Raw genomic sequence first — 72089 nt, forward strand, 5'->3', positions numbered from 1 at the left:
CTCACTGTGAAAGGGTGTCTCGTACATTTAAATACCTAAATGGTTATTTGCGCATGATTTTATTCATAAAAAAATCGCGTCTGATTTGTATGCTCTTAATTTAATTTATTTTTTGACAAATTTATCTTGTGTGTACTTAAGAAAACGACTTGTTTCTCTTGTGGGAGGTAGCAAACAAATGAAGGGCAAGGAAATACACTCGAGTCGTTCAATGAGTTCTAAACTTTGTATTAAAATATCTATATTACATGAAATGAAGGCCTAAGCCTTTAAATACAAGTGTGTTAAACACTAACTATTTAGTTGGAGTTTGGTCTAGTGGTAATATATCTGAAAGTTTCGGGTTCGAGGACTCTTAGTACATTTAGAGGGAGCTAAGTGTATAACTTTTGCGAACGTTCTTTGAGTTTGAATGTCTTCCCTACTTTAGATTGAAGCATCATCCTTAATTTAGTTTTATAAGAATAAAAGTATGCAATAACGATCACTTCCATCTTCGATATCGTTCTAACTTCTCTTTACCATCTACTTTTTTACTTTTTCATTTTTGATTCAACAACTAGTGTACCTTGCAAGTTTTAAAACAGTCTCTTCACCTACTACAATTTCAATATCATAACCACCGACCAGTACAATTTATCATGTTAACCTATTTTGAGTATAAATAGGAACAATAAGTGCAAAGAAAAAAATGTAGAGAAGATCAGAGAAAAGAGTGAACGGAAAAAGAGGTAAGAAAAATGTCTCAAATGTAGAGAAAAAATCACCAGGGAGAACTCACTTCTCTAAAAATAACATTCTCATAAGAAAAAATCCATCATCTTCCTTAATCAAATTACAACATTTTCAGCCACCACTATTCATGAGATAATCCATGAACATGTACAAACTAACCATCGTAGAGAACTCATTCTCTCCTCCTTCTTCATTGATCTGTCATAGCCACGATCAAGGAAACCGGCTGCCGTTCTCCATGGACGCACCTCCATCCTCCATGATCACCTCAGACTCTCTCCGGTTCCCCTTACCTTATCTTCTTTTATATTTTACATTCTTCAAAACTGTTTTCTTGCATTGCAGACCGGGTTCCAAGCCGATTTTCTATTTTTTTTCGTACTTCATTATCCTTGCAAATAAAAATAGCATCAAATAGTACCTGTCATTAAGTAAACTAGACAAAATAGTTATAAAACAACAAGTTCTGTTGGTGCATATATACTTCTCCTAAACAAACCAAATCCCGATTTTCTTTCCGTCAAACTATAATTCTTTTTTCCAATCTCTATACATTTACTATCTTCAAATTCCTTTGTTAATTACTTTATTAAATGGAGGTTTATATTCTCAACGGGAAGAGTGAAGTGTTTGTAGATGATTTCATGCTTTATGTGGATGACCACAAATTTGGACGAGTTGAATTTATGATTAGAATTAGGTTTATCACATTCTTTATGATATGATGATTTGGAACAATAAACTAAACAACGAAGGTAATATTTGAATTCAGCATCTAGTAGGAAATAATGACCTCCAAAGTTTTACCACTAGAATTGGGAAGAATTGGCTAAAAAGCGAAGAGATAAAACAGACTTTTTAGTGTGCCATACGATATTTCTCTGTGGCATAAAGCTCTCTAAATTGTTTGTTTGTATTTCTTCACTTTCCCCCAAAGCTTCCAAGTTCGTAGTGGTAACATTGAAGTAATCATCATCTTCTATTGATTGCGGGTTTTAAATATTGTCTATTTAATTTCATTATTCAAATCATTCAATCACAAAGGCAACAATAAAACCTCTTTAAAAATATAGAATGTCCAATCATGATTTCAATTTTTCCAAACTACCACCCTCGTCATAAGCTGGAAAATCATCTAAAAACGTCTCAACACTAATTTATTATAAAAAAATGTAGCTTATAAGTTTATTCTATTCCATTCCAGTTAAATATATGTTGTTTCATGCGCCAATATGATAGGTTAGCAATGTGATAGTATTAACAAAACCTACCTATCACATAACTAATATCTTATGCACACTCGTTAGGAAACACGACTGTTGCTTAAACTTACTCTTTCACCGCATTCATCTTGAACCTCTCTGTGTCTCCACTCTCCAACCCTTTGTTTCGTCTGCAACGTCGCCCTCTGTGAACAAAGTATTCTTGACAGCGTTTTATGCTATTTGGGTTTACTCCAACTATTGTCAGTTGATACTTTGAACAAGGACTATACAATTATTGTCAGTTGATACTTCAACCTCTGTGTACACTAATTCCAAAACACTACACCATTAATAAATAAAGTTAGTTCAATAAAATTGTCATGTCTTTTAACACCATCAATAATCTCTTAATTTGTATGTAAAAACCATAAACGACATTCACTTTAAAACAAAAGACTATACATTTTTTAATTTATATGTAAAAACCCATTATTGACATTCATTTTGAAACAGAAGGAGTATACTGAATCAGGAGTATACTGAATCAACACTATTTAAAATTAGTTTTCATTGCTATTCAATTTTAAAAATGATTGGCAACCACATGATTATTAATTTTGAGGATTTCAATTGATCCATAAAAAAAAAGTATATGTCTTCATCTAGATTGATAAATTGACATATTCAGATGTACCCCCTCCGTTATTAATTAAAAGCAAATTTGACAACGAAAGAAGTATTATCTAAATTTGGTTCGATTTAACAATTTTTGTATTTTTATTGATATTTTTAATAAGGGTTAAATATGTTTTTGGTCCCTATAAATATACCAACTTTTCGTTTTAGTCCTTCTAAAATTTTCCTTCAACTTTTAGTCCCTCAAAAATTTTTCATCTTCACTTTTGGTCCGTCTTTTAAAGTAAACTCATATGTAGAATACACATTTTTAAATAAAATTTTGCAGAAAAATTCATAATATTATAAAAATCTCTCCAAAAAAAATTAGAATTTTTTTAATAAAACATGAATTTAATATGAATTTTTATATGTTTGACGGTAAAAATTCATAATTAATTTTGTTTTTGTTAAAAAATTCTAATTTTTTGGGGAATTTTTTTATAATATTATATACATTTCTGCACAATTTCATAAAAAATACAAAAATTAACTTAAAAATAGGGACCAAAAGTAGTGATTGAAAATTTTATAGTGATTGAAAATTTTGTTTTTAGTCCCTACAAAATAAAATTACACTTTTTAGTCCCTACAAAATTTTTCATCAACATTTTTAGTCTATATAAAATTTTCCATTAGTATTTTTAGTCCATGTCAAAAAAATTTATCAACATTTTTGGTCCTTGAAACGCTTAAAGAAAATGTCAGTAGACTAAAAAGTGTGATTTTATTTTCTAAGGATTAAAACTGTGAATATTTACCGGGACTAAATACTTAATTAACCGTAGTATCTATTAGGCTTGAAAATATAAAAAAAGAAGGGTTTTGATTCATCGTTCGTCTCCGTCAACATTCCAAATCTCCGGTCACTCCACCGTCGCAGCTCAACCTCCCTCCGTTCAACTGCTTGTACTCACGGCGGTTTTCATCCCTACTACGAAAATCTTGCTGCATCTATGGGGAAGAAAGGAGGAGCGAAAAACCTTCAAAAATCGGATTCAAAACCTCAAAATCGGATAACATTGAGAGAAGAAGCAACTGGAAAATTGAAAACGAAACCAATCGTTAACACAAAGTCCCATTTGAGAATTGATCATTTGAAAAAGCTTGCTGAGTGGGCCACCACTGATTCGAACTTACCATCTTTGTCCGCCTTTTATGGTCAGCAATTAGCTGCTGTTTCAGAGGCTGCTGGTGTGGCGCCTGATCCTTCTTTAATCACTTGCCAAAGGTTTGTGTTTTTTGCTTTATCTATGCTTAGCTAGTTAACTTTACACCGGGTACACCGGATACAACACTGACACGACACTGATATGTAGACACCGGATACAACACTGACACTAATATGTAGACACCTGATACAACACTCTGACACATCTGACAGACGTGATAATTTGAAAATTAGTAGTAGAAGAATGTAACGTGTCTGTCATGTCGGACATTAAGACCTGTAATGATTTAAAACAGTAATTGAATGTAATATGTGTTTGTGTTGAGTCGGACACCAGATACAACACTGACAGATTGACCCATGAAATAATTTGGGAAGTGGAAGTAATTGAATGTGATGTGTGTGTTGGACATTGAGGACGCTTTTAATGTGAAGTGTTGATGTTATGTACTTGTTTGGCTTAGTTACCATATGTTTTGATGATTTAGGGTTAGGATTCGTGTGGTATATTGTTGATTCATTTGTTAACAACGTAATTTGATGGAGAATAAAATAGGATGTATGTGAGACTGCTCAATGGTTATGATATATGTGAGTTGTGTCTCGGATTTGAAAATAGGTTGAACTCAATTGATATGAATCTTGATGCATGTCTTGTTGAATCACTTATGATTCTTGACACTCCAAATAAGTTAAAAATGGAAGTTATTGAATGTAACATGGGTCCGTGTCGTGTCAGACACCATATACATGAGCACACTTCCTAGAAGCTTGTAGGAGAAGCGTGTGTAGGAGTCAATTGGGATATTCCCAAAATTTAGTGAAAGATTCTGTTATAAAAGAGGGAAATGTTAGGAGTTCATTCAAGAAAGTTGTTAGAGTCAGTTTAAGAGAGTTCCCTCTCTGGTCTTAGGAGCCTAGCTCTGGTTAGGAGTTCACAGAACTCTGATTTAGATTTTCGTTTGAACACGAGGGTCGTAACACGGTTCGTACGTAGGATCGGTAGGTTAGTGATCGAGTTGAGAGAAAAAACAGAGAAAATAGAGGAAAAACAGAGGAAACAAGCACAAAAACTGGGAATAGAGGAAACAGAAGAAAAGCAAACCTGAGTATAGGCGAAGCATGGTTGAGGTGCCGTGGGACGTAAGATCGTACGATCCTACAAACCAGCACTCAACCCTAACTACAATGGTTTTACCTGTGAAAAATCTGGCTTCTATCAACTTGTATCTTTCAATGTCATTAATAAGTTTCAATAGTCACACGGATACCGGACACAACACTCGCCAACAGAAATAATTTGAAAATCTGAAGTAATTGAATGTAAAATGAGTCAATGTTGTGTCAATGCTGGATAGTGGACATGACTTCAATTTGAAGTGTTGATGTTGTTAAGTGTAATTAGATTCAGTTAGTGTGGCATTTAATTGATTTGTTAATACTGGTAGTTAGTTAGTCAAGTGTAACTGATTGTACTTATTAGTGAGTTGATATGAGCTATAAATAGTGCTGCATTTGATTTTCAGTCATTCAGATAGACAATCAATAAAATGAGATCATTCTCAAGTTTTCATAATATTCCTTTTTCTAGTTCTTGTGTGCATTGATAAGCTTGTTCTCTAACAGATGGCTACATACTTGTTTGGCTTACTTAACATATGTTTTGAAGTGTTAGAGTTAGCGTTCATGTGGTATATAGTTGATTCATTTGTTAACAATTTTATTTGACAGAATCAAATAGTATGTATGATGTATGTGAGAAACTTCATGGTTATAGGTAGCTTAAGATATGAATTTTGATCCATGTATTGTTATGTTGAATCATTTGTTAACAGTGTAATAATTTGATAGAATCAAAGTACATATATGTGAGACACTGGTTATGTGTATCATCGTATACATGCGAGTCGTATGATCGTATCTAGTGCAAAACAAAACTGAACCTTATTGATATGACTCTCTCTTTGCATATCTATTTTAGACATGAATCACGATTAGTTTTATGTATCTCAACTTGCCCATGTACTTTGTGTAGCTAAACGCAATTTTTGTTACCTTTGGTGTAGTCAGTCACTTTTCTGTTGTTATTTTTCATCTATGACTTAAAATCATGAATTGTTGAGGTTTGTATATGATATTGCACGCTATAGCGGTTCCACAGAGCATTTTAGGGGTCTGCTGCGACGCAATTTCAGTCGTACACGTGGCCAACAGCAGCAGCAAAAGCAGCCGCTAATCGCGGACAAATTGCCGCAGCGATGGTGTTTCGCGCCCGCATTTGTGTTAGGGTTCACAATGCCCTATTTTTTTTAAACAGTTTGCAATACCCTGTTTGCTCTCTGATATTTTTCGTTTTAAGTTTTTTAAGGGGTTTTTTGGTCATTTCACAATGTTATGTTAAATGTTATTACTCTTCCGACTGAATTTATCCGTAGACTTTGTTAGGTTTTTAATTTGTATAGATCATGTATGTTATGATTCATAATAAGATTCGATTCATGATTTCGAAAATAGTGATTCATGATTTGAATATCGATTTCATAAATGTTGGCAGCTCCAATGGCTTTAAAATATTTTAGTGATATGAGCAACCTCATTTGTTGATTTGTTTGAATCTTATCAGATTTCTTCTTAGGTTCTCTTTAAGCATTTGATACTTGGAAATTTCCTATGAGTAATGAAATATATTTAACATTCTTTGATTTCTCTGCAGGTGTGAAACGGTTCTTCATCCCGGCTTTAATTCAACCGTACGAATTGAGAAGAATAGATCAAAGAGGCATAGGAACAAGAAGTTTGACAGCACCTCTCAAAACAATGTAGTGTACACATGCCATTTCTGTTCACATCGGAATCTCAAGAGAGGTACTGCTAAGGGACATGTAAAAAAGATATGCTCGACAAAAGTTAAATCATCCTTAGAATCAACACCAGCTACAAAACCAATTGTGGATGAATCATCAAAATCAGAGAAAAAGATTGTAATCAAAGACGAAGCCGGTAAAATTAATGCTTTTGGTTCAGAAGTTGTAGCTGAGGATTCCACCCTTATGGATGGTCTTCATACTCCACAAAGGCAAAGCACAAGTACACCAACCATGTTAGAAGGAAAGAAGAGAAGCAGGAATAGTTCTGCATTCAAAAACACGTTTCAAACTCCAAGCATGTCGGCCAGAGTAGAAGGAGCGAAAACTCAGAGCACATCGAGCAAAAGACGGAAACGATCTTGGACCAGTTTAAAAGAGATTGCTCAGAGCAAACATGATAACAGTCAAGTTGCTAGTTTGACAATCCCATTTTTTCTGTAACTAGGAAGATTTCATTTTCAAGTAATTTTGTTATTTTTGTTGTGCTTGATAATCTATTGTACGAAAAGAGTAACTTATTTCAACCTTGATGGCATATTGGCTACAGAAGTAAGTTTGTTTTTTGTAGTCAAAGTTTTGTTTTGCTGAAATCATTTTTTGATTCCATCTCTTTAAGCACTTTGTTGATATGATCCTTCTAACTCTAAAGTTTGGAACTTCTCTGCATTTGTGTATATTGATTCAATTTATGGGTTGTTTGTTGTTGTATTGGAGTTATTAGTTATGTGCTTTGAGTTTGGCTTCAAATGGCTCGTGATTCTATCATCTTGCCAACCATGGGTAATGCCCATTATGCCCTGGGCGACACACGTGCTACAGTGGACGGGACAAAGGATTGCGACCCCGCGAGGGTGAGCTAACTTCAAAAATCTGTCCTCAGTTCGGATTGTAGGCTGCCACTCGCCTACATGAAGCTGGAATTGCTAGTAATCGCTGGTCAGCCATACAGCGGTGAGTTCGTTCCCGGGCCTTGTACACACCACTCGTCACACTATGGGAGTTCGCCATGTCTGAGGTCGTTACCTTAACTGCAAGGAGGGGGATGCCGAAGGCAACTGGAGTTGGGCTTAAGTGACAAAGTGGCAACAGTGCACCTTTAAAATGCTAAAGGAGCTAGAAACACATATATGACATTTTTTGTTCATAAAAGTTTAACCTGTTTCAACTAACAGACATTACATCAGTAACACTGTAGTGTATCAGTGCTGAATTACTTTTATAAAATTATAAGCTAATTCGATTAATAGAAAATTAGTGTAAGAACCTGCACAAGAAAATTAGTTTAAGAACATGTGCATTATAATTTGAAATTTTGAATTGTATTTCATTTTTCCTAAAATTAACGGGACACGAATTTTCTAAAGTGACTAAAGTGTAAAGTGAGAAAACGAAGTTATTTTAACAAACTTATGATTCGTTAGGATGTACCTACAATATCTACCTTTAATTTGTTGATTAACGGTTGATATTGCTCACTTTACACTTGAATTATCCACTTTAGAGGAGTCGGATCCTAATTAATGAATTTTTCAAGGAAGAAGATAAACTTAATCAAATTAGAGATTTTGGGAATTAGAACGGTGAAATCTACAAATTTTTGACATGTCACATGCCCCACGTAAGATAGTTAATAACCAACTCAACTTGTATTTAAAGAATAAATGACCAAAGTGAATCTTTTGAAAGATAAATGGTCAAAATAGATTTTAATTAACAGTTGAGCTATATATCGCGAATGAAATTCACGAATATATCACGAATGTTGATTTCTACTGATTTTTTTTGTTAATTTTTGCCACGTAAAACCAGGCTATATGACTGCTATGAAACAGGAGAATAAAATAAGGAACACGTGTTTTAACCAAATGAAAATGAAAACATGATTCATCCTCCAAAAGAAAAAACACCACCTGACTTTGATTGCTAGCATGAGCAGTACTGAATTTATATCACCTTTTGTTTAATTGAACCACCAAAGCTATATCGCCTTTAAACCAACTTTTATTAGCAATATTTCATATCTTAGTGCCAAAAAAAGCACACTTGTGGTTAACGTATGTGTTTTCGCGGAATTTTTGTGGTAAGAGTGTTCGCTATATTAACCATTTCTCTTTAACTAAAAGATAAAGTTAAAAAATATTCTAAGCCTTAATTGTTTGGTGAAGTTTTGTTTCTGGATCCTCTGGATCAAAATAATTTTATTGGAAAATAAAATAAGTACAATGACTACTCAACCGACAATTCGGAGGGGTACACAAATCCACCAAGAAAAACAACCTCCCTACATTTAGTAGTATTTAAGTATTTAAGTATATGTGCTTAATTATTATTTGGTGTCATACAGATTAGATGCATACTTTTTTTATGTTCTTTATTTAGTAAATTCATACTATAGAGTGAAAAAGATATTTGTCTTCCCCTATGTATTCAAAGCCATGTAATAACGAGTTTTAAAACCATCACAAGTTCATAAGCAATGAAGAAGGTTTACTACAATCAAATATTTGGTACAATAGTCTAATTTTACTACTCCCTCCAGTCACTATTATAAGCAAAACTTCACTTTTTAGATACATTGAATAATTATGTATGCAATCAATAATAAAGACTATATACATTAATTATTCAATGTATTTAAAAAGTGTAGTTTTGCTTATAATAGTGACCGGATGGAGTATGTCTATCCATTAAAGACAAAAGAAAGTCAGATCCATTTTAAAATAATAAAGTAATAGTAACAATTCAAAAAGAGTAAATTAAAATATAAAAAAGTTAAACAATTTTTTAAAAGAAATACCGAAAAAGAAAAGAATATAGTCAACACACTTAACATCCAGTTACTATTTCAACGTATAAAATAATGAATTCTGCTCTACTCGCAGCACATTTTGCTCGCGTCCAGCATGATTTTCAGTTATACCCATGTGTTAGTTAAGTCATGCTCCGTGACTTAACTAACGCACCTTATAAGCTCCGCGTGACTTAAATCACGCACCACTGGCCTGGGCGCGAGTTAACCCACGCACGTTGGTCGGTTGTCTGAGCTTATGAACAAACGTTTTTTGGACGGTGTTCAAGTTTTCAACCTTTAATCTACACGTTTTTTTACTACTTCTACACGTTTTTCTGACCACATTTATGGTGGCTATAACCTATACTACCATTCCCACCTATAAATACCCCTCCATGCTTCCCTATTTCCTCACACCATATCACTTTATCTCCCGCCTCACTCTCTCTTTCTATTTCTCTTTTTTTTTTTTTTTTCTTCAATAGCCTCTAGTCACTTGCGGTAAATGGTGGTCAGTTTTGAGGTAAATAGTGAGTAGCCAACTTGGAGGAAATGATCAACCCTTGGGATAAAATTAAATTTGCTTCTTTTTACCCAAAAAACTTTTTAACGTGGGTAAAAAGAATCTTCTTGGGGTATAAAAAGAACCAGATTTAGATTTAGCCCAAGGGTTGATGATGCATTTCCCTCAAAAAGGTTGCTCACTATTTACCCCATGAGTGATCATTATTTACCCCAAGAGGGTAAAAAGAAGATAAGTAAATTTAGTGAATTCGAATAAATGTATCAATTATTGTATGAATTCTATTAATAAAATGAGATGTTGTTATATGTATTAATTTTGTTCATTTCTTTTTATTTATATTTGTATTTATTTAATGAATAAATTTGAATAATTATTTATTTTAAGTGCATAAATAAATTAGAATAAAGCAAATAAATAATTTAGAATAACATAAATAACTTAATTTGAATAAAGTAAATAAATAAATTAGAATAAAGTGAACAAATAATTTAGAAAATAAATAAATTAGAATAAAGTGAACAAATAAATTAGAATAAAGTAAATAAAATAATTTGAATATAGTAAATAAATTAAAAAAAGTTAGTTAAGTCACTCTGCGTGACTTAATTAACTCACGCGACATGACTTAACTTACGCATATTTTTACACTTACGTTAGTTAACTAACGCAGGGCTAGTTTAGATATTTCAGTTAGGCGCGAGCGAAACTTGCAGGGTAAAGAGCAGAATTCTAAAACAATATCTCTTTTAACTACTAGTATTCGTTTTACCATTTATTTCCAAACAAGAAACATGCCTAATTTTGATTTTCTATTCATGCACTTAACCTACTCCTTCATAAAGGCCAAATTTCCTTCATTCACCCCCCACAAGTCACAACCAAGCAACACAAACCCTAACCAATATTTCACCATGGTGTATATATAAAGGCTCATACTCCCTTCAACACCAAGCATATTTTTTTTTCTCTAGCACCTCCAAGCATGCTTTTTTCATCTATTCATTTGTTCTTCTGCCTCTAACAAATAATACATGTTTTTCTCTTTTTTTTTTTTTGAATTATCTTAGATCTTAGTTTTCTACTGCTATAACAAATAATGCATTGTTTTTCTCTATTTGATTTTGTTGTTTTTATTTTATCTTATATCTTAGTTTTCTCCATCTTCCTTAACATTTCAAACACCAGTTACCAAGCCCGTCCCTTGGGGAGCAAGCAGCTCAATGGAGCTGGGCCTCCCATGGACCTCAAAAAATTTATAGTTTGGTACTACTATACTCCACTAAAAAAAATCTTTATTCTCATTTCTTTGATACCCACATTCTAGACTTTCCTTCTTCTCGTTTTATTGACTGGAAGGTTGATAAATGTATTCGTCTGAACTTGTATTTCTATATTATTTATTAGAATATGGATATTTTTTTGTTAGTTATAATGATGATATTTCTTATGTTTACGGATTTCATTTTCAATTTAAATAGAATATTGCTCTTTTAAAGAAAAAGCGTTTTTATTTTATTACGAGACTCTTTTTACTTGCAAAGCCGAGCCTCTAGATTCATAGGAATGGCCCTGCCAGTTACTATCATGTATGTATGCATTTTGACCCCCTTCAAATTTTTTATATGGTGTGTATTTATAAAGGAACAATTTTCTTGAAATCTTAAATTTATTTCTTCCTTTAAATCCAAAATTACCTATTTTTAAGATGGATTAATGTCTTGATAAATGATATTGTTATAGTTTCATACTTTGCTCCATTTCAAAATAAAAAAAAGGACACTTTTTTATTTGAAGGCCTAACTTCTTTCTTACTTTTAAATCGAAAATGACTATTTGTTGATATAGATTGGTATTTGTGTTCAAGTTCATTTTGACCTCTATTATAATATTGAAATTTTCGCCTCTTGGATGGTCGGTATCTTCTTCATGCGCTTGAAATCAGAACAGCATTTTAGTTATGTTGCATTTCTTTTTTTTGAAGTAAAAAAGTTATGTTGCATTTTTTGTTGTAAAAGGTAAATTTAAGTAGGTATTAATCTTAGTATTTTTGTTAAGAGAAATACTCCGGACATTTAATTGTTAACATTCTATTTTTAAACATTTAGTTAGAAAGTGTGTAAGAGCAGATAAATCTTTAACTGCGAGCTTACATTTTTGGTTAGTTTTGTAAAGAGATCTTATCTCAATCCTGAAGTTTTTGATCAATGTACATGTTTTCATTTCTTTTTATGTTTAAAAAGAAAATAATACAAATAAATTGATTTAGAAAGTTAGGATAAAGAAAGATTACTTACAAAACAAGCCTAGAGTCAGAGCTAATTAGAAAAAACTTTTTCTTCCCTCACACATTTTTTAACTAATCTAAAGTTTATCTTTCATATTATACTTTTCTTACAACTTATAACACTCGAGCCATAAAAAATTGCAATAAATTATAACCCCAAACCTCTCATCCATTGAGCTTGATGGTGATAGCATTCTAGAGTACTGTTGTTCTATCAATGCTCCAAAATTAGAAACCTCTCATCCCATGATGTTGATGGTGATAAAATTGTTTTGTGCCCATCATTGATAAGTCAAATCTCAACTGTACAATCATATATCATAATTTTATTCGTCAATATTTGATAAATTAATTTATTGTGTTCATCCATATATGCCTTACCCTTGATGCCTGCAGATGTGAATGTTTCCAACAACCATTGATTTCAAGATGATAATGATGACTATTTATGGGTTTTGAATTTAGTTATGCTAAATTTATATGCATATGGTTACTCATTTGAATGTAGTTCTCTAGTTTAGCCCCATTATATTAATTATAATTCTGTCATATTCATACAACAAGTGTGGCAAAGGTAATATTACAAGTTTGTTAGACTCAATTTTTTGGCCTGATATTATATTATGTGCTATGTGTGTTGATTTGTGTGAAAATCAAAGACAAAGAAGGTAGCATCCATAATTTTATTATTATGAGTTGAAGGATATTGAATTGCCTGGTTATGTTGGCCAAATGATTGAAATTGAGCTTGCTATTCATTTTCTAAAGAATGCAATTTCACTAGAGCATATCACTTTTGGCCCTCGCTCAAGAACCTATTTAGGAGGTGGACGTCGGTTAGATGGTTATGACAGTCTTTCTCATTGGAATGAAACTGGGCACAATTTGATTCGTGAAGAACTTCAAGATTACGTCAATGGAAGTACTAGACTCATATTTCTTTTGGATTAGTATAAAAACAATTATGGAAGGACAAAATCATTTTAGGATTTTACTATTTTTACTTGCAAAGACATAAGTATAACACTGCACAATATTTTGCTACTTTTGCATATGATAGTTGAAAATTTTGTCTTTTTTTATGATAAATATTTACATTGGTTTCATCAATAGTACTATTTCAAATTGATAGCTTCTAATGTTGAGATAATTATATGGTAACTTTGTTAGTAAACCTCTGCTATGCTGAGGAAAATGGTACAAAGGGATGAGCAATAATAGTTCAAAATAAGGAAATCATAGCAACTGATTAAGAAGTAGCCAATTGTATTGCCAAAGTGAGGACTAATGTACAACTGGTCTATGTTGTGATATTTTAATGTGACAATATTATGGACTGTGACTACAGCCATGTTAGAGACTCATAACTAGCCACATGCTTTTGGTGGTCTTTCTTTTATTGTCGTGGAGTACTTGTCATAGTTTACCCATAATGAATTTATGTATAGTTTATCAAGTGCAGAATTTCAAACTTCAACATTAAGATCTAACCATATGTTTCAACTTTAATCACACAACTTGGAGGAAAAAATTTCTCTTTCAAGGGAAAAATCTTATGAGAAGAAAATTCCACATTTGTTGGATTGATTCCACTTTTACAAATTTGTGAGATATTACACATCCTACCATTCAACATAGGTGATTTTGTTAAGTATAAAAAAGATGTGTTAATTTTTGTACACTTTGAATCAATATTATATTTTGCAGTCCTTTAAGAAACTGTTATGATATTGATTCAAAGTATCAAAGAGTGGAAAAATTAACTTTGAATCAATATTATAACAGTTTCTTAAATGTAAAATTGATTCTCAATATAAATCACTTGGCAGACTAGCGATTGCATGAAATTTAAGGTTACAATAGAATGATTAAACAACTTGCTGAAGAAGGCATGTCCGCTTGATAATAATCATATTAAGTGGGTTCGGCTATATGTATGCAAAAGAACGGTCCCCATTTACGCTGAAAGATTAATTAGGGATCACAAAAGAAAACAATAAAAATGTGAAGATAATACGATGAACTATATTTATTGTTTATCATGTTAACCTTTTTCACCCAAGAAAACAATAATACGGTAGAAAAAATATGGTAACAAAAAAAGTAAAAAAGATAGTATCTATACTTTTCTATTTTCTGGTGTAAGTCAAATTTACTTTTTGAGTAGGTTTTTGGTTTTCATATTTATGGGAAAACTTGATACATTAGTAGGCATGCCTTAATCCTCATGCGCTTAGCTCAGTTGGTATGAACAATGCATAATATATGCAATAATGTCCGGGTTCAAACCCCGGCAACCACCAAAAAAAGTAGCCTTAACCTTACTGTGTTTCTTTTATTTCTTATAACTAAAATTAAATTAAAAAAGATGCTACTATTCCCTATATATTCCCTGGACCAACAACACTTTCACAAACACTAGTGTGTACATTTAAAAACATCTTTCTATCTCATTACCTTTTGAATGAATGAAAAAGAAAACAAAAGCTGAATTCTTCTAGTTCAACAACCATGTAGCCATTTACGCCCATCTCTTATAACGAACTATATCCTTCCTCTACAACCACCTTCTATGGTGCATATGTTTGATGTAGTATAACATTGGTGTTTGTGTGAATCACGCTGAGCCGCTAGGTAGCTTCTAGAGAATGAATATGGCTCACTTCGTTTTTTTACAAACCCAATGCAATACCAAACATGCACTATGACCATCTTCTTAGAGGAAAATAAACCGGTCAACATTTTTCCACAAGCAAGTTGTCTGGCGACCACGGTGTCGGAAAATCATCTAGTTGTGGTAAGAAATTACAGACACAGTCAATTGTTCTTTTTATTCCATTTAAATATGAAAAATCATCTATTGTTGTATAGATTGAGTTTTTGTGTGGTTTAAATTCATTTCGGGCTTAATTCTAGTATTTGTCTTGGTTTTGTGTGGATGTTAATTTGCTATTTGATGTTTTGGTCTTTTTTCTAGTGAATCTTTGGTCTCTTGAATGGTTTCTTCATGGGTTTGAAATCAGTGTTGATCATTCCTTAAGAGGTGTTTTAATTTGTTAATAAGGGTGTTCATAGGCATGTTGAGTCAATTTTGTCCAATTAAATATATATATATATATATATATATATATATATATATATATATATATATATATGTATATATGTAGAAGGTACATGAATACATATCGTCCAAATTTATATATATATATATATATATATATATATATATATATATATATATATAAATTATAATTGTGTTCAATTAAGTAATCAACAACAACAAAATTACCAAGAAACTGAATTAGTTTGGATAAGTAATTTTGACTTTTACAACAGTAAAAAATCGGATAATAGTTGACGAAAAAGAAACATTCATTGGTAGAGATTTTACTTGACGTGATTGGGATAATTTTTGGCATGACGACGGAAATTATCATAGTTACGGTAGGTAAGATCGTCAACAATGAACGTTCATTTTGTCTTCCTTTACTTTTTTTTTAATCTATGGTTTATGATTTTCAAATTACTTTTCATGCAAACCAATTTGCTTTCTTTTAATTTGAAATAAAAAAAATGAATGAAGATACAAGTCAATAAGAATAAAGATTACATAAAATAATACTAATCATTTAGTAAAACAGGCAAACTAAGATCTAAATCGACAAGGTCTCTAGGTGCATACTTCATCCAAACAAAACAAATCATGATTCTCATTTGCTAATTTCTTGTTGATCACTTTACTAAGCAGATTGTACTATGCATGCATCCATAATGTTTTATGTCAATCCAATTAATTTTTGCTGTTCTCGTGAGCTTAGCTCAGTTGCTATGGACAATCCATAACATATGCAAGACCCAGGGTTCAAACCTCGGCCACCACAAAAGAAAAAAATTCAATTAATTTTTGCTGACAAGCTCGATATACTAACTTAATTTTTGCTGACAAGCTCGATATACTAACTATATTAATTTTTTTGTTAATTACTTAAATATATAGTTAAACCTAGAAACCTATTTATATTTTCTTAACCACAATTTCAAATCAAGTTAAAACTTATGAAGCATTTTCGAGGACACAAACATCGGACATGACACAGATACGTTTAAAAAAATGACAAAATTGAATGTGATCGCACATATCGGTGTCAAACACTCACACTTGTTCGACACAGGAACACCTTCGATCCGAAATGTTGATGCTATATAGGTTAAATCATGTATTGTATTTACTTTGGTTAATTCTTTTTTTGACAAAGGTCATTTTGATCCCTGAATCTCTAAATTGGCGTTGTCATTGTAGGACTTAAACGTATCGAAGTTGGGAAAACATTCTCAAGTGTAAAGCTAGTCATTTTGATCTTGAAATATGTATTTTATTAGTAAATTTGGTACTCGAATGTATTTTTCGTTAGTCTATTTCGTCCATAAATTATCAAACAAAACAAACACTTAGGGATGTATTTGCAATTTTAAAAAATAAAGAACTATAATGAGAAAGTCTCACACATTAGGGACAAAAATGACTATTTATCTATTCGTTTTTATACAATGATTTTGTAGATTGCTTTACACAGAAGTTTGACATTTAAATGATTAAACATGACTTTTGATATATGAATCACTCACAACAGCACGGAATATTGAACACGACACTAACACGTCGACACCGTCATTAATTTGAAAGTAAATTGACATAATTGAATGTAATTACATGTATCAGTGTCGTGTGATACACCTCTGTTCAGAAGTATCGGTCCTACAAAGCTTGTGACATAACAATATATAATACATGCTGATGCTGGTTTAGTTTCAATTTTGTATCTGTTGCAAGCTTGTTATGAGCAATAAATGGAAATTCTCACTGCCTTAGCTTGGTAGTATATTAGAAATTTGATAACTATTATTTTTTTCTTACGATATGTTCTGAAATGTTACGGTTAGCAATTTTTTTGATAGAATTAAATAGTATGTGTTCACGTATATAAACACAAGTGGCAGTGCACCTTTAAAATGCTAAAGGAGCTATAGAAAACACATATAATACTTTTTGTTTATAGAAGGTTAACCTGTTTCAACTAACAGACATTAAATCAGTATCACTGCAGTGTAGGGTTTGGCAAAAACGGGTCGACCCGAATTAACCCGAGTAACCCGATACAATTTTAAGCATTCGGTTCGGGTTAATTCGGGTTACGGGTTGATCGGGTAGACATTGCGGGTTACAGTGGGTCTATTCGGTTCGGTTCGGTTTATGATTTTGAACCCGTCGGAACCCGTTCTAACCCGTTCAACCCTAATTTTTCATTTTATTCTCATAGCCCAATACTCTATAGCCCAAGTTTTTTCTCCTAAGCCCAATATTGTTTCCCTTTCCACTATAAATTCCATACTTCAACACAAATTTTATTAGAAAACCCTAGCATCAGCGGCACATACAACTTCTTCCAATTTCTTCTTATACTTTTCTGATCTTCCCTCAAATCACATAATTTCTTTCTCAATCTTCAATTTCTCTCCAGATCTTCTTCTCTGAATTATCTAACGCTGAAAGTTTTCATTTTTAAAGATTCCTTGAATGATATGTTTGCTATTTTCCTAATCTTCTTCTCTGTATCATTCCTGGATCTACAATTTATTATTTCTATTTTCTAGAAGCTCTTTTTTCCCCTTTTCTGCATTCAATGTGATATTTATTTGACATATCAAATAATTAACTGGAAAATTATATATATTTGATTTGATTGCAACCATAGATTGGAAAATATGTGGCCCAGCAAATTTAAATCCAACAATTACTGTCCAGATTTATAAAGAAAATGAATTGGACGAGGACAAAAGATATGCCAATGAATCGATGAAAAAAAAATAGATCTACACCAAAAAAGGAAAATAATGAGAAAAATATTTAAAAAAAAAATTGATTTGATCCAAAAAAATCATATTGGATTGTGAGGTCAACCCATTAAACTGAACCGACGAACCCGGTAACTCGAAAAAACCGAAAGTTAATAAGGGTATGTTTGGGTCTTGCTCTCTAACCCGAGGGTTGCTTCGGATTTGGGGTTTGGGCCCGAACCCGAACCGACCCGACCCTATGCCCAGCCCTACTGCAGTGTATCAGTGCTGAATTACTTTTATAAACATTATAAGCTAATTCGGTTATTAGAAAATTAGTCTAAGAACATGTGCATTATTATTTGAAATTTTGAATTGTATTTCATTTTTCCATACATTATTGGGACAAGGATTTTCTATAATGAGTAAAGTGTAAAGTGAGAAAAACTGAAATTGTTATTGTAACAAACTTATGATTTGATATGATGTATCTACAATATCTATCTTTAATCTATTAATTAACGAATGATATTGTTCACTTTATACTCTAAAGTGAATTGTCCACTTTAGAGAAGTCGGATCCAAGTTAGGGAATCTTTAAAGAAAATGGTGATATGTACAAATTTTTGACATGTCACATGCACCACGTAAGACAGTTAACAACCAACTCAGCTTGTATTTAAAGAATAAATGACCAAAATGCATCGTTTAAAAGATAAATGATCAAAATAGAATTTAATTAAAAGATAAAGTTAAAAAATATACTTAAACCTTAATTGTTTGGTGAAGTTTTGGGCTTTTGGCTCTGGTTTCTCTAGATCAAAAGAATTTTATTAAAAAAATAAGAAAAGTACAATGAATATTCAACCGACAACTTGGACAAAAGAACAAGGGATACTCAACCCACCAAGAAAAACAACCTCCCGTAGGTATTTGGATAATGGTTAGAATTCACATTTTTTAAGGTGAATAAATGGAGTGTCCAAGATTTGAACCCCAGTCCTTGCATATAACAATGCATGTCCTTGTCAACTGTGTTATACTCACGGGGACTGATGTTAAGCAATTTTAATTAGTTATAAATTGTAATCCGTTTAGCCTTTAAGTATATAGGCATTTAAGTATAATATACTAAGATTATTATTAACCTCTAAAGTGTGCACAAATCTATGAAGCACAGACACTCCTCGGATTAGACGTGTCCTGGTGTCGGACACGTGTCGTATCCGACATCAACAGGACACCGACACTTATAATTACATTGAATTATTTAATTTTCTCAAATTATTAGTGGTGTCAGCGTGTCAGTGTCCGTGTCATGTCGGTATCCGTGCTATAGGCCCAAATCAACAAATGATTCGCCTTGAATATCATGATATATTCTTAGTCAGAGTCTTGATCCTCTACCTGCATATGTTTCTCTTCTATAAATGTTAATCAACTGTTCTTTCTCTCTTTCTTCTTCTTCTTCTGGAATTTAAGGTTTATATTAGAGACTCTGATTATTTCAATTCACTCTATTTAGTAAATTCATACATTAGAGTGAAAAAGATAATTGTCTTCTCCTATGTATTCAAAGCCATGTAATAACGAGTTTTAAAAAAATTAATTCATATGATATTACTTTGCATCACATTTACAACCATTCAAATGAAGATGTGATCAAAGAAAAACAAAGGTTCGGCTGTTTTTATAAAGGAAAACTAATTTAAAGCATTATATTATTTTATCTCAAACCATAAATTTAAATTCCCATCACAAGTTCATAAGCTATGAAGAAGGTTTCAGTACGACAATTTTGGTTTTTAATAGCACAATTTTAATAGCGTTTATGGATAAATGCTATTAAAAATGCAACTCATAGGCCTGTTATAGCACTTTTAAGAAAGCGCCAAGAAAAACCTTTTAAAAAATGGGTTAAATAGCGCTTTTCAGCGAACGCTATTGTTGGTGGGGGTATAGATAGCGCTTTTCGCAAACGCTATCTTTGGGCTTTATGAAAATTAAAAAACAGGGGGTATGATTTTTTTCATTTTCGCGCACAAAACCAAAAAGCATTGGTGTATTACACTCTCCTGAACTATTACACTCTCTCTCCTTAATCCAACTGAAAATTAAGCTTCCACCGTCCCAAACTCTCTCTCTCTCTCTCTCTCTCTCTCTCTCTCTCTCTCTCTCTCTCTCTCTCTCTCTCTCTCTCTCTCTCTCTCTCTCTCTCTCTCTCTCTCTCTCTCTCTCTCTCGAAACCACCGTCCTTCAATCCACCGTCATTCCACTCTCTTTCTCTCGAAACCACCGTCCTTCCACTCTACTAAATTATATTCATTCATTCAAATTGATACAACACATCGATACAATGCAAATTAGCTAAAAATAAAAAGGATGAGTCTGCGAACAAACTCACAACATCCAAAAAAGACAAATTACAAAAGCCTACACATATGATTATATTCAAGTCTCTGGAATACCCAGGTCTCCGGGTCTGCAACGTAGACGATGCCAAAGTCATTGTTTGGATGTCTGCCTTAGATTGAAGTTGAATTGACAGTCTGAACCGAACAAATAGTACCTAAACTAAACAAGAAAGACAAACAACGTCGTACAAAGAAGACGAACAAACCAACATCGTCTTTATTTAAATAGATGTGAAAATCACTTATTGAAATAAAAGGGAAAGAGAAAAACGAGTTAGAGGGGTGATTTTAGGTCAAAAGTTATCTGTGTGAACTTGAAATACTTACATTGTGCACAGAGCTTCATCACATATAAAATTGAGAAGGAATAGTTTTTTTAGATAAATTCATATCATAATATCCACTACTGCCTTCATTAAGCCAATCTATGGGGAATTCTTTTAGAACTTTCAACCATGAATTGTTTCCATTGCTACCAATTAATTAACGATGGAGGCCTACAACAAAGTGATCGAAAATAAATCCATCTCTCCCGAATCAGATATTATCAGAGTTGGAATTCAACAACTAATATGTTTTCTTCACGGCACAAATTCTGTTTATGTACAATGATCATAAAATTGCTTCAGATTCTCCGTTCTGGATAGGAACAAATGTGAGAAAACTTGATAAAACAATTATGAATGGTTTTAACTCCATTAAGTGTAAACAAATTTATTTTGGCTGTAATAACAACATTATGTATGAAGAACTTAATTCAATTTAATTTAATGCTATTAAAGAATATACAATTACCAATTAATCATAATTTTAAAATGGTCAATTACATAGTAAATCTAAGGATTGGTCAATCAACATCAGAACAACAACAACTATAATATTAATTTTTCGCATGTTAATTTTCATAATATTAATTTTTCGCATGTTCGAAGAGAAGCTAATCAAGCTGCTCACTATTTAGCAAAATATGCACTTTCTATTTCTTCTGATGATGTTTGGATTGAAGAAACACCTTCTTGTATTGATGTAGTTGTGGCCTTCGATTTGATGCCACACTCTAATGAATGAATATATGTTTCTTGTCAAAAAAAAAAAACAACAACCATATGCCCAACAGGTATTAAAGATGTCATAATAAACACATATGTTTTTGGCCGAAGATTAAGAAACGTGCCTTCAAGATTGAGGTTCTAAATGCATCTCCAAGTGACCGATAAGAAAGATATGTTTTTGGCTAAAGATTAAGAAACATGCCTTCAAGGTTGAGCTGCCGTCGCACCTTGGGCCGGATTCATCTTGTGAGAAGTTGATCTGCATCTGATCCAGGATCTAGATGCTTCCATCCAGGCATTTTTATACCGTCAAATTGTAGTAGTCTTTCACGCTTCAAACCCTAGCCTTGTGTTTTCTTTCCTCACTGTTTTCTGAGTTGCTATTCTCGGTTCTAGTCTGTACGTTTTGTCTGTTTCATCCCGTTTTCCTGTGTGTCAGTCGTATCCATGGATCCTAATACTCTCAACCTTGATGGCTTGACCTTGTACGAGGAGGGTTTAACCCTAAACCTAGAGTCTGAACCCGAAACCGCTGCTGTCCTCGAACACTGTTTGATCGGTCGTGTCCTTGCTGATCGTGAGATTCAATTTGCCTATTTCAGCGAGCGCATGTCTCGTGCTTGGAAGCCAGGCAAACGAGTCACAATCACTAAGTCTGTGTCTGACGTTACTTGTTTCAGTTTCACCACAGAGTCGACGCTGCTCGTGTTCTTGAGGAAAGTCCGTGGCTTTATGACAATTTTCATATTGTCATGGATCGCATCTCACCTGGTGTCGTACCCACCTTTGTTCCATTGAACCATATCGATTTTTGGGTTCAAATTCATGGCCTGCCCTTCGGCTTCATCCAACCGAAAGTAGGTCAGGGAATAGGAAGCTTCTTAGGTACCCTCAAAGCCTATGATGAGCGAAACACAATTCATAGTTCATATAGCGCATCAAAGTTGCCGTCGATGTCACCGTACCACTGAAAAAAGAATGGCGTGTCCGTGCTAGTAATGGCTCTTTTGTTACTATTAATTTTAATTATGAGAAATTGGGTGTTTTCTGTTACAGGTGTGGATTGATAGGACATACCGACAAGGTGTGTCCGAAGCTGTTCGAATTAGAAGCTAATGATGGTGTCCGTAATTGGGGAGTTGACTTGAAACCTGTAACACAACGAATTGGAACTGCTGCTACAAACCGTTGGTTACAGGATCCTATTCCTGCCTTTATACCGCATCAAAATCATTCGCAAGGTGCTGCACCTGCTGGCCGTGACAAAGTCTCTGAAGGCGTGGGAAATTATACAAATTTCAATGACCGTATGCTTGCTTTCCAGTCCCAACTCACAGCTATGAAACATGACGTGCTTGCTGCCCAAAACTCAATGCTAGCTAAGAAAGGTAATGGTGCAATTTCTGCTTGCAAAATGCAGCTGCTGCCTTCTTCTTCTACAGGTGCTTCGGCTTCTGGCTTGCTGCCTGATCGCACAATGGTACTCGGTTTACCTGCTGTCCCATTCTCCAGCGATTCAAGTGATGAGATACAGGAGGAAATTGGCTCGAATTTGAAGAAAAGGAAACGCATGCTGACCCTTCAGAATGGAGAGACATTTGCTGCTGAAGGGGATGTGGGAAACTTTGTAATAGGTTCAAATGTTAGTCATGGGGGGGATATTACTATGAATGTAATTGCTGATCCTTTAGGTGATGAACAAAATGTAATGGCAGGCCCTGATGTTCAGGCCTGCCTAGATAAATGAGCCTAGTGGCGTGGAATTGTCGGGGTGTAGGTAGCCCGAGTACAATTCCCGACCTTAAGTACCTAGTCTGGCACTTCAATCCGGATCTTTTATTCCTAAGTGAGACTCTAGCTCACCGAAATAAAATTGAAGAACTTCGTTTTTTGCTTGGTTACGATGCTTGTTTTCATGTGGATCGCACCGGGAGAGCCGGGGGTCTAGCTTTGTTTTGGAAGAATTCTTTGCATTGTCAACTTGTTAACTTTTCTAATAATCATATCACTGTTGAAATTGTAAATACTACTCTTGGTACTTGGAGACTTACCAGCTACTATGGTTATCCTAGCGGAGGTCGTAGAACAACCGCTTGGAATTTTCTCCGACAACTTGCAATGGAATTTTCTGGCCCTTGGTGTATTTTCGGTGACTTTAACGATATTTTGGATGCAGGTGAGAAAAGAGGGCGCACTATGAGGCCTCCTTGGCTTATCAATGGTTTTCGTCGCGCTGTTATTGATTCAGGTTTATCCGACGTCCCGGTTGAAGGGTATCCGTACACTTGGTTTAAAAGTCTTGGCACCCCGCGTGCGGTGGAAGAAAGGTTAGATCGTGCACTTGCTAATAATTTATGGTTTAACATGTTTCCGAATGCTATTGTTGAGACTCTTGTGGCACCTGTTTCCGATCATTATCCAATACTTGTAAATGTTGCACCTATAACTCGGTCCTATGTTCACAAACGCCATTTTCGCTATGAAAATGCGTGGCAGCTTGAACCGGGTTTTAAGGAGCTAGTTACTAACTCTTGGCAGGAACATTCGACAAGCACACTCATGCCTAAATTGTCTTTATGTGCGGAAGATATTTCGACATGGAAAAAGAATCATTGTCACAAATTGAGAACAAACATCGAGGATTGCCGCAAACAAATGCAAGACACACGGTTGCAAGCTTCGGTTGAGAACCAGACTCGCATGTTTGAACTTAGGAAATGAATGCAACGCTTGCTGTCCCAAGATGATGCCTATTGGCGTCAACGAGCTAAATCTTTCTGGTATAAGGATGGCGACAGAAATACCAAGTTCTTTCATGCCTCGGCAACAGCTCGAAAGAAGGTAAACCGTATACTTTCCCTTGATGATGATGTAGGTAATAAGGTCACTAGTGATTACGGTTTGCAGGAAATAGCGCGAAACTATTTTGTGAATATTTTCCAACAAAAGGATAGCGAATTTTCTCCTGTTATAAACGTTATTAATCAATCCATCTCTGTTCATGATAATGATAGTCTCACGGCACCTTTCACTAAGGGTGAGTTTCGAGAAGCTATTTTTTCTATGCATCCGGACAAGTGCTCCTGACCTGATGGTTATAGTCCGGGGTTTTACCAACATTTTTGGAATTTATGCAGTGATGACATCTTCAAAGAATGTTGTGGTTGGCTGGACACAGGACAGTTTCCACCGAATTTAAATATTACTAACATTGCTCTCATTCCAAAAGGTTCTGTGCAGGTTAGCATGAAAGATTGGCGGCCAATTGCACTATGTAATGTGCTTTATAAAATTATATCTAAAGTGCTAGCGAATAGGTTGAAGACAGTGCTGCCCCAATGTATCTCTGACAATCAGTCCGCGTTTGTTCCCGGCCGTTCCATCCTAGATAATGCTATGGTAGCAATTGAGGTACTTCAATTTATGAAGTCGAAGACACGTGGGGCAAATAGGTATGTTGCTCTCAAGCTTGACATTAGCAAAGCCTATGATCGTATGGACTGGTCTTATTTAATGGCAGTTTTAAATAAAATGGGTTTCCATCAACGTTGGATTCGGTGGATGCGTATGTGTGTAGAGACAGTTGATTATTCTGTGCTTGTTAATGGTGAGCAGGTGGGCCCTATAATTCTAGGGCGTGGTCTCCGACAAGGGGAACCCCTTTCCCCCTATCTTTTTATTATTTGTGGAGAAGGTTTATCGTCACTTATCAGAGATGCCGAGAACCGAGGTGTTCATACGGGAACAAAGGTTTGTCGCCAAGCACCTTCTGTTTCCCATCTTTTTTTTGCTGATGACTGCTTTTTATTCTTTAAAGCCACGGAGGAACACGCACATGTTATGAAAAATATTTTATCCACTTATGAGTTAGCTTCGGGTCAAGCGATCAGTTTGCCAAAATCAGAGATCTATTGTAGTCGCAATGTCCCTGACGACCTTAAAACCACTATTACTAATATTCTTGGTGTTTGTTATACCCTAATTTTGGACCTAAAAATACCAACTCAATTCTTCTTTTGTATTTCAAGTCATTTGATATGTCTCTGATCAATTGCATCTTTCTCTGCATTTGATTTCAATTTTATTTGTAAAAATTCACATAGAAGGGCATTTTAGTCATTTCCTAGGTCAAAATTTCTCTTTCAATATTTAAAATTTTGTTTGAGCCCTTTCAAAGAGTTTGAATAAGTCCTTGCTTCAATTCTATGTCAAAATCCATTTTAAAAATTGCATTTGAAGTCATTTTGAGTCAGTTTTGCCCCTAGGGGCATTTTAGTCTTTTCAGGTGTTAAAACACTGTTTAAATCCTAAAAATTGTCTCTGAGTCTTTTAATTTTGCTTGTATGAGTCTTTGCTTCAATTTCTTATAAAAAAATCCATTTTAAAAATTTGTATCTGAGTCATTTTCAGTCATTTTAGCCCCAGGGGCATTTTGGTCATTTCACACGAAATTTCGGCAGAGAGAGGTTACTTTAAAGTACCTCATTTAGGCCATTGGTTCGTTTTAGTCCGTTTTGTCAATTTTAATCGTTTCACTTTACGTTATTTTCCAATTACCAATTTTAATTCATTTTATTTTACTTTTAAGTCCTAAATTTCTAAAATTTGCATTTTAGTCCATTTTTGTCCAAGTCATAGTCCAGTGCCACATGTCAGTCTTTTATTTGTCCAAGAGTTAGTTACGCCACATGGCAGTTTGTCATTGGTCCAGGCATTACAGTCATCAGCTATAAAAGCCACATCACAGTTAGTGGTCAAGGGGACCAATCACTTTCTGCACAGTCATCACAAACAGATTCATTTCTCTCTCTCTCTCCACATTTTCAGATCAAAGCACCAAATTCTTGATGAACTTGATGAATGTTCATCAAGAACACCAAGAACAAACCCTAACAAACTTTTCCAGAAATCAATCCTGCATCAACACATAATCATCAACGCAGAATCAACAACACAGAATCATCAATCACGCAAAATTCGATCCAAAAATCATCACAACACTATCAAATCCAAAACCGAAAATCATCAAAACAAACTCAAATTCAGCACTGTTCGTCATCAACAACGACGAATCCAAGTCTCAATTGCAAATCTGTAACGATCATCATCAACAGATCAAAAATGAAACAAAAGAAGGCCAACGGTTCGTGAGTCAAGCAACAACAATAACCGAAGTCAGATCGAGCAAAGAAGAAGCAAGAAGAAGTGGTACGAATCGAAGCTGAACGGAGAAGATAGGAACGGAAACGTGAACGAGTTCATCGCTGCAAGCTTCGGCAGATTCGAATCAAGATAAGGTAGAAACTCTCTCTTGAACTTTCGTTTCTTGCCGTGTTTGATCGTAGATCTAGAACGTTTGTGAACTGTTTTGGAAATTCTAAGACCGGATTTGAGTAGAGGAGGAGAATACGAGCAAAATGATATAAAAATTTCAAAAAAAAAAAGGAAAAATAACTCCGGTGCGGCGGCGCTCCGGCCAACCACCGCACCGGAGTAGCTCCGGTCATCTTCCTCAGCTCATCGCCGGCGAGCTGGTTCTAGAGAGAAGTCAGACTCTCTCTCTCTAGAACTTAGTAATGTGTTGTTTTTTTTGTCAAGTGTGAGGTTTTTTTTGTACAAAGCTTTTTATACTCCCTCTCTAAACCGATCCAGTTAGCCAACCCATGGATCTACCCGATCCAGCTTTCTTTGGGCCCATAACTGGCTTTTTTTGTTGTTGCTGCGTGTTATTGCTGTTTACACCCTCCTTTTCTGTGCGTTCTAGTTAATTTCTTGCTATCTGCACCCCTGTCTGCCCAAATTTGTTTATAAAAAATCCTAAAATTTTTCTAATGTGTTCTTAATATTTTTCTTGACATTTTGGTGACATTTTTTTGTGCTAAAACTTGAGAAAAGCACTTGAAGCATTTTTTTCCTTATTTTTGTTAGAATTAGTAATTTTCTTGCACTTTTTTAGTCCAAAAAACCTTTAAAAAATTCCTAAAAATTTCATGAGTGTTTCTTGATAATTTTGTGACCTTTTAGTGTTAATTTTACATAATGAAAATTGGTAAAAATAATGTGGTGGTTTTCTTGCTATTTTGTGATATTTTATGCTAAAATTGATGGAAATTTGCTTGATTCCAATCCCACTGTATTGATGAACACTTGTGACCTATGCCATTTGATTCTATGGGGTTTTAACCACTGTTTGTGTTTAATATTGCTGCATGATTGTGAATTTTGGTAGGTTACTTAGTTTACAAGTTACTTGTGTAAATAAATAATGTAAATGTGCCTAATTTTGCTTCTAAAGTGTCAAGTTAGTCATGTTGCCTTAATTCCCATTCCAAAATCTGATTCTAAACCTTTAAAAATGTGTTGGAATGTGAGGATTATAAGTCACATGAGTCTTGCACTTTATGAGCAAATTTTAGCCATATTTGCACTCATTCTTGCCTTTATTTTGGGTTATTTTCTATGCTTTATGCTATAGTATTTCTCTTGCTTCATTTCTTTTGATATTATCATGTGTTACTAACCATTTCATCTCATGTCTCATATTCTTCATAAGCATTCCCATTTCATTCCACATCCCATCTCTTTCTCCACTTTAATTTCTTGCACTTTAAGTTTCAATTTCATGCAAAAATTAGAATGTAAAGATTTAGGAATTCTTGTAATATTTTACTTTCATGCTTTTAATTTCTTGGCAAAGAGGCCATAGAATGTATCTAGGGTATGATGTAAAGGACAATGGACTCTAATAATGTACACCGATACAAGCACCGACACATGCACACACTTCACTTTAGGTATTTAGCTAGAATATGCATGTTTAGATGTATGTTTAGGATTGTATGTTTAGATGAATGTTTAGGCTTTATACTTAGAGAAAAAATCAACTTTCCAAAAAAATATGAACAAACTTCACTCAAATGGCTTTCTTAATAAACCTTGGGATTAAAATCCCATTGTAATTTTTCCTTTTATTTTCTTAATCAAATCTCAATGAACTCTAATCATGTTTAGACCACATTTTGCAAATGACTAATTCAACCCCCCACTTTTTACAATCTCATGCCCTTGAGGCCTCTTTCTATTCTTCAAACTCCAATTTTCAAACTTAAAATCAACCAACAAAAACAAAAACATTTTTGGAAGAGAACTACGGTGGATTTGATCCCTTAAACGGGTACGTAGGCAAGGAACAAAATTCCTTCAATTCAACTAAAATAAAAATCCAAAAACATCCTTCTCCCTCCAATTCTTCACTTAGAAATTTTTAGGTTTAAACAAACATTTTCAAATAGCATTTAAAAATAAAGCGCGCGCGTAGAAAGTAAAGACGGTTCCTATAGGATACTATAGTCGTTACGGGTGCCTAACACCTTCCCAGAGCGAAAACAACTCCCGGACCTCGATTCTCAAGGGTTTTGCTTACTTTTTCCCTTCCCAAGAAAAAATAAGATATCACCGGTTTAAAAGGTTCAAACGTAATCAATGTTTGACACCCGAAAACCAAGATAAAACAGCTGGCGACTTCACTGGGGAGATTCGAGAGTTACGCCTAGTCTTTATTTCCACGCTTGCGCTCTTTTTACTTGTTTCCTTTACTTGCTTTCTTGTGTGAATAAATGTTTAATTTCTTGCAAACGTGTGGGGTGAGAATATCAAAAGTCCTGCACCCGGGCTGAGTGAACTTAGGATTTAGGAGGGATATAATCGACAATTCATTCCGGGGGTTGCCTCGTGTTTTGGATTATGCGATCAATCCCACATAGCTGAGGCATTTTGGGGGTGATGTTGTCGGCGCGTGTTGTCGCGTTTAGGCACTTTACTTCTAATTGTTCTATGACGCTATGAACCATAGATAACCAAACCCATCCATGGCCATTTTCTAGGATGTAGTGCGGAGGCTAAACCGAGTGTTGTCTCGAGTTTTAGTCGTCACGCGATACTACACTCAAGTTAGACCTTCCACGGATAATCATGGAGCGAGTATTGTCTCGTGACACCATGATATACGTCGGAGAGGTTGCAACTTGGGAACCTTTTTAGAACCCGGTTACTATATCCCAAAGCCCTAGATTCACCGGACGCCGTGTCCACCCATGACTCCTCGACTTTGAACTTCAACCCACCATGTTTTCTCCGAACTTGAACATAATCATGCATTCATGCATACATGCATACATGCATAAACTTTTGTCATGCATTGTTATCGAAGGGCTTAGATAAGTTGAATTTGTAAACATCGTAGGAATGAAGAGGACTAACTCCTACAAGTTCAAGGAAGTGGATTTGGCTAGTTTGAGAGATTTGGCACTCAAGATTGAGGATCCGACTGGTTTCCGACGTCGCTACGGGGCTTTACTTACTATTCTCCAGACTAATGTAGATGAGAAGCTTGTGCACACTCTAGTGCAATTCTATGATCCGGAGTGTCGGTGCTTTACTTTCCCCGACTTTCAGTTGGTGCCTACTCTAGAGGCTTATTCTTCATTGATGGATCTATCTATTGCTAAGGGGATACCTTTCTCAGGACCTGAAAATCCTCCTACTCCATTGGTTATTGCTAAAGATCTCTATCTCAAGACCACCGATGTCTCCAAGAATCTTGTCACTAAGGCACGCATCCGAGGGTTCACTTCAGAGTATCTTCTTGGGAAATCCAACCTCAATACCACTTGTCAGGACACTCTCAAGGCTATTCTTGCACTTCTCATCTATGGGCTTATTCTCTTTCCGAATCTTGATGGCTTCGTGGACATGAATGCTATTATGATCTTCCACTCCAAGAATCTGGTCCCTACTTTGCTAGCTGACACATACCATGCTATTCATGATCGTTTCGGCAAGGGTCGTGGTTATATTCTTTGTTGTGTGCCTCTCCTCTATAGGTGGTTTATTTCGCACCTTCCGGAGTCTTTCCACGCCAATCCGGAGAATTGGTCTATTTCACAGAGGATTATGGCTCTCACTCCTAATGAAGTGGTTTGGCTCACTCCCGCTTCTAGGGTTAAGGAAATTATCTTTGGTGGTGGTAAGTTTCTTAATGTACCTCTTCTTGGTACCCGGGGTGGAATCAACTATAACCCGGAGCTCGCCTTGCGACAATTTGGTTTCCCGATGAAAGGAAAGCCCATCAATCTTGCTACAGCTCCTTACTTCTTCCACTACTCCAATGCTCCCACAGGAATAAGAGAGGATTTCATGGATGCTTGGTCCAAGCTTCGGAAGAAAGAGGTGAAGCATATGGGTGTAAGGTCCGGTATTGCTCATGAGGCCTATACACAGTGGGTGATAAACCAAGCTGAGGAGATTGGTATGCCTTACCCCTCTATGAGATATGTGTCAGCATCTGTTCCTACCATGCCCTTGCCTCTACTCCCACCTACCCAGGAGATGTATCAGGAGCATCTAGCTATGGAGAGTCGGGAGAAGCATCAGTGGAGGGCTAGATATTATGAGGCTGAGAATTTGATCATGACTTTGGACGGAAAGGATGAGCAGCAGACTCATGAGGTCCTGACACTGAAGAAAGAGTTAGCTAAGGCTAAGAGAGAGATTGAAGAGAAAGATAGGTTGCTTATGAGGGACTCCAAGAGAGCTAAGGGTGCCCGTGACTTCTATGCACGATACTGCAGCTATGAGTCTGAGTCTGAGGATGATGCTTCCACTTCCTATGCTTGAGGATTTCCATTTCCTGTTGTTATTTCCATTTGTTTATGTTGAAATTGTCTTGTAAAACTATATGTTGTTTGTTTGTTTCTCATTCATGTTAATTGTTGTTTAGTAATGTTTACAAGTTTATAATTTGTCTAAAACCCTTCGATAACACAAAAAGAGTCTTTTTTGCATATGCATTAACACATTTCATGCATCATATGCATTCATTGGTCACAAAAAACTTCTCTCGTGCTCATTGCCTCCTGGTTTTGTCCTCCGCAGTCTGAAAAGTGGCTCGTGTTCGCAAAGTCTACCAACCAGATAGAATTCATCAAACAAGATTTCACAAGAGAAGAATGATGGCTAACTTTGAAGAAGAGAATGCTCAGCTCCGTGCCGAATTGGCTGCTATGAAGGAAGACTTGGCTAAGGCTCATGACGCTATGTCCGCTATGATGGCTGCACAAGAACAGCCGGCCACTTCTATCCCAGTTACCGCTGAGGTGATTCCCTCTATACCACTATCTACTGTGGCTACTGATGCTCGTTTTGTTATGCCCAACGGCCGTCCATATGGCCTCTCAGCTTACTACTCTCCTAATACTGCTGCTGGTGTCTCTGGTTTTGCTGGTCAAGGACAGATTCCTGTATCCACTGCTATGCCTCAAGTAACCACTGTTGTTACCGACCCTATTGTACACACTGTGCAACAGGTGATTGATGTTGACACTCCGCGTGGACAAAATCCCGCAATGGAAGCTATGAAGAGACAGTTAAAGGAGTTGGTTGGAGAACTCCGTGAGGTCAAGGCTAGCCGGGGAAGCAATGGTACTCCTGCTAAAGCTCGTGATCTATGCTTGGTATCCCGATTTGAGGTTCCTAAGAAATTCAAAGAGCCAGAATTTGACAAATACAACGGAACTTCCTGTCCACACAACCATGTTATCCGGTATGTCCGAAAGATGGCTAACTACGCAGATAATGATGCACTAATGATCCACTGCTTCCAGAGTAGCTTGACAGATGATGCAGCAGATTGGTACACTAGTTTGAGCAAAGACAACATCCATACTTTTGAGGAACTCGCTGCTGCTTTCGAAAGTCATTATGAGTTCAACACTCGTCTGAAGCCGAATAGGGACTCTCTTAAGGCTCTGTCTCAGAAGTCAGACGAAACCTTCCGTGAGTATGCTCAGAGATGGAGAGGGGCAGCTGCCCGTGTTTCTCCTCGACTTGATGAGGAAGAATTGACACGGACATTCCTGAAGACTCTGAAGAAGGAATATAAGGAAAGGATGATAATCTCTGCTCCAAACAACTTCTCCGACATGGTTACCATGGGAACTCGTCTAGAGGAGGCTGTCAGAGAGGGTATCATTGTTCTTGAAAAGGGTGAATCTTCAACCAGTGCACCAAAGAAGTACGGTAATGGTCACCATAAGAGGAAAGAATCTGACGTAGGGATGGTATCTGGTAACCCATCTGCAGCTGCCACACAATTACCTTTGCCCTATCACTACATGCAGTACTCTCAACATCCTTTCTTCCCGCCATTCTACCAGCAATATCCTCTGCCACCGGGTCAACCACCAGTGCCCGTTAATGCCATTGCTCAACAAGTACGACAACAGCCTCCTGCTCAACAGCCCCAGCAGCAGCAACAACAGGGTCCCCGACCCAAACCTTCTTTTCCACCAATACCAATGCGGTATGGTGAGTTGCTCCCAACTCTACTGGCTAAGGGACACTGTGTCACCAGACCAGGCAAGCCTCCGCCTAACCCATTGCCTCCCAGGTTCCGTCAGGACCTAACATGTGAATTCCATCAAGGTGCTCAAGGTCATGATGTTGAAGGTTGCTTTGCTCTGAAATATATTGTGAAAGACCTGATAGAAAAAGGACGGTTGACTTTCGAGAATAGTGTTCCTCATGTTCTTGACAATCCGCTTCCAAACCATGCTGTTGTTAACATGATCGAGGCCTTCGAAAGAATCCCCGTTCCTCAAGATGATCCCATGCTGGATGTCCGCAATGTCGTTACTCCCTTGGTACCGCTACATGTCAAACTTTGCCAGGCTTCTTTGTTCAATCATGATCATGCTTCTTGTTCGGAATGTCTCCAAAATCCTATGGGCTGTTGTGTGGTGAAAGATGATATCCAGAGTCTGATGGATGACAAGCACTTGATTGCCAGTGATGTATGTGTGATTGTGCCAGTGCTTCAGGATTCTCCGGTTCAAGCAGGGCAAGATGCTGGCTGGGGCAAAGTGATTCAGATTCTGGAAAACAAGTGTAAAGAGGGCCTTGGATTCTCCCCAACCTCGGGTGTTTCAACAGGAACTTTCTACAGTGCTGGGTTCATCAATGCTATTACTGAAGATGCTGCTGAAAGAAGTTATGTGCCTACATTTGTTATACCAGGAGGCACTGTGAGAAATTGGGAGGCCATTGATGTTCCTTTAGTCATGCATGCTTCCATGTAATGTGTCTTGTTGCTCATGTTTTTCCTTGTTTTCAAAATAACAATCCTTTCGCTCTGCCCAAGGCGAAAGTGATATCATTGTAAGGGCATATTTGTTTCGGCATTGCCGTTATCAATAAAAGTTGTCGTTTTTTCTCACGACTCTTTGTTTTTTACTTTTTAGTGCCTTTTTCTTGGAAATAATGGTAATGCTAGAAAAAACCAAAACATCTGTATTTTCTTATTAATTTCAAAAATCTGCATGAAAAACTTTTTCTAAAATCATCCCAATCATATTATGCAGATTGAACCATAATAAACCCGTTGAACACAGTGACCCTATGGTTCCTCCAAATTTTGAATTCCCTGTATATGAAGCTGAAGATGAGGATGATGATGAAGAGATACCGTATGAGATCACTCGACTGCTTGAGCAAGAAAGAAGAGCCATTCAGCCTCACCAGGAAGAGATTGAGCTTATCAACCTGGGAACTGAAGAGAACAAGCGAGGGATCAAGATTGGTGCTGCACTTGAGCCAGAAGTGAAAAAGAAGATTATTCAACTCCTTCATGATTATCCAGATGTCTTTGCATGGTCCTATGAAGATATGCCGGGTCTAGATCCCAAGATTGTGGAACATCGGATACCGACAAGACCTGAATGTCCTCCTGTCAAACAAAAATTGAGAAGGTCTCGTCCAGACATGGCTCTTAAGATTAAGGCTGAGGTACAGAAGCAAATTTATGCGGGTTTCCTCATGACAGCTGAATATCCTGAGTGGATTGCCAACATCGTACCAGTACCAAAGAAAGATGGGAAGGTTCGAATGTGTGTTGATTACAGAGATCTGAATAAAGCCAGTCCAAAAGATAACTTCCCATTGCCTCATATTGATGTGCTTGTTGACAGTACTGCTCAATCCAAAGTGTTCTCTTTTATGGATGGTTTCTCCGGTTACAACCAGATACGAATGTCTCCTGAAGATAGAGAAAAGACGTCCTTCATCACTCCGTGGGGAACGTTGATAGACGTTTGACAAGTGCACCAAATACTATCGAAGTAGTAAAAATATCGTTCCCACGAGGACTGTTTTTAATCTCAATAATTCAACTACGTTGTATTTTAGGATGTATAAAGGTTATTTTGATTTGCCACTAGGCAGTAGATTGGTTTGATTGCATAAAAAATAATTGCTAAAAATAAATTGGTTTTCAAGAATAAGAGAGAGATGAGTTTAGGTCTTTCGAATCATCTATGTTCCCCTAATTGTTATGTTGCACTTATTCGTATGAATGATCTTCTAATCCCACGATAGTTAACAAAATAGTCCTAATCAATCCCTTGAGTTAGGACCCTCTCCTTAAACTACAGCCCCTAATCCCTTAGGTGGTCTAATAATCTTTGAAGGTTTAAAGCACGTTAACCTAACATCACTAATAAACGATTATCCATTCCTAGACTAACCATGTTTATTAGAACAATTCAATAGGTCTAAGTAGAAAGCTATGGTCAGTAGTCATTCATTCTCACAAAATCATATTTATATTTGATCAGGATATAAAAAGCATTAAGAACAATTGAATTGAATAAAGACTAGAATATCATTCACAATAAATAGAGTTTCACAACATAATATCTCAATTAGGGTTACAACGAATCATCTCAGACCTAACCTCTAATGGATTTAGCTACTCATAATAATGTTTACAAATAACATAATCATTAGAGGTAATAAAACATACACAAAGTGGTTGGAAGATGAAGAAATCGTCCTCCTGGTCCTCCTTGTAGTTGTAAAATCGCACTTGGCTCTCTAGAATTCGTAACCCCTGTTTTTGGAATAGACTTCAGCATAAATAGGCACAGAATATCGCCCAAATCGTGTCACGTTTTAAGTGAATCGTGACACGTTTTTACCTTCTGGAGCAAGAAACTGAATTAGGGTTTCACCAAATCGTGTCACGTTTTACCAATCGTGACACGTTTTCCTAATGTCGAAACAAGGCTTCTTGTGCTTCCCAAATCGTGTCACGTTTGTACCAAATCGTGACACGTTTTATTTCTTTGCGTTTCCTTCAGTTTTTCTGCTCTTTTTGCTGCATAAGTCTTCTGTGAACTCCTTTTTGTGATGAAAATACATATAAAATTACGTAATGACAAGGTGTCATCACAACCCCAAACTTAAACCATTCCTTGTCCTCAAGGAATTTACTTGCAAAGCTGACAATCGACAGTGAAATAACAATTACCTATTCAAGCAGTAGTACCCAAAAGTTCAACACCTTACTAGCTAATGATGAGCTAGTTTGACTTGTATGCATCCACCACTTCACAACTCCACGCAAATATTTGAAATAGGGTTCTACCAGTCGACATGCAGATCTACATATTACCATACGCTTGAAAAGTTTCTAAACATCAATCAAAGTCAATATCATTACACACTTTTGAGGTCTTTAGGGTTATAACGGGGCTTAGGTGAAAGGTGGGACATATTTGGATAAGTAGGCTACACAAAATTAGAGTTAGGCATTCCTACGGAAGTTAAAGAACAAATTCAATCCTACGATCATTCACCTTGTGGAATAACAATCAATGCAAAGGTACTAGAGAATATTTATAACTTTTAGGGACAATCGAGTTTGAAGTTACTCACATGTTTCAAAGTTTGGTCCCTTTTTCATCATTCATTTCATCTTTTTTTTTTTTTTTTCATACATCAATTTTTTTGAATGTATTTTTGCCTTTTGCATGACAATTCTTTTTCTTTTTGTTCTCTTATTCTCTAGTACCCCCACCCCAAACTTAATTGGTTGCAAATTCCAATAGCAACCCCAAACTTAATTTTAAGCAACATTCTACAATGCCTAACTCAGAAAAACAATAAGGGACAAGTCCTAAAAGTCTCTAAGTTTGTAATGTAGTTTGTCACCGAACAAAAAGTTCTAATCCTACCGGCTCAAAGGGGCTAAGAAAAGGATAAAGTTTAACAATTATAGTCAGGGTAGGCTTCAAAAGGCTCACAGGACCAAGCACTTTTGCCTCAGTGTGTAATTAACAAAGACCAATCAATAATAGAGAAACAATGCAAGTTCTAGAAATGTAGTTGCATGGAAAACTAAGCTAAATATAAGTAAATTGAAAAACAAAATATGGCAATGAACCTTATGGCTGAGATTTCTGGGAGTATGTGACTACCTAGCAACGCCGTACACTTCGCCTTTGAAAACCAAGTCACTCCTCCTTTTGAACTTTTGGAATACCACTTGAACAACTATTTGTTATCAAACTGTAAAAAGTCAACTAAACAAACAAATTCATCAATAATAAACAAGTGCAGGAATAATTACATAAACGGGGGGAATAAAACCGAGTTAAACTTAATTAAAAGCAATAAAAATTGTTTGAACATAAAATTAAAGTTACATAACCAAAGTGCTGAAACAAAAAACAGAAAAATAAAAATAGGTGGGCCATCAGTAGCCCACTCAATCCTGCATCTGGTCCTCCGGAATCCAAGTGTTGGGGTCCTCCTCTGCATAGGTATCCTCCCCAAAGTGCTGCCTAGACTGAGCTCCACCAGCAGCAAAGTCAGCTCGGATCTCCTGCTCTCTATCCTGAGCTCGACCTCTGGTGACATCAAAGTAGTGGTCCATAGCCTCCTCGGACCCATCAAAGCGCTCGAAAGACCCAGTCATCTTCCTCCTGTTGAGGCAGACCGCCTCAGTGAACTCCTGACCAAACCTCGGACGGTTCCAATACTCCTGATCTGACACCTCATTCATCCAGTTGGCATGGCCGAACATGTAGTCCAGCATCATAGGATGAATAGGTGCATAGGCACCCTGCTGGCTGCTCCCCTCTCCAGCAAAAGTCTGACTCTGAGGTGGTGGCGGTGGCTGTTGTGGTGGTGGCGGCTGTGGCTGTCCTGCTGCTGCTGCCTCGGCACCCATGATAGTCTGCATGCGGTCATGATAATCCTTGACAAAGCCATCCATGTAAGTGTCGGTGATGGGCTTCATCATTGCTGCACTCAAATCATTAGCAAACAAATCGCACTCCTCCTCCTCACAAAGCCAATTGATAAGGCTCAAATGAGGGAGTGCCTTCTTGGTACCTGAAGCAAACATATAGATATTGTCGGCAATTAACTCACCAACATTGATGGGTGTACCATCAAGAATAGCAGACAGCGTCAACAAGCGGGGCAGTGGAATCTCTGAAGTACAAGAAGTGCCCTCAATAGTTTGCACCACAAAAGATGCCCACGCCTTTGCATGGGGCTTGAAGTCAGCCCTCAACAGCATATGTGACCCTCCATGCCACTTAGCACCTTCAACACAAATCTGCATTAGCAACTCCTCCCACCTTTCATCATCCCAATTCTTGCACTCCTCCATCCTCCTCTTCACATCACAAATCTCCGGTGGCACAATCTCCAGCAACTGATTAATCCTTTCCGGGCTATAGTCTATCTCCTTCCCCCTCACATAGGACACATACTTCCTCCCCATATACCTAGCATTAGAATAGAATTCTATCCCAATGGTTTTGTTGGCCTGCTCGAAAATCATACTAACAAGGGACTCCCACCCTCTCTCAGTGATCACTTGATGGAACTCAGGGTTGGAGATGAGTTTGGTGAAATCAAAACCTCTCTCCGGGATCACCCTATAGCCTCGGATGTCCTTGAAACGGTCACGGGCAGCAGTATTATAAAACCGGTGGTTGATGGACGGTGGGGGTGCGGTGTTAGGGCTAGGTTTGACAGGTTGTTTTCGTTTGGGGGCTATTTTGGCCTTTTTGGCTGGTTGGGATGTGGCTTGGGACTTGCCTTTGTTGCGGGTCTCAACCATGGTTAGGGTTAGGATTTAGAGAAGAAACAAAACTGGATATTAGGGTTAGGGTTAAGATGGAGATAATTGGTTTGGTTGTTTGTTGGTGATGATGAAGGTGTATGGTAATGGTTTGGTGATTAGAAGATGAAAAGATGAAGATTTTTGGTAGAAAAGGGTTAGAAAATCGTAGGTTAGGGTTCTGGGAAAATTTTGGCAGAGTTTGGCTACTTTTGGAAGTGAATGGAATGAAAATCGTGTTGGATATATTTATAGGCTGGGAAAATCGTGCCACGTTTTGCCAAAAACGTGTCACGATTTTGTTTTGTAACGGTTAAATTTTTGAAACTGCTATAATCGTGTCACGTTTGGGCTAAACGTGTCACGATTTTTCATTTTTGAAAATTTTCTTGCCCAGAAATCGTGTCACGTTTTGGCCAACGTGTCACGATTTCCAATTGTCGAATTGCACCAATTTGAGACTTAGAAAAATTTTTAGGTGCCAAAATTCGTGTCACGATTTCAGCATCGTGACACGTTTTCTGGAAATGTCGAATGGCACCCTTTTTTTACTTAGAAAAATTTCTGTGAGGAGCTTCAGAGGGGGGCAAATCGTGTCACGTTTGGCCCAAAACGTGTCACGATTTGCACAGTATTGGAAAACAACAAATTTTCTTCCTCTGTTCGTTTCAGCAAAAAATCTTTTTGTATTTTTGAATATTTGAAAGCAATAAAAAGGAAATAAGAAATACTACCTGAAATCTAAATGTGGGTTGCCTCCCACCAAGCGCTTCTTTACCGTCACTAGCTTGACTCATGACGACCCCTAAGGATTAGTTGATGTGGCTCCCTCTTCATTGTTTTGGAGTCCTCCTTCACGGTACCGTTTCAGCTTTTGTTCCTTACCCTTGAAAGTTCCTTGTGCACCAGACTTCTTGATGTCTATAGCTTCATCAACAGGCTTGTTTCTTGCCATCCCTTCGTCACAGTACCTCCTAATTCTTTCCAAAGTATCAGAGAGAGTTGAATGCATACACCATCGAAAAGCAGCCGGCCCATTACGCATCCCATAGGGAATCCTTCTATAAGCCAATTTACCACCTGGACCAGTGGTAGTAGTCTTTATTTCATTTTTACCAGTTGTCAATCCCCCATACTTGTTGTCACGGATGTCTCCTGATGATTGTTGGTGCATCTGTTCTTTGCTTACTTCCAGTTGCTTAACACCCTCTATCTTTCCAAGATCTTCAATCACTTCTTGTCTATCTATAGATTCCACACTTTCCACCTCCGTAGATTGAATAGATTGAGATTCAAGTGTTTTATCTTCGACAGTTTCTTCCACAACATCAATCCGGTAACACTTGGGATTCTCATCTTGGTGTTTCATTGCCTCAAAGATATTGAAGACTACCTGCTCCTTATGGAATCTCAACATTAGCTCTCCACGTTCAACATCAATCAAAGCACGACCAGTTGCAAGGAAAGGTCTTCCTAAAATGAGTGGCATATCTTCATCTTCAGCCATGTCTAAGATCACAAAGTCTGCTGGAAACACAAGATCATTAACTTTGACTAGCACATCTTCAAGTATACCGAAAGGATAAGAGATTGACCGATCAGCTAAAGTAATGGTCATTCTTGTTGGTTTTGGTTCCCCACACTTAAGCTTCTTCATCATTGAAAGAGGCATCAGATTTATACTTGCTCCCAAGTCACATAAAGCTCTTCCAATGTCTACCGGTCCAATTGAACAAGGGATAGTAAAAGCACCAGGATCCTTCAGCTTAGGTGGCAGCTTCTTTTGAAGAATAGCACTACAATTCTCAGAAAGTGCTATGTTCTCATCATCCTTAGGCTTCCTTCTTTTGGTTAACAAGTCTTTCATGAACTTAGCATACAACGGCATTTGATCAAGAGCCTCACTGAAAGGGATATTTACTTGAAGTTGTGAGACAAGTTGCATGAACTTCTTGAATTGTCCTTCCTCCTTCTTTTTCTTCTTCTCTAGATGAGGGTAAGGAAGCTTCACATATGATGGAATAATTTGTGGCTTGTCTCCATCTTTCAAGATTTGACTCTTTGACTTCCTCAAGATTGAGTCTTCATCTATCAATTTCTCACTTTTATCTCCCTCTATTTTTTTCTTCTTTTCATTTTCAACTACATCCTCATCATTTTTTTCAACTACTCCATGATCATTTTCTTCAACTACATCGTTCTCCTCCACCTCAACTACTTCATCAACCTTCTTTGGAGCTTTTGGAACTAAAGGAGTCAAAACCTTTTTGCTCCTTAATTCAATAGCATTACAAGACTCATTCTTAGGGTTATCTTTAGTGTTACCTGAGAATCCTCCTTTACTTTGTTCAGCCAATTGCTTAGCTAATTGCCCCAGTTGAGTTTCAAGCATCTTCCTAGAAGCTTCATTGTTCTTTCTTTCAGCTTCTTGACTCTTCTTCATCTCTTCAAAGTTGCCTTGAGTCATCTTCATGAAATTCATCATAGTTTCTTCAAGAGCTGATGGCTTCCTTTGTTGTTGTTGAGGAGGAGTAAGCATTTGAGAATTTAAAGCATTGTTATTTGAGTAGCTTAGATTTGGATGCTTATTAATGCCTGAATTGTAGTATTGATTCTGCCTTTGATAACCTCCCATGAAGTTAGCTTCTTCACTTGATCCTTCCGGAACGCATTCACCGTTGGGATGTTCTTCACCACATAAGTCGCACTTGATTGCAGCTACTTGTTGTTGTTTATGAGCCAAAGTGAACCCTTGAAACTCCTTAGTTAGAGCTTCAATTTGTTTGTTCATAGCTGCTTGGTTAGCAAGGATAGCAGTTTGTTCACTCACACCAAACACTCCTCTTTCCTTCTTCTTAGCTTCAGCACGATACTCATTTCCAGCCATGTTTTCTATCAAAGCTTGGACTTCATGATCAGTTTTGCTCTTGAGACTACCTCCCGCGGAAGCATCTAAGAACATTCTAGTGTTTGGTGTTACCCCCTCAGTGAAGATTTGGAGGTATTGCTTCTCGGTGAACTCGTGATTAGGGCATCTCTTAAGAAGTAAGTTGAATCGCTCCCAAGCATCATACAATGATTCACCTTCTCCTTGCTTGAAGTTAGAGATCTCCATCTTCTTGTCCCAATACTTAGACATAGGGAAGTATTTCTCCAAGAACTTCAGCTCTAACTCTTCCCATGTTTGGACAGTCCCGTTTGGAATTGTTAGCAACCAATCTTTTGCTCTTCCCGTCAAGGTGAAAGGAAATAGCCTTAGCTTCTTTTGTGCTTCAGTCACGGTGGCTGGTTGCACACAAAACTCACAGGTTTCAGCAAAACGGCTCAAGTGTTCATGAGGACTCATAGCTTCAGTCCCATCGAATTGCTTGTCCCTCAAACCATTTAGGACAGTTGTCTTGATGTCGAACGCTACGGGGTTAGCTGGTTGAAAAGTGTGGGTCAGTTGACCGCGATGAGTGGCTAACCCGTAGTCTCCAAGCTTAGGTCTTGGTGGTACAACTCCTTCTCCTTCCATAGTTGCAGATTTAGGAGAAGAGATTGTTTCAGATTCACTTGAGAGTTGCTCCGGTACTTGTTCTCGAACACCCGGTGGAACGGATTGAGCTAACCTTTGCGATCGGACAGCTTTCCGAAGTGCTCTAGCAGTTCTTTCAATCTCCGGATCGTACTCTAGGTCGTCAGAGCTCTGTTTACCTCGCATAAACAGCAAAATACCTTAGTAGCACTGCACAACGCAAAGTAATCAAGTGAATATGAAAACAGAAAAATAAAAATTAAAAACAGAAAATTAAATTGCAAAAACCCTAAACTATAACGTAATTGCCTTGTTGAAATAATTCAACAGTCCCCGGCAGCGGCGCCAAAAACTTGATAGACGTTTGACAAGTGCACCAAATACTATCGAAGTAGTAAAAATATCGTTCCCACGAGGACTGTTTTTAATCTCAATAATTCAACTACGTTGTATTTTAGGATGTATAAAGGTTATTTTGATTTGCCACTAGGCAGTAGATTGGTTTGATTGCATAAAAAATAATTGCTAAAAATAAATTGGTTTTCAAGAATAAGAGAGAGATGAGTTTAGGTCTTTCGAATCATCTATGTTCCCCTAATTGTTATGTTGCACCTATTCGTATGAATGATCTTCTAATCCCACGATAGTTAACAAAATAGTCCTAATCAATCCCTTGAGTTAGGACCCTCTCCTTAAACTACAGCCCCTAATCCCTTAGGTGGTCTAATAATCTTTGAAGGTTTAAAGCACGTTAACCTAACATCACTAATAAACGATTATCCATTCCTAGACTAACCATGTTTATTAGAACAATTCAATAGGTCTAAGTAGAAAGCTATGGTCAGTAGTCATTCATTCTCACAAAATCATATTTATATTTGATCAGGATATAAAAAGCATTAAGAACAATTGAATTGAATAAAGACTAGAATATCATTCACAATAAATAGAGTTTCACAACATAATATCTCAATTAGGGTTACAACGAATCATCTCAGACCTAACCTCTAATGGATTTAGCTACTCATAATAATGTTTACAAATAACATAATCATTAGAGGTAATAAAACATACACAAAGTGGTTGGAAGATGAAGAAATCGTCCTCCTGGTCCTCCTTGTAGTTGTAAAATCGCACTTGGCTCTCTAGAATTCGTAACCCCTGTTTTTGGAATAGACTTCAGCATAAATAGGCACAGAATATCGCCCAAATCGTGTCACGTTTTAAGTGAATCGTGACACGTTTTTACCTTCTGGAGCAAGAAACTGAATTAGGGTTTCACCAAATCGTGTCACGTTTTACCAATCGTGACACGTTTTCCTAATGTCGAAACAAGGCTTCTTGTGCTTCCCAAATCGTGTCACGTTTGTACCAAATCGTGACACGTTTTATTTCTTTGCGTTTCCTTCAGTTTTTCTGCTCTTTTTGCTGCATAAGTCTTCTGTGAACTCCTTTTTGTGATGAAAATACATATAAAATTACGTAATGACAAGGTGTCATCAAACGTTCTGTTATAAAGTGATGCCGTTTGGCTTGACAAACGCTGGTGCTACCTATCAAAGGGGTATGACCACTCTGTTTCATGATATGATTCACAAAGAGATTGAAGTATATGTTCATGATATGATTGTGAAGTCAAGTGATGAAGAGCAGTATGTTGTGTATTTGAAAAAGATGTTTGAAAGACTGAGAAAGTACAAGCTGCGGTTGAATCCTAACAAGTGCACATTCGGTGTACGATCCGGAAAGTTGCTAGGCTTCATTGTCAGCCAAAGAGGCATTGAAGTTGACCCTGACAAGGTCCGAGCCATCAGAGAGATGCCGGCCCCTCAAACTGAGAAGCAAGTCAGAGGTTTCCTCGGACGTCTGAATTACATTTCAAGATTTATATCTCACATGACCACTACTTGTGGACCAATTTTCAAATTGCTCAGAAAGAATCAGCCTGTTGTATGGAATGATGAATGTCAGGAAGCTTTTGATAGCGTTAAAGAATACCTGTTAGAGCCACCTATCCTTGTCCCACCAGTGGAAGGAAGGCCTTTGATTATGTATCTATCAGTGTTAGATGATTCAGTGGGTTGTGTCCTCGGTCAGCAAGATGAGACTGGTAAGAAAGAGCATGCTATCTACTATCTGAGCAAGAAGTTCACCGACTGCGAGACTCGGTATACGATGCTTGAAAAGACCTGTTGTGCTTTAGCTTGGGCTGCCAAACGCCTGCGTCATTATATGGTGAATCATACAACTTGGTTGATATCCCGAATGGATCCAATCAAGTACATCTTTGAAAAGCCTGCTGTTACCGGAAAGATTGCGCGTTGGCAAATGTTGTTGTCTGAATATGATATTGTGTACAAAGCTCAAAAAGCAATCAAAGGAAGTGTCCTTGCTGAGCATCTTGCTTGTCAGCCTCTTGATGATTACCAGCCAATTAAGTTTGATTTCCCTGATGAAGAGATTATGTACTTGAAAGCAAAAGACTGTGAAGAACCACTGATCAATGAAGGGCCGGACCCCAATAGCAAGTGGGGATTGGTGTTTGATGGTGCTGTTGATGCTTATGGTAAAGGAATTGGAGCCATCATTGTAACTCCGCAGGGGCACCACATTCCTTTCACCGCTCGAATAACTTTTGAATGCACAAACAATATAGCTGAATATGAAGCATGCATCTTGGGTATTGAAGAAGCCCTTGATCTGAGAATCAAACACCTTGACATCTATGGAGATTCTGCACTTGTTATCAATCAGATAAAGGGTGAATGGGAGACTCATCATGAGAATCTGATCCCTTACCGTGACTATGCAAGACGTCTGTTGACATACTTCACAAAGGTTGAATTACACCACATCCCTCGGGATGAAAATCAGATGGTTGACGCTCTTGCTACTTTGTCTTCTATGTTTCGTGTCAATCACTGGAATGATGTTCCTGTAATCAAAGTGCAGCGTCTTGATAGACCCGCTCATGTGTTTACCATTGAAAATATGCTAGACCGGGCTGATGAAGATGTGAATGATAAAAAGCCTTGGTATTACAACATCAAACAATTCTTGCAGAATCGTGAATATCCACCTGGTGCTTCCAACAGAGATAAAAAGACATTGAGACGATGGGCTAGCAGATTCCTTCTGGATGGAGAAATCCTATACAAGAGGAACTATGATATGGTCTTGTTGAGATGTGTTGACAAACAAGAAGCTGAGAAATTGATGCATGATGTACACGACGGTACCTTTGGGACCCATGCTTCGGGTCACACCATGTCAAGAAAACTGTTAAGAGCCGGCTATTACTGGATAACTATGGAGCGTGACTGCCACAAACACGCTAAAAGATGCCACAAATGTCAAATTTATGCTGACAAGATTCATGTGCCTCCACATGCCCTCAATGTTATATCTTCCCCATGGCCTTTCTCTATGTGGGGCATTGACATGATCGGAAGAATCGAACCGAAGGCTTCCAATGGACATCGTTTCATTCTAGTGGCAATTGACTATTTCACCAAGTGGGTTGAAGCTGCCTCCTATGCCAATGTGACCAAGCAAGTGGTTGTCAAGTTTATCAAGAATAACATCATCTGTCGATATGGTGTTCCCAACAAAATCATCACTGACAATGGTTCCAATCTGAACAATAGTATGATGCAAGCTTTATGTGAAGAACTCAAAATTGAACATCACAACTCTTCTCCTTATAGACCTCAGATGAATGGTGCAGTTGAGGCCGCTAACAAGAACATCAAGAAAATTGTTCAGAAGATGGTCACTACTTACAAAGACTGGCATGAAATGCTACCTTTTGCCTTGCATGGTTACCGTACTACGGTGCGCAGTTCAACCGGGGCAACTCCCTTCTCTCTGGTATATGGCATGGAAGCAGTTCTCCCTTTGGAAGTGGAGATTCCATCTCTTTGAGTGATCATGGAAGCAAAATTAACTGAGGCTGAATGGTGTCAAAGTCGGTATGATCAATTGAATCTGATTGAAGAGAAACGTATGGATGCTATGACTCGTGGACAGTTGTATCAAGTGCGGATGAAGAATGCTTTTGACAAGAAAGTCCGACCTCGAGAATTCAAGGAAGGCGAACTTGTATTGAAAAGAAGGATAAGCCAGCAACCCGACCCAAGGGGCAAGTGGACACCTAACTATGAAGGTCCTTATGTTGTCAAGAAGGCTTTCTCTGGTGGTGCTTTGATTCTTACACACATGGATGGTGTTGAGCTTCCAAATCCTGTTAATGCCGATATAGTCAAGAAATACTTTGTCTAAAAAGAAAAGAACAGCGTGGTAGGTCGAAAACCCGAAAGGGCGGCCTAGGCAAAAATGCGTTTCCCGGTGGATCGAAAACCCGAAAGGGCGATCCAGGCAAAAGTTAGGGACAAAAAAAAATGAATATGAAAAAGCTCGCTGAGATTGTACGCAACTCAGGCAAGAATGAGCGCCTCGATGAGCCGAAAACCCGAAAGGGCGGTTCATGCAAAAATGAGGTTGATAAAAGGCAAGTAACTATAGCTGGCAAATCACCATCACCCCTTGGGGCATCTACAACTGTCAATGGTCTTCTTCATCAGAAGCTTCTGTACTTGTGAATTCAAAATTTCTATGAAATGTAGCGGTCATCGTGTTCAATGTATCACCAACCAATAAAATTACCATTTTCCAAGCTTTGTAAATCTGTGAAGTCATGCCTTTGGCTGACCCTCACCCTTCTACATCAATTTGAGCCTTTCTGTTGTTTGGAACTCTATTTTTCTTTCTACTTTCAATGCTATATACAAAACATTTTCTTTCTATTTGATAATGTTAATGTCTGAAACAAACATCTTTTGAAAACTTAAAAAAAATTTTCTGTCTATTTTGAAAGCAAACCTGAGCAATAGGGTACATTTCAATGAAACGTGCATGAATAAATGAATGTCAATGTCTACTTCAATACATGTCACAAGCAGGTTACTCCCCAGGATGATCTGTGGTCAATGGCAAGAATGAAAAACAGAATGAAAATGAAAAATGGAAAAAATGAAAATGAAAAGCTCGCTAAGTTGAAAACCCGAAAGGGCGGCTTAGGCAAAAATGAGCACCCCGCTGATTGACAACCTATGAAGGAAATTCAGGCAAAAATGGGGCAATGAAAAGAGTCTTACTCCCCGGTGAATCGAAAACCCGAAAGGGCGGTTCAGGCAAAAATGGGGCTTGAAAATGAAAAATGAAAAGAATATTGAAAAAGCATTGACCACAGATGCGAACATCCAATGATTACCCAGCACTGACACGCCTAGCAACGGCGACCTGTATCTAAGGACATTCCAAGGGTCCCTCCTTTACAAGTTTTATTGCCCTCAGCCATGGTTTTGATACGTCTCTCAACGACGGTCTCTCCCAAAGAGGTTTTTCCCCTGTGAATATGTTGCAGCACGAGCCACTACGTGCCCAACCTTCCAATGTTTTGTCTGCCTTTGTGAAATTTCTCTGTCAAGTTGCAAACCAATCATGCATTTCAAGCATTCATACATGCATAATCATGCATTTTATGTGCTCATACATCCAATAATCTTGCTATACCATACATACATATCCAACTGTCAACTGTCAAATTCAATTCCAATTTCAATTCCAATTCCAATGTCAAATTCAATTCAATTTCAACTGTCAAGTTCGAAGCAATCTCAATTTCAATTTCAATTCAATGACAATTCGAAGCAATTTCCAATCTCCAATTTCAATTCCAATTTCAATGTCAATCTCCAATTTCAATTCCAATTTCAATGTCAATCTCCAATTTCAATTCCAATTTCAATTCCAATCTCAATGTCAATGTCAATGCCAATGTCAATGTCAATCTCCGATTTCAATCCAACCTCAATGTCAATGTCAATGTCAATTTTCAATTCAATTCCAATCCAATTTCAAAGTCAATTTTCAATTCAACTCCAATCCAATTCCAATGTCAAATGCAACTCTCCAATCCAATGTCAATGTCTATGTCTCAATCCAATTTCAATTTCCAATGTCTCTTCCAATTTCAACTCTCAATTCAATGTCTATGTCTCTGCTCAATCTCAATTCTCAATCTCTTTTTCAATATCAACTTCCAACTCAATTCAAATCAATGTCAACTCATTCTCAATTTGCTCTTGGGCCAACAAAAATGGTCATGTCTATTTTCAAATCAAGTCAATGACAATTTACCCTCAATTGGTATCTTGTTAAACCAGACTCTCAATTTGTATTTTGTTACTGGTCAAGTGCCAGGTTCGACCCAAAAAGAACCACTTGTACCTGCTTATACACCTATGCTTCCGGACAAACGACAAGTTCAACTCAGAGAACAGTTTGTACCCAGCTCATGCTTTGTTATTGGTCAAACGGCAAGTTCGATCTAAAAGAACAGTTTGCACCCTCCCACATGTCGTGGTGATAATCCAACAAGCAAGTTCGATCCAAAGAACAACTTGTATCAACCCTTTTGCCTATGTCTCCAGCCAAACAGCCAGTTCAATCCAAAGAACAGTTTGTGTCTGCCTATCTGTTTGTATTATCAATCAAGTGTCATGTTCGATCTAAAGAACAGCTTGTATCTGTCCATATGTCTATGTTTCCGGTCAAGTGCCAAGTTCGATCCCAAGAGCAGCTTGCACCTATCTCTTGTTTTGTATTCCTTGGTCAAGTGGCTAGTTCGACCCAAAGAACAACTTGTACCCTATTTTCTATCCCTGGTTTGTCTACCCTGTAAGTGTCTATCTGAATCCCCAGTGACATGACAGGTTCCATAAACTCCAGTAGTTTGTCTTGCATTCATAATCAAAGTATTGCATGGCATTCATATCTTTGAAACTCTGAAAGTGTATTTTTATGTCCAAAAGCAGTGCAAATGTTAATATTTAAGTATCTTCGTCCCGTCAAATCAAAGACTTCGTCTCTTGACTCTCCGGACAAAGAAACTTAAATAGGGGCAGCTGTTATACCCTAATTTTGGACCTAAAAATACCAACTCAATTCTTCTTTTGTATTTCAAGTCATTTGATATGTCTCTGATCAATTGCATCTTTCTCTGCATTTGATTTCAATTTTATTTGTAAAAATTCACATAGAAGGGCATTTTAGTCATTTCCTAGGTCAAAATTTCTCTTTCAATCTTTAAAATTTTGTTTGAGCCCTTTCAAAGAGTTTGAATAAGTCCTTGCTTCAATTCTATGTCAAAATCCATTTTAAAAATTGCTTTTGAAGTCATTTTGAGTCAGTTTTGCCCCTAGGGGCATTTTAGTCTTTTCAGGTGTTAAAACACTGTTTAAATCCTAAAAATTGTCTCTGAGTCTTTTAATTTTGCTTGTATGAGTCTTTGCTTCAATTTCTTATAAAAAAATCCATTTTAAAAATTTGTATCTGAGTCATTTTCAGTCATTTTAGCCCCAGGGGCATTTTGGTCATTTCACACGAAATTTCGGCAGAGAGAGGTTACTTTAAAGTACCTCATTTAGGCCATTGGTTCGTTTTAGTCCGTTTTGTCAATTTTAATCGTTTCACTTTACGTTATTTTCCAATTACCAATTTTAATTCATTTTATTTTACTTTTAAGTCCTAAATTTCTAAAATTTGCATTTTAGTCCATTTTTGTCCAAGTCATAGTCCAGTGCCACATGTCAGTCTTTTATTTGTCCAAGAGTTAGTTACGCCACATGGCAGTTTGTCATTGGTCCAGGCATTACAGTCATCAGCTATAAAAGCCACATCACAGTCAGTGGTCAAGAGGACCAATCACTTTCTGCACAGTCATCACAAACAGATTCATTTCTCTCTCTCTCCACATTTTCAGATCAAAGCACCAAATTCTTGATGAACTTGATGAATGTTCATCAAGAACACCAAGAACAAACCCTAACAAACTTTTTCAGAAATCAATTCTGCATCAACACATAATCATCAACGCAGAATCAACAACACAGAATCATCAATCACGCAAAATTCGATCCAAAAATCATCACAACACTATCAAATCCAAAACCAAAAATCATCAAAACAAACTCAAATTCAGCACTGTTCGTCATCAACAACGACGAATCCAAGTCTCAATTGCAAATCTGTAACGATCATCATCAACAGATCAAAAATGAAACAAAAGAAGGCCAACGGTTCGTGAGTCAAGCAACAACAATAACCGAAGTCAGATCGAGCAAAGAAGAAGCAAGAGGAAGTGGTACGAATCGAAGCTGAACGGAGAAGATATGAACGGAAACGTGAACGAGTTCATCGCTGCAAGCTTCGGCAGATTCGAATCAAGATAAGGTAGAAACTCTCTCTTGAACTTTCGTTTCTTGCCGTGTTTGATCGTAGATCTAGAACGTTTGTGAACTGTTTTGGAAATTCTCAGACCGGATTTGAGTAGAGGAGGAGAATACGAGCAAAATGATATAAAAATTTCAAAAAAAAAAGGAAAAATAACTCCGGTGCGGCGGCGCTCCGGCCAAGCACCGCACCGGAGTAGCTCCGGTCATCTTCCTCAGCTCATCGCCGGCGAGCTGGTTCTAGAGAGAAGTCAGACTCTCTCTCTCTAGAACTTAGTAATGTGTTGTTTTTTTTGTCAAGTGTGAGGTTTTTTTTGTACAAAGCTTTTTATACTCCCTCTCTAAACCGATCCAGTTAGCCAACCCATGGATCTACCCGATCCAGCTTTCTTTGGGCCCATAACTGTCTTTTTTTGTTGTTGCTGCGTGTTATTGCTGTTTACACCCTCCTTTTCTGTGCGTTCTAGTTAATTTCTTGCTATCTGCACCCCCGTCTGCCCAAATTTGTTTATAAAAAATCCTAAAATTTTTCTAATGTGTTCTTAATATTTTTCTTGACATTTTGGTGACATTTTTTTGTGCTAAAACTTGAGAAAAGCACTTGAAGCATTTTTTTCCTTATTTTTGTTAGAATTAGTAATTTTCTTGCACTTTTTTAGTCCAAAAAACCTTTAAAAAATTCCTAAAAATTTCATGAGTGTTTCTTGATAATTTTGTGACCTTTTAGTGTTAATTTTACATAATGAAAATTGGTAAAAATAATGTGGTGGTTTTCTTGCTATTTTGTGATATTTTATGCTAAAATTGATGGAAATTTGCTTGATTCCAATCCCACTTTCTTGATGAACACTTGTGACCTATGCCATTTGATTCTATGGGGTTTTAACCACTGTTTGTGTTTAATATTGCTGCATGATTGTGAATTTTGGTAGGTTACTTAGTTTACAAGTTACTTGTGTAAATAAATAATGTAAATGTGCCTAATTTTGCTTCTAAAGTGTCAAGTTAGTCATGTTGCCTTAATTCCCATTCCAAAATCTGATTCTAAACCTTTAAAAATGTGTTGGAATGTGAGGATTATAAGTCACATGAGTCTTGCACTTTATGAGCAAATTTTAGCCATATTTGCACTCATTCTTGCCTTTATTTTGGGTTATTTTCTATGGTTTATGCTATAGTATTTCTCTTGCTTCATTTCTTTTGATATTATCATGTGTTACTAACCATTTCATCTCATGTCTCATATTCTTCATAAGCATTCCCATTTCATTCCACATCCCATCTCTTTCTCCACTTTAATTTCTTGCACTTTAAGTTTCAATTTCATGCAAAAATTAGAATGTAAAGATTTAGGAATTCTTGTAATATTTTACTTTCATGCTTTTAATTTCTTGGCAAAGAGGCCATAGAATGTATCTAGGGTATGATGTAAAGGACAATGGACTCTAATAATGTACACCGACACAAGCACCGACACATGCACACACTTCACTTTAGGTATATAGCTAGAATATGCATGTTTAGATGTATGTTTAGGATTGTATGTTTAGATGAATGTTTAGGCTTTATACTTAGAGAAAAAATCAACTTTCCAAAAAAATATGAACAAACTTCACTCAAATGGCTTTCTTAATAAACCTTGGGATTAAAATCCCATTGTAATTTTTCCTTTTATTTTCTTAATCAAATCTCAATGAACTCTAATCATGTTTAGACCACATTTTGCAAATGACTAATTCAACCCCCCACTTTTTACAATCTCATGCCCTTGAGGCCTCTTTCTATTCTTCAAACTCCAATTTTCAAACTTAAAATCAACCAACAAAAACAAAAACATTTTTGGAAGAGAACTACGGTGGATTTGATCCCTTAAACGGGTACGTAGGAAAGGAACAAAATTCCTTCAATTCAACTAAAATAAAAATCCAAAAACATCCTTCTCCCTCCAATTCTTCACTTAGAAATTTTTAGGTTTAAACAAACATTTTCAAATAGCATTTAAAAATAAAGCGCGCGCGTAGAAAGTAAAGACGGTTCCTATAGGATACTATAGTCGTTATGGGTGCCTAACACCTTCCCATAGCGAAAACAACTCCCGGACCTCGATTCTCAAGGGTTTTGCTTACTTTTTCCCTTCCCAAGAAAAAATAAGATATCACCGGTTTAAAAGGTTCAAACGTAATCAATGTTTGACACCCGAAAACCAAGATAAAACAGTGTTCAAGTTGTTTTAGGTACAGGTAAATATCTAGGCCTACCTTCTATGATAGGTCGAGATCGCAAGGCCACCTTTGCGTATATCAAAGACCGCGTTTGGCAGAAAATTAACTCCTGGAGTGGTAAATGTCTATCAAAAGCGGGTCGCGAGGTAATGATAAAATCAGTTTTGCAATCTATTCCTACTTATGTGATGAGCATTTTTCAACTACCTAGTACGTTGATTGACTCCATTGAAAAGATGATGAACTCCTTTTGGTGGGGACATGGCAATTCGACACAACGAGGGATTCATTGGATGAACTGGGAGAAGTTGTCTGCTCCAAAATTGCATGGAGGTATGGGTTTCAAGGACCTCTCTGCTTTTAATTTAGCTATGTTAGGGAAACAGGGATGGAAATTTATTACAGAACCGAATTCTCTTATTGCTCGAATTTTTAAAGCTAGATACTTTCCGTCCGGTTCCTATCTCACGGCTACTGTTGGACATAACCCGAGCTATGTCTGGCGAAGTATTATGCGTGCTAGGTTTGTAGTGCGTGGGGGAGCACGCTGGAGTATAGGTTCAGGCGCGTCCATTTCCATTCTGAATGAACCATGGTTGTCTAATGGGGAGTTTATTAGTAGCAATATTCCAGGTGCTCAATTTGTTCATAATTTCACTATTAATAGTCTAATGCATTCACATGAAAAAAGTTGGAATGAACAGGTGGTTCGACAGGTTTTTAGTATGGATATTGCGAATAAAATACTTCACACGCCACTTATCTCCCAGGTTGATGAAGATCGAGTTATCTGGAAAGCAGAAAGACTCGGACGTTACTCTGTACGTAGGGCTTACAGGTTGTGTGTCACGGATTTAATTGATACTTCCTATTTATGGCGTCCGGGGTACTGGTCTGGTATTTGGAATCTTAAAGTACCACCGAAGGTTAAGAATCTACTTTGGCGAATGTGTCGGGGATGTTTACCGACCCGTGTCCGTCTGTTAGATAAAGGTGTTGTTTGTCCCACTAATTGTTCTAGTTGTGACTCCACTAATAAGGATCTTTTGCATGTGTTTTTCGATTGTCCTTTTGCTATACAGGTGTGGAACAGAACGGGTCTTTGGGGCTCGGTGCAGCAGGCCCTCATTCATACCGCATCAGGTACAGATGCTATTTTTTATCTCTTACAGAACCTGTCTGCTGAGTTAACACAACGACTGTCAACCGTAATTTGGAGTCTCTGGAAACATCGTAATCTTCGTGTGTGGGATGATGTGACAGAAACTAGTGCCGAAGTAGTCGAGCGTGCCCGGAATATGCTTACAGATTGGCAATTAGCGAATGCGCCAGCTTCCCTTGTAGCTACTTTGCTGCCACAACACGCACTAGATGTGAACACGGGGGCCTCTTCCTCACACAATCGAACTATATGGCAGCCCCCTTTGTCAGGTAGATATAAATGTAATATCGACGCGACTTTTTCTTCTCAGTATAACCGCACAGGTATTGGCATTTGTATTCGAGACTCGGAAGGTAGCTTTGTGTTGGCTAAGACTATTATGAAGGTGAGAAAAACACAAGAAGGGGGGTTGAATTGTGTTTTGAAAAATTCTTCGTTTCTCTTAAAACTTGAACACATTGATCAGAAGCTAGGTGAGACAGCTTCTGAAGTGATAATCAGAATCTAAATGCAGCGGAATAAAACAGAGAGAGAGAAGAAGAACGACACAAAGCAATTATACTGGTTCCTTCCACAATCCGGAAGTAGTCCAGTCCCCCTTGCACTTCCAAGGAGATTTCACTATGAGTAATATCTGATTACAAATGCTCAAGCACACAAGCAAGAGACTTCCAATGCTCAAGCACACAAGCAAGAGACTTCCTTTGCTCAAGAACACAATCAAGAGACTTCCTGCTCAAGCACAACTGCAAGAGACTTCCTAACTAAACAAAATTACACAGAAAATTGTTTAAGGTTGAACACTTGATATACAATCAGAGGTGCTCACAATACAAATCAGATACAGACTCAATGGACTTAAGAATTTCTAAGATATGACTTTGAGACACAGAAATTCTAAGTGAATGCAGAACAATTTCAGCAGAGGTTTGGTACTTGTGAAAATCTTGTGAGTCTTTCGTTTAGTGTTCTTGCATTACCAATTCTCTAGGTCTTCACTCCTTTATATAGAGGTGTGAAAGAGACGTTGTGAAATTGCCAGCACACCAAAGAGTCGTTGTTGAAGCTTGATCTTTCACCAATGATCTTTTGCCTGATTTGGTTGTTGTCCTATGAAGAACAAATTTGAAATCCATTCCTTATCCAAAGGAACATCTATGCAGGCGAAACCGTATTCTGGAGCTGTTTTCTTGTCCTGTAGCGTGGACACAAAAAAAAGTAGTGGAGAACGTGGTTGTACAATTCGTACAAAGTACAATGTCAACGCTTTCGTCCAAATTGCAAGCACACGCCTTCAAACACCTTTGAAATGACCGTTGCAAAATTCCACTAATCCTTTGTTTGTGTTTTCGAATCCAATAGACAGCTTTTGCATTGATAAAACTTTTAATTCTTGATTCTTTGCAAATCCAGTTGAGATTCAGCTTCTGGTGAAATGGCTTCTGATGAGGCAGCTTCTGATGATGCAGCTTCTGATGACATGACTTCTGCAGCTTCTGATGATACAGCTTCTGATGATGTGGCTTCTGGACCTCTTGTCTTCAGAAGCACTATTCTTCAGGAGCAGCTTTACTTCAGGAGCGCTATTTCTTCAGGAGCAGCTTGACTTCAGGAGCGCTTTGCCTTCAGAATCATCTAAGCTTCATTTTCTTTTGCTCTTTATTTGCTCATTCAGAACCAATGATGATGTAACTTTATAATTATGGTCCTGTACACTTGAACAAATATTAGCTAGTCCAATTTACAATTTTTAATACCTTGTTATCATCAAAACTCTTTAAGGTTCATTGTTAAACACATTTTGTTCCAACAATCTCCCCCTTTTTGATGATGACAAACAAAAGTATTTAAAATTGATCAATTGTTGTTAATCTAATTAACAAGTTGACTTTGGGGTTCTGAGGTTTGTAAGCTCAGAATCTGAGGTTTGTAAGCTCAAACTCCGCCTGAGTCTGATAGTCTTTAAGGTGAGGTTTGTAAGCTCCCCCTAAGTTCTATCCAGGTTAATTAAATTCATTTTTCGCATAATAAAAAAATATCAGAGCTTTTAAAAAATTGAATCAATGAAAGAATTAACTTATAGAAAAGAAGAATGGTTCAATTAATTTTACTTGAATTTTGATACTTCTTAGTTCGTTCATAGCTTATACCAATAAGGTCACAATGATAGAAGTTTTTCAAAAATTTCAAATGCCATTAATGGGGCTCAGAGCCTTTAAATACTTGTCACATATACTCCCCCTTTTGTCATTATCAAAAAAAATGAAATAAACAAATAAGCATAAAAGACAAAAAGATTTGAGAAAAACTCAAACAAAAGAGAGTATACAAGAAATTAATTAAATAAATCAGATCAAAATATATGAACATGAATATCCAATTATCAGAAGCAGTAAGCAGTCAGAAGCAGTAAGCATTCAGAAGCATAGAGAAATAAAACAAGATGGTTTCAGAAACAAGGACTAAGAATTTAAAACAAACAACAACAAAAATAACACAAATGTGTGCAACTAAGGGTTGGTTTGTTGTTGTTTCTTCATCTTCTCCATTTCTTCAATCTTCTTCTGCAACAGTTCTTCAAGCTGTTGTTGCCTCTGGAGAAGAGCCTGTTCCCTTTCTCTAGCTTCTTGCTGCTGCTGTGCCATCTGTTTCTTCAGAAGCTTACACAACCTTGCTTCTCTGGTCAAGTAGGCCGTTTCTGAGAAGAAAGGCTGGTTTGCCAGGAGCAGTGTAGAACTTCTTACTCTGAGACTCTGATTCAGATGCTCCATTAACTTCCTGACAGAAGCTTCCTTGCTTCTGATGCACTTAGCCCTTATGCTTTCAATTAGCTCAGTTGCCCGGTTCTGAAGAGATGCCCAGGAGTCTTCATATGCACTTGTGAGATCAATTGTCCTTCGTTGATCCACAAGATTATGCAACTGACTCAGGATTGTGAGAAGCTCAGAATTAATATATCCAGATTCCAGGATGTTTGAGGGTGGTTGTTCAAGGATTTCAAGATCAGAATCACTGATTTCCAAATCTTGAAAAGGGTTAGGAATTGGAATGGTAAAGTGTGTTTGTGTGTTTGAAGACGAAGGCTGGTCAGAGGCTTGAGGGGAGGTTGAGGCTTGAACATTGACTAGAGAGTTGTCAACATCCATGGGAGTTGGTTGTGGGGAGTGTTCAATTTCAGTTGGTGGTTGTTGTGGTGAAGTTGATGTTTGAGTGTTGAGTTGGGGGTCAATGGTAGCTGTTGGTGATTGTGGGGGTGTTGTGGGTTTATGTGGTTCAGGTGTTTGTTGATGGGGGTTTTCTGAAACAACATTTTCAGAAGCAGCTGCTTCTGGAGTTGCTTCAGAGGCCTTTTCTGAAGTAGATTTGTCTATGGGTAACTCACCTGAGTAATGGAGAGCAAGATTGTCTAAGACAGAAGTGTCTTCTATTGGTTCAGGTACTGATGGTGAAGAAGGTGAAATGGGGAGAGAGGTGACTGGAATCTGAATTACCTGATCTGCAGGGCCAGCTTCAGAAGTGATCTTCTGTGGACTAGCAGCTTGAGGAACTACTTCTGAAGTTCCCTCTTCTGGAGCATTCTCCATAAATATCATCATTTCTTCATCCTCATTGTCTTCAGAAGATTTACCAGCAATGGCTCATACTTCAGCCAATTTCTCTTTGAAGTACCTATCACAATCTTCCATACCCAAGGCCTTGAGCTTTTCATCTCTTTGATGAGTGTATTGTGCTTTTAGATCCTTTTTGTCTGAAATAAGTTCAGAAGCACGTTCATCTGCCATCCTTTTCCTTATTGGAGTCATCTCAACCATAGGACTCACAAGTTGAAGGGGAGCCTTCTTCTTCTTCAGCTTGGGATCAGCCTCTTCTTTCTCCATTTCTTCAAGAGCTTCCTCCAGCTGCTCTTGAGTGATTACCAAGTCTGCCTTACCTTTTCTTCTCTTCTGAGGAATAGAAGCAGCACCAATCTTCTGCATCTTTCCTTTATCCTTGATAGAAACAGGTTTAGCTTCAGACTTAGCAAATTTAGCAATAGCAGCTTCTGACTCAGTACTGGTTCTGGCCTTCTTTCCTTTAGTAGGAGCAGCATCAGATTCAGAACTAGTTCTGGCCCTTTTCCCTTTAGGTGCATCAGAAACAGCAGCTTCTGACACAGCAACTGCTTTGGCCTTCTTGCCTTTCCCTTTAGCAAGAGCAGCTTCCTCCTGAGACCTCGCATCTTCCTCCAAGACGTACTCAGCTACTAATCTAGCTAAGTGTTCAGGATTACTTTCCTTAACTATGGAAGGAAAGTCCCTGATAATCTCAGATTCTTCTGTGGTCAACTCCAACCATTTCTCATCTTTAGGAGCTGTCTTGAAAAAGTGCATTGAATGCAAAGTCTTGCTACTGATAGTCTTCTCTGCAGTAGAAACTTCGAAGCATTTATCAGAAGCATCCCTTGTTCTTCTCAACAAATCCAGCACTTTCCCTTGATAAAAGATCTCAGAGAGCAATCTTCCATAGGACACTTGTTTCCTTCCTTTGACTGTGCTTTCATTAATAGCCCAGCAGAGATGATCCAATACATATCTTGGAAAGTTTATCTTTTCCAGATTGGTCATGAAATAGATTGCTAGCTTCTGTTGGTTGTTGGGTTGATCAGACCCACCTGCTCTTTGAAAGAAGCAATCATTGCTGAATTTCACCAACATTCTATTGTGAATCTCCATTTCAGAAGGCTTAGCATCTTTGTTTCCACCCAGAAGAGTGTTGTAGTAGTTTTGCAGAAGGACATCATCCTTCTTAACAATTTCTTGAAACCTTCCTTCTGCATCCATTCTACAAGCTTTAGCAACTATCTCCTCTGTGATGATTATGGGAATACCCATCACTTCAGACCTTATCTCAAGGCTACTGAAGGAAGTGGGATTCAACTCAATCTCCTTCTTTCCTTTCTTCGACCCAGCTGGTTTATCTGCTGCCTTCACAGGCTTTCTATTGACAATTTCAGCCCTTAACCAGAAATCTTTGACCAAGTTCACAAATGTTGGCCCATTTAGCATGTTGAAGTAGCCAGACAGTTTCTGAGTTTCTACGTAGCCTTCCATGTCCACTTCGTACTTCTTGAGTGAAGTGAAGTCCACTAGTGATTCTACTTGGACGATTAAGGATTTCCATGGAATATCCATAGTCTTCTCTTTGTAGATGGACCCAGATTCTGATACGCTTTGCTTGTTTGATGTAGATTCTGAAACTTTTGAGCTTGATGATGCCATTTGATGATTGAAGAAGATTTGAAGAAGATGAAGATTTTAGGGTTCTAAGTTTGAGAGAATGCGCTTACTTCGCAAGAGGTTTGAGAGCAAATGTGTTTGTTGTGAGTGAGTAGTGTGTGAATTGTCAAAGTGTTAAAAGTAAAACGATTGCAATTCAAAAGAGACAAACAAACATAACATTAATGACAAAATTGGGGGCGCGTGAAAAGTACTTTCAAAGCTATTAAATCATCATTGCCCTTTTAGTTATACACCAACACATACAGGCCACGTAAGAAGTTCACAGAGTGACTACCAAGTTAGTGGGCCAGAAGTTACTTTTTAAAAGGTAACTTCCAACGTTTCCACTAATTCAACTATTCAGAAGCAACAAATCCAGCTTCTGGACTTCAGATGCTGACGTCATCATCAGAAGCGAGTTTTCCTCAGAACCTCAATAAAGAGCTTCTGATGGACTACCGCTTCTGAACTAACTTCAGAACCTAAAATCCTATTCAGGAGCAAGCAAGCATTTAATCAGATACAAAGTGCATGTTCAAATTTTTCTTTATAAAATCAAATCTTTCAACAGTTAAAGGCTTAGTAAATATATCAGCCCATTGATTTTCAGTATCAATGAATTGTATATCTAAAATTCCTTTTTGAACATAATCTCTGATAAAATGGTGTTTGATTTCAATGTGCTTCGCTCTTGAATGCAAAATTGGATTTTTAGACAAACAAATAGCAGCAGTATTATCACAATAAATGGGAATACTGTTAGCAGTTATCTGATAATCTTCCAACTGATGTTTCATCCAGAGTAGTTGTGTACAACAACTTGCAGCTGAAATGTATTCTGCTTCTGCTGTAGACATAGCAATAGTTGTTTGTCTTTTGCTAGCCCAGGATATAAGATTATCACCCAGAAATTGACAATTGCCACTGGTTGACTTTCTTTCAATCCTATCACCAGCATAATCAGCATCACAGAATCCAATTAGCTTATAATCTAAGGATTTCCTATAAAGGAGTCCAAGATTAGTTGTTCCTTTCAAATACCTGAAGATTCTCTTGACAGCAGTCATATGAGATTCTTTAGGATGTGATTGGAATCTTGCACACAAGCATACACTGAATAAAATATCTGGCCTAGATGCAGTGAGGTATAACAAAGAACCAATCATACCTCTATACAGCTTCTGATCTACTTTAGCTCCTTCATCTTCTTTGCTTAAGTTGCACGTGGGGTGCATTGGAGTGTTCATCACTTTACAATCTTCAAGTTTGAACTTCTTCAGAAGCTCCTTTGTGTACTTTGATTGATGAACATAGACTCCATCTTTGCATTGATTGATTTGAATGCCAAGGAAGAACTTCAGCTCTCCCATCATGCTCATTTCAAATTCATCCTGCATCAACTCAGAAAATTCCTTGCAAAGAGATGCATTAGTAGAACCAAATATTATATCATCAACATATATTTGCACAACAAGAATATCTTTCCCAAGGGTCCTTCTGAAGAGTGTAGTATCAACCTGTCCTCTTTTAAAGTCATTTTTGATTAAGAAATTACTTAGTCTATCATACCAAGCTCTGGGAGCTTGTTTCAAGCCATATAGTGATTTCTTCAGTTTAAAAACATGGTCAGGATATTTAATATCCTCAAATCCAGGAGGTTGCTTGACATACACTTCTTCTTCTATGACACCATTTAGAAAAGCACTCTTGACATCCATTTGATATAATATTATGCCATGATTAACTGCATAGGAAAGAAGTAACCTGATTGCTTCCAATCTTGCAACTGGAGCAAACGTTTCAGTGTAATCAATGCCTTCTTGTTGACTATACCCTTGTGCAACAAGCCTGGCTTTGTTTCTTGTTACTTCACCTTGCTCATTCAGCTTGTTTCTGAATACCCATTTTGTTCCAATAATGTTCTTGTGCTGAGGTTTGGGTACCATATCCCACACATCATTTCTTTGAAATTGATTCAACTCTTCTTGCATAGCTAGGATCCATCCATCATCTGAAAGTGCTTCATCAACTGTTGTAGGTTCAATCATTGAGATTAGTCCAATCATTGACTCCTCTTGTCTGAAATGTGATCTTGTTCTTCTTGGACTATCTTTGTTTCCAATGATTAGCTCCTCAGGATGTGAAGACTTGTGTTTGAATGTGTTTCTGGGAGGATCTGCTTGATGTGAGCCATCTTGTGCTTCATCAGAAGCAGCTTCATCTTGTGCTTCTGATGTGGGTTCAGCTTCTGGACTATCTTCAGACTCAGCTATCTGATCAGGTTCTGGAGTAGCTTCAGGAACCTGTATCTCTGCAAAACTTTCACCTTGCTTTGAAGTTTTATCTTCAAGCTCCTTGTCATCAAATTTAACGTGCATAGATTCTTCAACACAGAGTGTTTCTGAATTATACACTCTGTATGCCTTTGACCTTTCAGAGTAACCTAAAAAGATTCCTCTTTGGGCCTTGGCATCAAATTTCTTTAGGTAGAGCTTGTTGTTCAGAATGTAACATGTACATCCAAATTGATGAAAGTAAGAGATATTGGGTTTTCTTCCTTTAAAGAGTTCATATGCTGTTTTCTCCAAAATAGGTCTAATATAGATCCTGTTTTGAACATAGCATGCTGTATTCACTGCTTCTGCCCAAAAATGTTTTGGTAAATTGTTTTCATGAATCATGGTTCTGGCCATTTCTTGTAAAGTTCTATTCTTTCTCTCTACAACCTCATTTTGTTGTGGTGTTCTAGGAGAAGAGAACTCATGGAAAATTCCATGTTTTTCACAAAAAGCTTCAAATGGCTCATTTTCAAATTCTCCACCATGATCACTTCTGACTTTCAAAATTTTTGATTCTTTTTCAGATTGAATTTGAGTGCAGAAGCTACTGAATACATCACACGCAACATCTTTACTCTTTATGAATTTCACCCAAGTCCATCTGCTGTAATCATCAACAATGACTAATCCATATCTACTTACATATAGGGATGCAGTACTCACTGGTCCAAATAAATCAATATGGAGTAATTCTAAAGGTCTTGAGGTTGAAACAATGTCTTTGGTTTTAAAAGATGATTTCACAATTTTCCCTCTCTGACATGCACCACAGAGTGCATCTGAATGATAGTCAATGTCTGGTAGCCCTTTCACAAGTTGTAACTTACTAAGCTTAGAGATTAACCTCCAGTTAGCATGTCCCAACCTTCTGTGCCACATCCATTTCTTATCATTCACTGATAGTAGGCAAACCACCTTCTGATCAGCCAGTTCAGAAAAATTGATTTTATAGACATTGTCAACTCTCTTTCCCTTGAACACAATGGATTTGTCTTCCTTGTTGATTACTGTACAGTTGGGTTTTTCAAAAAGCACATCATAACCATTATCACAAAATTGACTGATGCTCAAAAGGTTATGTTCAAGACCATCTACCAACCATACATTATTAATTGAGGTAGAGGAGTTACCAATAGTTCCTGTACCTATGATCTTGCCTGACTGGTTGCCTCCAAATTTCACATTTCCTCCCTCTTTCATTGTTAGGCTGAGGAACATGGACTTGTCTCCTGTCATGTGTCTTGAGCAACCGCTGTCTAGGTACCATGACCTTTGCTTTGGCACTGCTCTTAGACATACCTGCATCATTGACATTTTTTGATTTAGGTACCCATTGTTCTATGGGTCCTGGAAGGTTAGTACTTAAGGCTTTACTCTTCACTTCTTGTACCTTGTGCTGTGAGTTGGGTTGCTTCTGATTAACCATCACCTTAGGTTTTGGTACTTCAGAAGCAGTAACTATCTTCTTCTGAAACTTAGACTTCAGAACCCCAAATTTTGGTTTCACCAGACTCTGAGGAATAGGTTCTGATCTTTTCAGGGTCCTGACCTTTGAAGTCTTGGAATCAGATTTGATCATAGCCTTTGACTTAGAGTTCTTTGGCGTTGAAGTAATCTTAGCCTTAGGACTAGAAGCTTCAGGTTCTGATTGAACAACAGTTTCCAACTCAGCCCCTTCTGGTACAAAGAATGTTTTCAGACCTTCCTTGATGCATTCACAACAAGATTTTAGATTGGTTTTCTCAAGTTTCACTTCTGGAAAACCAATTCCTCTGCCATTGTTCTTGTAAATGCTATAAATCATAGAAGCTACTCTGCTTCTGTCAATGCCAGATATAATAAAATCTTCAAGAGCAATTTCATGGTTACTTAAAGGTTTTTCATTACACTTTTCTTGTAGCTTCTGACATAAGAACCTGAGCTGATCTTCATATGTTTTACACATGAAGTCAAAGCCCCTAAGTCCTTGTTCAGAAGCTTTCAGATCCAATAGAGTTGATTTTTGCTGTTGTACCAAATCAGCATATTTTTCTTTTAAATCCTTCAACTCATTGGTTCTTACTTCAAAATGTGTAAGAAGTTCTTTAAGTGACTCAACAAGTTCATCTCTGGGAATTTTGGAATATACCTCGTTTTCATCTTCTGAGTCTGAATCTGATCCAGCTTCTGAAGTTGCTGTTGCTACCAACCCAACAGCTACCTTTGCATCTTCATCAGCTTCCTCTTTATCAGATCCAGATTCACTACCCAAATCATCCCAGGTTGCCATTAAACTCTGCTTAATCTGCTTCTTGAGTTTGCTTGGTTTGAATGTAGACCTCTTTGACTTGTCCTTTGACTTTTCTCTTTGAAGATCAGGGCATTCAGCAATGAAGTGTCCAGGCTTCTTACAGTTGAAGCATCCCTTCTAATCTTCTTTCCTTGAGCTTCTGGAGTTACCCCTTTTGGCGAGAAACTTTCTGTTCTTCTTGGCCAGATATTGAAGTCTGTTTGAGAGCATGGCCATTTCAGCAGCATCTGGTTCAGAATCTGAACTTGACTGTTCTTCCTCTTTAGATTCAACTACTTTGAGAGCTTTTGATGACTTGCCTTTGGATGGAAGAGCTATTGATTTACTCTTCTTAGTAGACTCATGTTCATTAAGACTTAACTCATGAACTTTGAGAGAACTAACAAGATCTTCGACACTTAAAGTGTTTAAATCTTTAGCTTCCTCAATGGCAGTCACTTTTGGTCTCCATCTGGCAGGTAAGCTTCTGAGTATCTTGCTTACATGATCAGAAGCAACATAGCTCTTCTTTAGAATCTGTAGCCCAGAAACTAAGGTTTGAAACCTTGAGTACATCTCCTCAATAGTTTCATCATCCTTCATCTTGAATAACTCATACTGATGTACAAGCAGGAGAGCCTTTGCTTCTTTGACCTTCTTGCTTCCTTCATAATTTGAACAGAGAGAAGCAAACATAGCTTTAGCAGTGGATTTGTCACTCATCTTCATGTATTCTGCTTTGGGTATGGCAGTGACAAGAGCTCCTCTGATAATATGATGCTTCTTGTAAAGTTTCCTCAGTTCTGGAGTATGTTTCTTTCTATCCACAGCAGCTCCTTCTTCATCAAGGACTAAATCACCAACACCATCTTCCAGAATATCCCATAATTCTTCATCCAGGCTCATGATGTAACTGTAAAAGTTGGTCTTCCACCAAGAGAACTCTTCAGCATCTCCATTGAACTTTGGAACTTTTCCAACACTGGTTTTCTTACTATCACTATAATTATGTGAGACATGTTTATAGCTAGTATCACTAGAACCAGTAGGAGGAGGAGTAGACATGTTTTTCTCAGATCTTTGACTGTTGCACGGTTAAGTGTTACACAACAGATCCAGGCTCTAGATACCAATTGAAGGTGAGAAAAACACAAGAAGGGCGGTTGAATTGTGTTTTGAAAAATTCTTCGTTTCTCTTAAAAACTGAACACACTGATCAGAAGCTAGGTGAGACAGCTTCTGAAGTGATAATCAGAATCTAAATGCAGCGGAATAAAACAGAGAGAGAAGAAGAACGACACAAAGCAATTATACTGGTTCCTTCCACAATCCGGAAGTAGTCCAGTCCCCCTTGCACTTCCAAGGAGATTTCACTATGAGTAATATCTGATTACAAATGCTCAAGCACACAAGCAAGAGACTTCCAATGCTCAAGCACACAAGCAAGAGACTTCCTTTGCTCAAGAACACAATCAAGAGACTTCCTGCTCAAGCACAACTGCAAGAGACTTCCTAACTAAACAAAATTACACAGAAAATTGTTTAAGGTTGAACACTTGATATACAATCAGAGGTGCTCACAATACAAATCAGATACAGACTCAATGGACTTAAGAATTTCTAAGATATGACTTTGAGACACAGAAATTCTAAGTGAATGCAGAACAATTTCAGCAGAGGTTTGGTACTTGTGAAAATCTTGTGAGTCTTTCGTTTAGCGTTCTTGCATTACCAATTCTCTAGGTCTTCACTCCTTTATATAGAGGTGTGAAAGAGACGTTGTGAAATTGCCAGCACACCAAAGAGTCGTTGTTGAAGCTTGATCTTTCACCAATGATCTTTTGCCTGATTTGGTTGTTGTCCTATGAAGAACAAATTTGAAATCCATTCCTTATCCAAAGGAACATCTATGCAGGCGAAACTGTATTCTGGAGCTGTTTTCTTGTCCTGTAGCGTGGACACAAAACAGAGTAGTGGAGAACGTGGTTGTACAATTCGTACAAAGTACAATGTCAACGCTTTCGTCCAAATTGCAAGCACACGCCTTCAAACACCTTTGAAATGACCGTTGCAAAATTCCACTAATCCTTTGTTTGTGTTTTCGAATCCAATAGACAGCTTTTGCATTGATAAAACTTTTAATTCTTGATTCTTTGCAAATCCAGTTGAGATTCAGCTTCTGGTGAAATGGCTTCTGATGAGGCAGCTTCTGATGATGCAGCTTCTGATGACATGACTTCTGCAGCTTCTGATGATACAGCTTCTGATGATGTGGCTTCTGGACCTCTTGTCTTCAGAAGCACTATTCTTCAGGAGCAGCTTTACTTCAGGAGCGCTATTTCTTCAGGAGCAGCTTGACTTCAGGAGCGCTTTGCCTTCAGAATCATCTAAGCTTCATTTTCTTTTGCTCTTTATTTGCTCATTCAGAACCAATGATGATGTAACTTTATAATTATGGTCCTGTACACTTGAACAAATATTAGCTAGTCCAATTTACAATTTTTAATACCTTGTTATCATCAAAACTCTTTAAGGTTCATTGTTAAACACATTTTGTTCCAACATATTACATATCCTTGTACTGTTTCGGTGGATGTGGGAGAAGCTTTGGGGTTGTATTCAGCTTTGCAATGGTTGAGTGATATGCGTCTGGATAACGTAGACTTTGAAACAGACTCCAAGGTAACAGTTGATGCTTTCCGTTCTAGCAAGAACGACTTATCCGAATTTGGTTGTATTATTTCTTCCTGTCGTTCTTTGTTTCGTGATTTATTTTCTAACTCTAGGGTGGAGTTTGTTAGGCGACAAGCCAACGCGGTGGCTCATACTCTTGCACGAGAGGCCACATGTTCTGCTAGTTCCGCCATCTATTATGAGATACCCATTTGTATTGAGACTATTATTATCAATGAAATGCTATAAGCACGTTTCCCTCAAAAAAAAAAATGCCTTCAAGGTTGAGGTTTTAAGAGCGTCTCCAATGAACATAATTTTTTTACTCCAATGATGCATATTTAAGCAAGTGATAAGGTATGATATCATAATTAATTTTTTGTCGAGGATAATTAATTATATGTTTGTATCGAACAATAGCATAAATAAGATATTCTGCAATTTTAGAAAGGCCAGAGGGAGAGAGGAGGATTCTTCACACCCTACTATGAGAGTTTTACAATTCAAAATGAGAGATAAAAATGAGTTTTACAATTCAACCTATGCCAAAAACAAAGAAACAACTTGAGTATCATGTTTCAGCTGCTGCAGATCACAGGTCCTTCCTTCCAACATAATTTCCGACTTTTTGAAGTTGTTCTATGTCCATACGGGAATTTACGGTGTTCTAACACAAGACAGTTTACAAAATAAAGTACAACAAGATTAATAACCCCCTAAAAAAGAGATGGTAATTTACTACAATCAAATTTATGGTACAATAGTCTGATTTTACAATATGTACAGACAAAAGAATAAAATATAAAAAAGTTAAACATTTTTTAAAAGAAAGACTGAAAAAGAAAAGAATATAGTCACACACACTTAGCATCCAGTTTCTATTTCAATGTATAAAACAATATCTCTTTTTTAACTACCATTGTTCGTTTAACCATGAAAGATGCTTAGTCTGATTTTCTACCCACTCCTTCATAAAGTAACACAAACCCTAACCAATACTTCATCATGGTGTATATATAAAGGTTCATACTTCCTTCAACACCAAGCATATTTTTTCTCTACCACCTCCAAACATGTAATTTTTTATCTTTTCATTTGTTTCTGCCTCTAACAAATAATGCATGTTTTTCTCTATTTGATTTTTTGTTTTTGTTTTATCTTAGATTTTAGCTTTCTCCGTCCATTGGATTGAAGCATAATATTTTTCATCTTTAAAATTTCAAACACCAATTACTATCACGTATGTATGCATTTTGACCCTTTCAAATTTTATCATGGTGTATATATAAAGAGAATGTTCTTATATAAAGAGAATCAGGATTTGTCTTGTTTGGATGAAGTATGCACCTATATACCTTGTTGTTTACTTTGGTTTGTTTGTTTACTCGATGACCAATATTATTTGATGTTATTGTATTTTGACCAATATCTTCATTTTTGTTTGTTTTCTTATTACAAAGAAACTGAATTAGTTTGGATAAAAAGTAATTTTGACTTTCAGAAACGCAACGAATTGAAATAGGGGTGACAAAAAAAGGAAGAAAAATGAGCATTCATTGTCATTGGACTTACTTAGCGTGATTGGGGAAATCTTTTGGCATGGTGGCGAAAATTATCCTAATCACGAAGGGAGTGAGGCCGGTTGCCATGAATGTTCATTTTTCTTGCTCGTTCTAATCTTTATTTTAATTTATTTTTTTTGTTTTGGTTTGAGATTGTCAAATTACTTTTCATCCAAACCAAATGCAAATTAAGATTTAAATCAACAAAGGTCTCTAGGTGCATATTTCATCCAAACAAAACAAATCATTACTCTCTTTTGCTAATCTCTTGTATCATGTATTATTTAGAGTGTGGTTGTGAGTGTGGTTCACAAGGCTCCTGAATCTTTTCTTTTATTTTTTTAGCTTTATAAAAAAAAAAAGTGCACAACAATTCTATTTTGACATATCTAACAACGTGATTGCATCCATCCTGCAGTCTTATGTTGAACGACGACATCAACTTTGACTTGGATCGACATGACAAAATTGAAAACCCAATACTTGATCGAGCGAGTAGGTGTTCATAGCTGATTTCACATCTTATGTGGAATAACGAAATCAGATGAGTTAATTTGTGATTGAACTTTCAATTTTTAAGATGATTTACCGTAACCCTTATGATCGAAGATCTGAAGTAGCAAACACCTGGTTAACAAGATCCAAAACTCACAACCGATAGGAGATGATGAGTCATCTCAAATTATACAATTAGTAACTTACAAAAATTAGGGGAAACTGAATTGATAAAGGGAACTTATGGAGGGGTTTTATTCCACATGAAATCCGTGGCATAAAGTCCTTCCAAAATTTTATCAAATCTTTTTAGTTTTTTCTAATTTGTCTAAGTTCCTAATGAGAATCATTGGAGCTGACTCATCAATTCCTATTGGTTGTGGGTTTGAGATGTTGTCTCTTCGGTCGTTGAGTTTATTGTTTCAAACTATTTGATGATAAATGTTAAGTCCTTAACTAAGCTCTTTAGTGCACTCGTTAGGAATGATAAATGTTGAGCTAAACTTATCCTTTGTTATTTTAGTCCTTAACTAAGCTTATGTTGAAGTTTAAGGTGATAGAATTTCCAAAAAAAAAACACTCTTTAGTGCACTCGTTAGGAATGATAAATGTTGAGCTAAACTTATCCTTTGTTATTTTAGTCCTTAACTAAGCTTATGTTGAAGTTTAAGGTGATAGAATTTCCAAAAAAAAAAACAAAATTTGTCACACAACTATTTTAATAATCAAATTAAAGGATATTATTTTCACGAAAATTTTATTATTTAGACTAAATGCCAACAAATGTCATGCTACTTCTATATGCTTCCCTTAGGTTCCTATGAAAGGTGGCTCTTTTGATTCGGAGTTCGTTTAGGAAATAAGTAAATTTAGACAAAAATTGTTCCACTCAAAAATTAAACTCTTTCGTCTTGAAACTCGTTAACTTTTTGAGCTCAATCACTATGTCAGAGTTCTATTTAAACATGTCTTTGATGAATTTTTTTTGTCAGATTCTATCATGTTCCAGGACAATGTGTATAAGATACACTCTTTCTTTCATTCATTTTCCTGCATTTTAAGCCATGGTAAAGTAACATAGCAACTGAATTTGGTAAATAAAAAAAATGGCAATGTAATCAAGCATCAACGATTCATAAAAAAGAAAAGAACATAAATAATAAGGTAAAACATACTACAAATAAACAGAATAACAAGATTTAAAACATGTACCAAATCAACCATAAAAGTTTTGATAATGTTGTGGAATTGATGGTTGAATAGAAAAGGCTTGTGTTGTAGGATATTCGGAAGAAATTGCAAATTGTTGAGATGCAGGTGTTTGTGACTAGCACAAAACTCCGTCATCTCTGCAATTTGCACTTGTTCCACATGTTCTCCAACATAGATTCATCACTTGTAACTCGGTATGCCGAGACAGAGATTTGAAGTAACTGATCGTTAAAGAGTTGAATGAGTTTCTCATCCAATGTGAGTAATGACAAAATGTCTTTAGCTCTTTTGAAATTGAAATATGGACATGCTTTTAGGAAATGATAAGTAGTTAGTGGACGTTACATAACAAAACATTTTTTTTATGGAGATATGAGCAAAAATATCATTAAAAGAACTCAACAAATTTTGTTTGATGTTGACCGATTAAGTCTTCTCTTTTTCATTATATTCATCCACAAAAAATATAATTTTTACGATGGTTCATCGAGAGACAATTCAACTGATTCACATCTTAAATTGAATCATGCATATGATCTCTACTAAATTCTTATAACATTTTTTTTAATAGCAATTTTTATTAAAAAAATGGATCCACTCAAGACGAAAGTAGGATGGCCAGAACGGAAACAAAGAGAATCCGCCATGCATTCACAGCTGGGAACAAGATACAAACTCCGACTGGTAAACATCACTCAGCTAAAAGGACCGAAAATTTCAACAAAGCAAATTACCTAGTAAGACAATCCGTTGGATTCCAACACCACTCATATGTTACATGCCAAATTTTTTAACATATGTAACGATTTGTACAATAGTCTAATTTTACTATTTGTACAATTATTTTTCATATGTAACGACAAGAGAAAAAACAAAGGGACCAGTGATCAGGTCCATTTTAAAATTAATAATGTAATTCTAATAATTCAAAAAGATTAAAATGTAAAAAGTAAAACAAATTTTTAAAAGAAAAACTAAAAAGAATAAAATAAAGGCCACACACACTTAGCATCTTGTTGCTATTTCAATGTACAAAACAATAACTCTTGTTGCTATATTTTGATTTTCTATTCATGTACTTCACCCACTTCATAAAGGCCAAATTCCCTCAACCACCCCACAACCAAAAGCAACAGTACAAACCCTAACCAATACTTCATATGGTGTATATATAAAGGCTCATACCTCCCTTCAACACCAAGCATATTTTTTCTCTACTTGTATTTTCCTCAAAGCATTCTGCTTCGTTTGTTCTTCTGCCTCTAACAAATAATGCATGTTTTTTTAGCTATTTGTATTTTGTTTTATTTTATCTAAGATCTTAGTTCTTCTTTAACATTTCAAACACAAACTAATTTCATGGAAGTAAGCATTTTGAATTTCCCTCCAAATTTTAAATTTAATGTCATTTTATTCTCCTCACCCTTTCCTTCTCTTGGCGTATGTGGCTTGTGTTTTGTATTTTGATTCCCACTCTTGCACAAATGTTACATATAGATTAAGCCTAAATATCCTAAAGCCACATTTTTTTTCAAATACTAAATTTATTTCTTCCCTTAAATCCAAAAGTTAACTATTTTTAAGATGGGTTAATGTCTTGATATTGTTTTAATTTCTTACTTTGCTCCAATTAAAAAAAAGAGTAAATTACACTCCTCTCCCTTCAAAGATGCTTGAATTACACTCCCCTCCCCTCTTATGTTAAAATATACACTCCCCTCCCCTCTTATTCAAAACATATTAGAAAATATTTCACTCCCCTCCCTTGAGAGAAGCTTGAATTACATCCCCCCCCCCCCCCCCCCTCTCTTATGTTAAAATCTACGCTTTAGTCCCTCAATTTTTTTTATTTCTAATAATCTAACAAAAAAAAAAAATCTAACACATTTAAAAGAAAAATAACATTGCGGGTTCATTTTAATATAATCAAATTTTGAATACATATATTTATCTATTTTTTATTCACAATTTCATTAACATGTAGTTTTAAACCATATTATAAAAAGTAACAACAAAAAAACCAGATTATAAAATATGAAACAACCCAAAATAAAATAAAAATATGTGAAAAATTACTAAAGTCGATTAAGTATGGTTATTTAAAAGTGAATTTTATACTCTAAATTATAAAATTAATAACAAAATATTTAAATTTAATTGTTATTGACATTTAGATTATAAAGAAACGAATTTATATTTTTTAAATGGTGATTCAAAATTAATATATATTATACAAATATTTATTTATGTTAAAATAGATTAAAGTGTAGTCCATATTTAATTATTAAGGGAGCTGGGGGTTGTAATTCAAGCATCTTATAGGGGTAGGGAGTGTAAATTTTACTTTTCAAGGGAGGGGAGTGTATATTTTAACATAAGAGGGGAAGGGAGTGTAATTCAAGTATCTTTGAGGAGAGGGGAGTGTAATTTACACATTTTTGTTTGAAGGTCGGACTTCTTTTGGCTCTTGGATGGTCTATTCATGCGCTTGAAATCGGAGCAGCATTGTAGTTATGTTGCATTTGTAGTTGTAAAAGGTAAATTTAAGTAGGTATTGATTAA

The 72089-nt window shown here is 36.8% G+C and overlaps 3 protein-coding genes and 1 non-coding gene across 4 annotated transcripts; all 4 read left to right on the forward strand.

Moving 5' to 3' along the window:
* Positions 1 to 3403: 3403 nt before the first annotated feature.
* LOC146913053 (uncharacterized) lies at positions 3404 to 7243 on the forward strand. Its single transcript, XM_085716299.1, has 2 exons — positions 3404 to 3846; positions 6500 to 7243. Exons 1-2 carry the CDS (start codon positions 3572 to 3574, stop codon positions 7092 to 7094), a joined length of 870 nt encoding a protein of 289 aa, XP_085572425.1. The 5' UTR covers positions 3404 to 3571; the 3' UTR covers positions 7095 to 7243.
* A 16055-nt stretch (positions 7244 to 23298) lies between these two features.
* LOC146913054 (uncharacterized) lies at positions 23299 to 24276 on the forward strand. Its single transcript, XM_085720860.1, has one exon. It carries the CDS (start codon positions 23299 to 23301, stop codon positions 24274 to 24276), a length of 978 nt encoding a protein of 325 aa, XP_085576986.1.
* LOC146913055 (uncharacterized) lies at positions 24277 to 25183 on the forward strand. Its single transcript, XM_085720861.1, has 4 exons — positions 24277 to 24592; positions 24734 to 24795; positions 24913 to 25058; positions 25171 to 25183. The coding sequence occupies exons 1-4, from the start codon at positions 24277 to 24279 to the stop codon at positions 25181 to 25183; spliced, it is 537 nt and encodes a 178-aa protein (XP_085576987.1).
* A 16358-nt stretch (positions 25184 to 41541) lies between these two features.
* On the forward strand, positions 41542 to 41648 carry LOC146913056 (small nucleolar RNA R71). The gene has a single exon (XR_015017239.1). It is a non-coding gene; the product is annotated as a small nucleolar RNA R71 (small nucleolar RNA).
* Positions 41649 to 72089: the final 30441 nt, after the last annotated feature.

The sequence above is a fragment of the Medicago sativa genome, chromosome 6, assembly GCF_051527215.1.
Source record: "Medicago sativa cultivar Bolivia chromosome 6, Bolivia_mono, whole genome shotgun sequence".
NCBI lineage: Eukaryota > Viridiplantae > Streptophyta > Magnoliopsida > Fabales > Fabaceae > Medicago > Medicago sativa.

What these genes read in the sequence shown, in the direction of transcription:
- LOC146913055 (XM_085720861.1), top strand. Translation starts at nt 24,277, where the DNA reads ATGCAACGCTTGCTGTCCCAAGATGATGCCTATTGGCGTCAACGAGCT. An exon ending in CACGGCACCTTTCACTAAGG is followed by an intron (nt 24,593 to 24,733) that starts GTGAGTTTCGAG and finishes GGCTGGACACAG; the next exon opens with GACAGTTTCCACCGAATTTA. An exon ending in TTCCAAAAGGTTCTGTGCAG is followed by an intron (nt 24,796 to 24,912) that starts GTTAGCATGAAA and finishes TCTGACAATCAG; the next exon opens with TCCGCGTTTGTTCCCGGCCG.
- LOC146913054 (XM_085720860.1), top strand. Translation starts at nt 23,299, where the DNA reads ATGAGCCTAGTGGCGTGGAATTGTCGGGGTGTAGGTAGCCCGAGTACA.
- LOC146913053 (XM_085716299.1), top strand. Translation starts at nt 3,572, where the DNA reads ATGGGGAAGAAAGGAGGAGCGAAAAACCTTCAAAAATCGGATTCAAAA. An exon ending in TCTTTAATCACTTGCCAAAG is followed by an intron (nt 3,847 to 6,499) that starts GTTTGTGTTTTT and finishes ATTTCTCTGCAG; the next exon opens with GTGTGAAACGGTTCTTCATC.